The sequence below is a fragment of the Pelobates fuscus genome, chromosome 2, assembly GCF_036172605.1.
Source record: "Pelobates fuscus isolate aPelFus1 chromosome 2, aPelFus1.pri, whole genome shotgun sequence".
Classification (NCBI taxonomy): domain Eukaryota; kingdom Metazoa; phylum Chordata; class Amphibia; order Anura; family Pelobatidae; genus Pelobates; species Pelobates fuscus.
Window position 1 is genome coordinate 357,319,062 of NC_086318.1, and position 72,089 is coordinate 357,391,150.

The 72,089-nt window shown below is 40.1% G+C and overlaps 1 protein-coding gene across 1 annotated transcript; it reads left to right on the forward strand.

The window, feature by feature from the left end:
- Positions 1–827: 827 nt before the first annotated feature.
- Positions 828–49,282, forward strand: HEATR1 (HEAT repeat containing 1). The gene is made up of 44 exons (XM_063443648.1): positions 828–917; positions 2,360–2,522; positions 4,511–4,727; positions 5,002–5,143; positions 6,572–6,673; positions 7,767–7,907; positions 9,053–9,264; positions 10,534–10,667; positions 10,866–10,977; positions 12,277–12,387; positions 16,115–16,232; positions 16,434–16,541; positions 17,509–17,604; positions 19,640–19,728; positions 20,677–20,888; positions 22,006–22,127; positions 25,045–25,230; positions 25,712–25,895; positions 26,784–26,932; positions 27,465–27,657; positions 27,749–27,921; positions 28,463–28,606; positions 29,860–30,102; positions 31,864–31,995; positions 34,569–34,681; positions 34,927–35,070; positions 35,219–35,337; positions 36,443–36,564; positions 36,908–37,036; positions 37,539–37,899; positions 38,697–38,863; positions 39,529–39,575; positions 39,785–39,908; positions 41,038–41,178; positions 42,169–42,461; positions 43,213–43,363; positions 44,531–44,689; positions 45,070–45,207; positions 45,596–45,700; positions 45,783–45,951; positions 46,484–46,638; positions 46,938–47,096; positions 47,532–47,640; positions 48,037–49,282. Exons 2-44 carry the CDS (start codon positions 2,381–2,383, stop codon positions 48,123–48,125), a joined length of 6,456 nt encoding a protein of 2,151 aa, XP_063299718.1. The 5' UTR covers positions 828–917; positions 2,360–2,380; the 3' UTR covers positions 48,126–49,282.
- The last annotated feature ends 22,807 nt before the right edge of the window (positions 49,283–72,089 follow it).

Sequence of the window (72,089 nt, forward strand, 5' to 3'; positions counted from 1 at the left end):
CTATTTCCACACGTAAGTTGCTTCCAGGGTTATTCACCAATGTGAGAATTCAAAGTGAATTTCGAATGTAAGGCACAAGTAGCTGAACTGGCTATTTTTACTTTAAATTTGAAATTCACTTTAAATTCTCACTTTTGTGAATAGCCCAGTTAGTCTATCTAAAATTTAATTTTCCTTCACTATTTCTATGTTTCTCTAATCTTTCAACTAACTTTTTAATTGTTCAGAGATTTTTCTATGCCAGCATAACTGATTAGAAATGGACATTAGTAATTGATAACAGGTAGATTATCATTAACTTTTACCGTTTAACACCAGTCTAAATATCTCCCACTCATCCATCACATACCCTGCTCCATAATTCTACACTAGTTCCTTAGTTTTGTAAAAAATCATATTGCTACCAAAATATTTTTTTTTCTTGTCTGCAGCCACCTACAACAGGACAGAGAACAGTGAGATAATTTTTTTTCCAACCCACTCCCCCGTCCCCCCCCAAAAAACAGGGAAAACTCCTTATTTTATAAAACAATCATTTTTATCACAATAACTATTTTCAGATGTATTTAAAAAAAAAAAATAATAATAATATTTTTTCCAGGTTAATAATCCTGCCTTTGGAAAGACTGCAGCCCTCAGTATTAAATGGTATACATTCACTTTTACATTGTCCTGTTAAAAAAATAGAAAAAAATTCTACAATGTGTACAGTTCTTAGAACTACTGTCTCAAATGACCACAACAAAGATGGCTGACATCGACTTCGCCAAGTAACTTAGAATCGAAAGGAAATGACGTGTAGCGTGCTTTGTACTTCCGGGTCAGGGGTTGTCCATGTGGAGTGAGTGCGAAGCAAGGCATTGCTGTGAGATCTGCAGATCTGGGCGAACTTTCAAACCAGTCTATCACATCACAAGGTAAATCAGACAAAATATATCGAGCTATCCAAGTATAATTTTATCAAGCAATAAATAAATAATATTAATAGTAACATTCCCCACGGTATGCAGGCAGTCACTGTGATCATGCTAGTTACTGTAGCACATCTTGGAGTAAGGCACGTGTTAAAGAATCAGTGCAAGTTTTTATTTTCTTATCTCTCCACACGTCCTATTAAAGGGTTAGTCTAGGTATATTTTGAGGATATTTTTTGTATTATATGAAAGATCAAATAAAAAAATATTGCAAAAAAAATAAAATAAAGTAAATTAAAGTTTCTCACCTGTTGAAGTAACCAGTGTATCTCGCTGTTTAGGAGGTATAGCTCATTTTGTTTTATTTCTGGTGGCTGGTGCTATCCTGTTAATGTCAGCTGGTGCTCTGAGCTAATGCATGATGTACAAATCGTTACTGATATTGCTATAGTGTCCCCTAGCAAACATGTCCAAAAGTGGTATTTTGCTGTGGTGACCAGAATTTATGCCATTTGGACCCAGGAGTCACAAAAAAAACCCCATCAGAAATGCTTGGTTTGCAAACATAAATGCTAAATCACTTATCCTTTGTTACAAATAGAATGTGCAAATACAGTGTGTGTTTTTTTATATCCTTCTATGAGTTTTACACAAGGAACACTGGGGTTATCTCTTTAAGGTTATCTGTGTTGATGGTTAAAATGACACTGTAGGCACCAAAACCACTATAGCTTAATGTAGTGGTTCTGGGACAGAGATTACACAGCTGGGCCTGCAGGGACAAACAGTGACTTTTCTGAGAAAACGCCGTGTTTACATTGCTGCCTAACTCTACCTACTCTGACAGCCACTAGAGGGACTTTTCTTGATTTGGTCCTGCAAAGATTGTAGAACTGACATTCAACGTTTCCATGTCACAAGGACAGCCCATTCTGCATTATTAAACCAACCTGGCCAATGAGCATCTCCTCATAGAATCAATGCATTTCTATGAGGAAAATGAAGTATCTTCATGCAGTACTGCAGCACTGCCCCTGGAAGCACCTCTAGTAACCATCTGAGGAGTGGCCACTGGAGGTGTCTCTAGGCTGCAATGTAAACACCTTTTCTCTCTTTTTCTCTGAAAAGACAGTGTTTACTGCAAAAAGTTAGCAAGACTGACTATACTTACCAGAACAAATACAATAAGCTGCAGTTGTTCTCACTCCAACACTCCAAGCACCATAACCACTATGTCCCGAGTAAGATGTCAAGCTGTTTTAGACTGGTTTGCCAATGTACCTGGTCATGCCCATACCACATCTGGTATCTTCCTGCCGGAGAAGCCAGATGTCTCTGTAGAGTACAGGACAGTAGTTGCAGAACGTCAGTTGATGATAACTTTCTCTCTTTTTTTTTTTTTATGAAAATATATTTAGATACTTGTATTGTTGTTCTCATCATAGAAAAGTCAACGGCCTGCAGAGATGACTTCTTTAGCTCACCAGCTTAAGCGCCTTGCACTCCCTCAGAATGATTCCAGTCTGTTCAGTCGGAAAGTGGTTGCCTCCCTTCTCTATGATGCCGCAGAAGCTGCAAACATTGACCGAGAAACATTCTACGCATTAGGTAAGCATTCTATTTATTTCTTGGTGTGGAGTAGAAAATTCACACTAAACATTACCACAGCTTTGCAGTATGACAATGTTTGAGGTGCACAGAGTACCCTGCACCTACTATCAACTCTTACAATGGCTTATATATTCCAGCCCCATAGAGCTAGGAATCAGCCAGCCAGAATTCTATCATGTTGTCTACCACTTTCAATGTCGTCTATGTTGTAACTGCAGCTCACCAGCTTATTGGGCAGTTCTATTAGCTTATCTAGATTAGTGGAGATGCTGAGGGGGTTGAATAAGATCAGATCTCCTAGATCAGAATGAAAAATGTTTTGGGGGGAGCCTCTTCCTGGTGACAATGGGGTCTGCCTGGAGTTGCAGTCACCTGATGTAAGTTGTTCAGGATCTCAGCAAGTAAGAATATTTATTTATTGCATTCTTTTTAAGTACCCTGTTTATTTCCTTTTAACTGATAGAAGACTTTAAATGTAGTTTAGAAGATGAAGCTATCCTGTGATCTTAATAAATCATGCTATTTTTCAAAGAAATTCATGTCATTACCCTGAAACAAGTTTCTTCTCTGGGGAAAACTTAAAGGACCACTATAGTGCCAGGAAAAGATACTCGTTTTCCTGGCTCTATAGGGTCCTTGGGTCCCCCTCCCGCAGGGCTCTAGGGTGAGGAAGGGGTTAAACTCCTACCTTTTTCCAGCGCCGGGCTCCATCGGCGCTGGGGAATCTCCTCCTTCTTCTGTCGTCATTGGCTGAATGGGCATGCACGGTAAGAGCCGCGCACGCATTCAGTCAGTCTCATAGGAAAGCATTTTCAATGCTTTCCTATGGATGCTGGCGTCTTCTCACTGTGAAAATCACAGTGAGAAGCGCGGAATCGCCTCTAGCGGCTGTCAATGAGACAGCCACTAGAGGCTGGATTAACCGACATGTAAATATAGCAGTTTCTCTGAAACTGCTATGTTTACAGCAAGCAGGGTTAATCCTAGATGGACCTGGCACCCAGACCACTTCCTTAAGCTTCCTTAAGCTGAAGTGGTCTGCGTGCCTATAGTGGTCCTTTAAACTGCCACGCTAAGATTACTTGTTTTCACTTGAAATCTTTAAGCATGACAGTTACTTATAATAATAGCAATGCAGCTCTCTATCCCTGTTTCAATACACTTTTTTAAATATACCACTGCAACAATCTCCAAAAATCTCTGTATAGATACACAACACTGTTTGCGTGATGTCACAGGGGAATGTTATGCACCCACAGTACTAGTCCCAAATAACTTGTATGGGCTTATAGCATACCTATCATAGTATATATTTGTTAGCAGAAAAGTTTCATTTGTGTGTTTTCATGAACTTACTCCAAGCCAAATGACCAACTGGTGATCAAATGTTGCTTGGAGTCTTCATGTGCAGGGTTTCAGTGTGACACTGTGCACATACAGGTGTAGCTAATGTTTTCGGAGCTGTTAAGTCAACCCCCAACCGCATAATTAGGTAGCCTGGAACACGTGTTCTGGGCTGGCTAATGTAAATTCTGTGCATATTCATTGGCTGAGAGCACACACCTGATGCTCCCAGCCAAACAATCAGCAGCTGGATTGACATTTGGCTTCTACACCTCTGTAGAAGTTGAATGTTGTTAACACTGCTTTAGAGGTTACCGACTGTCCAGCTGGACCCATATAAGAGGCAAACCATTGCACCAAGGTACTCCTAGCATTATAATCACTACTCTTCTCAGAGTAACACTTTAATGGCTTGTGACTACTAAGCTACATGTAGATAAATAGTATGATGTTTGAGACAAGGCTAATATAGAAATTTAATGTAAAGATCAGGATTCATTTAGAAGACTTGGTACTACAGATTTGTAACAAAGAATAGATTCAGAGGTGGGTATCTGCTTGTGTTTTATTCAATGTTAATGATCAAACTGTGTAATCAATGGAATGGCTATTAAAAATGGTTTTGTCTTCTTTCACTATAGGATGCACAGGCCTTGAAGAGCTCATAGGCATCGACTCTTCTTTTGAACCCTTCGAACACACTTTGTTCAGCCACACTTCGAAAAGCTTGGAGCGCAGTGTCCAGACAAAGGCAGTGAACGAACAGCTGGATGAAAGCATTGCCACTTTCCTCATACACTTGTCCCCATACTTCATGCTCAAACCAGCCCAGAAATGTCTGGAGTGGTTAATCCACAGGTATAAAAAACGCAGATTAAATGGACAGGGATAAGCCTATCCAAACCGAGTGGAAAGTCAGGAAATGAACCTGGAATAAAGTGGAAAAAGCTATTTCCCTCACTCACATGAATCTCGATTGGTATAAAAAGCCCCCATAAAAGCAAGAGATATATATACTAAAACACAAGGATACTAGATCCTAAATGTACCAGGGAATATGGTCTTGGAGTGTTGCTTTATTCAGTAGTAGATGCCTGCTTTTGTGTGCTGACATTTTTTGTTCTTTTTTCAGATTTCACATCCATCTTTACAATCAAGATAGTCTAATTGGGTGTGTTTTACCATATCACGAGACAAGAGTGTTTGTTCGAGTCATTCAGCTGCTGAACATTTCAGATCCAACTCACAAATGGCATTGGCTACATCCAATCCAGGTATTTCTGACAATGGGAACTATTAATGTTTTAGTATCCAAGTTGAAAACCATACCTGCAGATTTTACTGTTGATCTTTATGTTTTTTTTTATGGTTGTTCACTTGTATGAAAATAATGTAATGGTTAGTTTAGTTTATTGAAGTAAAAAAAAACAATTAACTGTATTGTGATTCATGGCAGAACTTTCTGCTGTTGAGAAATTGTACAGGTACCACGTCAACATCCTGGCTCCTGGATGTGGGTTAAAAATTGAATGTGAGGGCGGTGTTACTCCCGATCATCAAATGGTAATCTACTCATTGGCCCTCAATATATTGACTTGGTGCTAACTCCATATAGTGCGAGGGACCCTATTAACAATAAGGTAGTACTAGTGCTCACTGGCTTCCCCATCCCTTGCCAGTGTGTGATGATTGAAGTGTTAATGAAAGAATGGGTGAATAGTGCAGATTTCTCCTTCCATATAGTATAATAATTACATTACTTCCTTTCCCCGGTGTAGTTTGAAATAATACCGACCTCCCAATTCTGTGATTCACCATCAGATAGTCAATCCAAGTAGAATTTCAAAGAAACAATAGCAACCGGTGTGTTACTTAAAAAAAAAATATGTATTAAGCCCTAATCTTCTAATGGAAATTACATTGGACATACAGTGAAAAGCTCCCTCCCGCAGGACAGATCTTGGTAATCTACACGTTCCTCTTTTACGACGCTTTAACAAGCTCAACACATTTATCAATCTATGTCCAGTGTAGATTCCATTAAAAGATTATTGCTTTTTTTTTTTTTTTTTTGAAGGAACAAGCAGTGAACAGAATCTTTGTGCTCACCGCTTGCTATTGTTTTTTTTTTTTTTTTTATTGTTTTTTTTTTGAAGTGTTAATTCAGTGTAACAGGGTATTGCTGACCCGCTATAGGCAAGAGGGAAACAGATACACCCTCATGTGCGGTGATTTGTGATATTCATACACCCTACCTTAGCTGTTTACTCCTAGTGTATGTGCCACCTTGATTTGCGTGTCAGAGGGGTTCTGATCACTACTAACACTAGCAGATCTCAATTACTCGCTACCCACTGGTGGCCCTGGCTTGTTTTGGATATTGTAGTGGCCGTCGGCTAGAATGGCCAGATTCCATTTGTTGGCACAGTGTTGAGAAGCTAAGTGCCTTATATAAATGATTTTATTAGCATTTGTTTCATATATTTATTGACAGTGGTCTGCTGTAAGTTAGGTTTCATGCAATCATTTTCAAGGGTAGATGACCTATTTGTTTAAGTTCAGATATGATAGCCAACATCAAGACAAAGAAATGCAATTTGGAAGAAAGGAAACTGTTTCTGTTTTCATGCTATTTAACATCCTGTCTTCCATATTGCTTTAAGTATGTGCTCCCTGACATTTATTGTTAATCTTTTAAACAGACTCCAGGTGTCCCCCTTGCCAGAAGCACTCTGATCACACATTGTCACAAGGACATGGGCTTTCTGGAATACATTTGCAAACTGGTGACCAAATCTATAAAGGTTAGTATAAATCTTGATGGCAATCTTACAGGTGGCCTCCTTATCCTGCAGAAGGAGCATACCTGATTAGGACAATGCTAAAAATGAATAATTTAGAAACATTTAAGGACTGGATCTATCCCTCACTTTACTGGGAATTAACTGACACATTAATAATTGTGGATCAATATAGCAGATTTGGAAAATTTCTCTTATTTTAATCTTAAATTTGCAATTACCAACAGTTCCTGTTGTAGTGAATAAGTGAATTTAGTCCTTTCTCTAGTCTCATTATTGCTCTGCTGTTGTCAGTGACAGTGATATATTTGCTAAAATATATGAAATATTTACAAGTGTATGATGTTAACAGATTGCTAGATTGGTTTTCTAAAATAATCTATTGTGATGGCAAACCATATAGGGTTGTTCACTAAAGTGTGAATTCAAAGAGAATTTCAAATGTAAGGTCAAAATAGCCAAAAGGGAAAATTTCTCTAAATTAGCTATGCTTTCTGTTCTGCTACTCTGCCTTAAAGGACCACTGAAGTCCCCTAGCCCACTTCATCTCATTGATGTGGTCTGGGTGCAGTGATCCTGTCAGTTTAACACTGTAGAATCCGTAGTGTTTTATTTCAGTGTTAAATACCCCTATAGTAGCCTATAGGGGTCTTCCTGACTGCCAATGAAGGTGCCTCCTTTCCCAGAACCGAGAGAAACATGGTCTTGAAATCATCACCTATCATCCTAAAATAATGATTATTTCTTGAATTCTCAGTTTAGTAAGTATCTCTGATAGTGATATTACTGCAAAGATGTTTAAATTGGATTGTTTATTGATTTTATTCAGTGTTAAAGGGAAAGTCCAAGTATCATATTGCATATGGTTGGCATTCAATACCTTCTGCATGGACACCTCAACATACAATGTGCCACCAAAAGCTGGAACTTGTCAGCCTTTGTTAATATACTATTTTCGTACTTCAGATCTGGTGTAGCAAAATTGTTGGATGCCATCTGGGTTGTAGCGGTCAATAAAATAGTTTTAATGATAACTGTCTGTACAAGGTTATATCCATTTCATTAATGGTTTTTTCTCTCTTTTTTTTTTTAATAGGCATTTACTGACGATTCAGGGAAGTCTGGAAAATTGAGAGTGTTGTTGTCTTTCTATGTATCCACGATCGTGGCTGCTTTGGATGCAGCAGAAAAGGTTTCTGACTCTCTGGTTGCAAAACTAATTCCATATGTGCAAAAGGTAACTATTAGTAATAGACCGCACTGTCCGAGTTTTCATATCATGTAAAATCCAATATTGGTATTTCAATACAACAAGCAAAGTAATAGTTTTGGTATACAATCATAACAACCTGTACTCATTGCATATGTTGAGTTCTCTGTCTACACTCTTTCACTACAGCGTCAGTAATTTTTCTAATTTTGGTGCAGCAATATGTCCACCAACCCACTGTCTGGGGTGGAAGTCCTAAGTAACTTGTACATAGTTTTTCGCAGCTAGGAGTTACTTTATTTTAGGAAAGCATACATGAAACCACTCACCAAGCTAACAGATGCCTTTGATTGAAAGAAACTGCTTGAGACGCACAAACTTTTTTCTTATTTTTTTGGCTGAACTCAAGGCTTCACAAACAATGAGAAGACAGTAAAACTGAACTCTGCTTTTGATTGGTGTATCACTGAATGATGGTTCCTAAACACACACTCTCTGCTGCTTGGGCTAATGCTTTAACACTAACTAGACCAGCGATAGGTTCCAGGGGCAGGCTGAGAATGTTCAATAAGTTTTCTCAACCTGTTAATGTGGAGTTAAACACCTTCTAAGCGGTTTCTGCAGGGATGAGCCAGAGCCATGGGCAACCCGTAACCCTCATTCATTGACAAGCTGTTTAAGAGTGAAGATAAAGTGGTTAAGGTGCCCAGTATCCCTTTAAAAGGGAGTCATTTTGAGCTGTCCTTTTAATGATTTGCTAAGTGATACTTCCAATACAGGAAATCGAGAAGCATGGTTTATTTTTTTTCTTTTAAATCTGTACTAGGCTTATGCAATGACAGTTCAGAATACAGAATCATTTCTGAGATGATTATTGAACTTAGATATTCTTACCAAATCCCTCTGCAGTCTCACCCTGTCATGCAGAGTCTGTGAGTACTGTTGTCCCACATTGTTGCATCTAAACTCAATAGGGTCCGGGCAGTACTGTGTTCGACCGTCATTGCATTGAACTTTTACCTCAGCATCATTTTTACGTTTTGCTCTTCAGATAAACAATTGATGGGTTTGATGGTTTTTAATTTAACAAAGTAGACACTCTAGAATTGAACACATCTGCAGCAGAGCAGTCTTGTTCCAGTTTCAAGTGTTATTTCTCCTTCATTTTAAAGGGTCTGAAGTCTTCTCTGCTTGCTTACAAAGCTGCCACTTACATGATAATCTGCCAATTGTCATTGAAAACCATGATGGCTCCGGAACTGGTCAAAGCTCTAGCATCACAAATTAGCCGAAGCCTCGTAAAAACTTCTTTCATGATCCGTGAAGGCCTAGGCTGTCTGATTATCCTGTTGCAAAACCAAGAATCCAGGGACCTTGGGAAAAAGTGAGTATTTAAGTATTTGGACAAGGTGCATGTTTTGTTAATTTTTTTTAAAAGTAAATGTAATAGTTTATGACATTAAGTCATATGGCATTTTACTTCTGGGTATTATTCATCTATTTACACGCACATAAAAAACTGTTTGTTTTTCATGCTAGGTATGTATGTTTGTGGTTCTTGTTGATCAGTATTCTGCAATATGTCAGCTTTCACTAGACTGATTGGTAGCCAAGTGCAGATTTTACACTCCGCATGTTTAAGTCTTATTATTTGAGCTGTATTTTTTTTTTACATTTATTTATTGTGTTGTGTGTTTTTTTTGTGTGCGTGACCTGGTTTTGGAAAGCTGTCCATTATATTAGAGGCTCATGCATCATCTTGCTTAACCATTACATGTTGCCTATAAAGAAACCTGTATCATCAATGAACCTCAAGCCATCCATATAACAAAACTATACAGTCCACAATAATTTATAGATATATTATTCCGGTACACAGCAGACACATTGTGCAGCACACACCTCAGACTATAGAAAAATCATGCACACCATTCACTGTATTAGTGCTGAGAGGAAGAGTGGGCAGATGAGAATGGAGAGGTAGAAAAGAAAAGGTGGGGTTTAAATTAACCCCTTAAGGACCAAACTTCTGGAATAAAAGGGAATCATGACATGTCACACATGTCATGTGTCCTTAAGGGGTTAAAGTGATTTGAAAACAAAGTGTCATAATTTAGGCTAAAATAGCTGACCTGGAAAGATTCGCCACCATAGCTAATTTAGCCTAACTTTTATGACATTGGTGATTTAGTGCTTTAAATGCCGGGTTGGTGACTAGCCTCCAGTTTCCATGCTGTTGGCAGGGTATGTTCAGTCTCTGAGTTTTGCCTTGTTTAGCTACCCTACAGCCTTGTTGCTTCAGCACAAGTCAGAACATGGCACTGAGTTTACAGATTCCTCTGGGGAGGATTAGGATGCTAAAGATGGAGTACAGAGCACAAAGAAGCAATGTTTTGTTCAGTACTGCTGCTCCTTCCTTCCTGCCTTTGTATCCGGGATGCAGTATGGTCTTTTGCTCAAGGAGCGTTCCACCAGGTTACTGCATTGCCAATGTTCAGATGGATAATCTAGCTTTGGGGTAAAAATATGCCTTGGGGAGACTCATTTTGGTTAGTTACAGTGTATTGCATCTGTAAGGCATTTCTAAATTCCATAGATGGGAAAAAAATATTTTCACTGTTCTGATTAATGTAAATGTGTCTTGTTTCTGTAGACCATTTAGAATGCTTTGCAAAGCCCCCGACCTAGTCCCTGTCCTGAAGGGGATTGCAGACTCGTATGATACCACTCCTCTGTTGGAATACCTCCTACCAAACTTAGTACGTGGGCTAATCCCTTCTTCTACAGGTATGTAAGACTCTTTTATGGCTTTCTGTACTTTTGATTACAAACTGAGATGAATAATGGTTGTTTAAAATATTAATTTAAGAAAAATTACATTTATTATATCTTCCTATGGAGCTGATAACTACCCTATTGATCTTTTGTTTGTGTGTGTATGTATAAGTATACATTTTAATTTTTTTTAAATATATCTGATTTTAGCATCTGTAGAGGAAAGCTCAGCAGAGCCCAGTTTTGACGTTTGTAAAGAAAATCTGGAAGCAATTCTCCATGGCATACCTCTTGAGAAGGATTTAGATAAGCTGTTAGCCCGGTAAGACATTTTCTGCAGGTCTGCATACTCCTTTTTTTTTTTTTTTTGTCTTTGAAAGAAAAAAACCCACAGCAATTAGTACAACCATTATATATGTGGATTAGCTTTGTTATTATCGATTTATTTATCCATGTCCATATTCCGTATGGTTCCAAAACATTGTTAGGTAAATCCCTTGTTACCTTGAAAGACCTGTTCATTTTTTTCCCCAAGGAGGGCGGCAGGTAAGTAAAACTCTATTTTATATTTGGTAACACGTTACAGAGTGAATATTCTTCATATACGTTCAGTAACTGCTTGTGTACCAGGGGCCTGGACAGTGCATTGCTTTGTGTGACTGATGTATTGTCCAATGTCAGGATTGAATAAGCAGTCTCCACGTATTAGTGTTACTTATTGGACGTGTGGTGTCCTGAAATTTCAGCTATGTGGCCAACATGTCAAAAAGGATTCATGTGCTTAAAACAAATGGCTCTTTAAAGGACCACTATAGTGCCAGGAAAACAAACTTTTCCTGGCAATATGTAGTGCTTAGGTCCCCCCAACCTCATGGCCCCCCTCGAGCTGGGCTGAAGGTGTTATAACCCTGTCAGCCACGTACTTTTCACCAGCGCCGGGCTCCCTGGGGAACTCTCCACCCCCTGCCGACGTCAGATCTGAATTCGCGGCAAGACTTGCACGCACATTCAAACCGCCCATAGGAAAGCATTACTCAATGCTTTCCTATGGACATCCAGCGTCTTCTCACTGTGTTTTTCACAGTGGGAAGCGGCCTCTAGTGACGGTCAGTGAGACAGCCATTAGAGGCTGGATTAACCCTAGTGTAAATATAGCAGTTTTTCTGAAAACTGCTGTGTTTTCAGCTGCAGGGTTAACACTAGAGGAACCTGGCACCCAGACCACTTCATTGAGCTGAAATGGTCTGGGTGCCTATAGTGGTCCTTTAAAGAATCCCTTTTCTAAAGTGGCAGATTCGTTTTTATAGAGCGTTATTTATTTATTATTGCCATTTATATAGCACCAACAGATTCCGTAGCGCTTTACAATATTATGAGAGGGGGATTTAACTATAAATAGGACAGTTACAAATAAACTTACAGGAACAATAGGTTGAAGAGGACCCTGCTCAAACGAGCTTACATTCTATAGGCAGGTTATGGCAGCATTGAAAAAAGTGAAGCAGTCCATTTGAATATTTCATTGGATTCAAGAGTCTTTTTTATTTTCTTAATTTTTTTTATTTTTTAATGGAATCTAAACTATGATGTCTGCAATTTTAATTTTTTTTTTTTTTTTTAGCACCCTCCTTGATGAATTTCTCTCCTACGGAGAGATGCATCTGTCAGAATCAGACAAAATTTCATCGTTGGGCCAGAGTCTCCTGCCCCTCATCAGACTCTTGGAAAACAAGTAAGTCAATTGGATTTTTTTTAATTTTTATTATTTTTTATCAAAATGTGTGTTTTGTTTTTATTTGATTATTAAATACGTTTTAACCTCCTTCTCTGTAGTAGCTTTCTATCCTTCTTGAGAGGAACAAAGTTGTGCTATGTTATTTCGGAGTAGGATTAAATTACACATTTTAAAGGACCACTCTAGGCACCCAGACCACTTCAGCTTAATGAAGTGGTCTGGGTGCCAGGTCCAGCTAGGGTTAACTAATTGTTTTATAAACATAGCAGTTTCAGAGAAACTGCTATGTTTATCAATTAGTTAAGCCTTCCCCCTAATTCTCTAGTGGCTGTCTCACTGACAGCCGCTAGAGGCGCTTGCGTTATTCTCACTGTGAAAATCACAGTGAGAGCACGCAAGCGTCCATAGGAAAGCATTATGAATGCTTTCCTATGTGACCGGCTGAATGCGCGCGTAGCTCTTGCCGCGCGTGCGCATTCAGCCGACGGGGAGGAACGGAGGCGGAGAGGAGGAGGAGAGCTCCCCGCCCAGCGCTGGAAAAAGGTAAGTTTTTACCCCTTTCCCCTTTCCAGAGCCGGGCGGGAGTGGGTCCCTGAGGGTGGGGGCACCCTCAGGGCACTCTAGTGCCAGGAAAACGAGTATGCTTTCCTGGCACTAGAGTGGTCCTTTAAATAATGTTCATTAATGAACAAATGACGAAGAACAACTAGCTTTTAGGATTGCATAGACTTTTTTCAGACAATGCCACCACTATTTTTTTTTGAATTTGACAATTTTTATTTTTACAGTATAAAGTAAGCAGGGGTGGGATACAGAAGGGAAGAGGGGGGGGGGGGGGGTCAGTAATTTGCATAAGGTAATCAGTGGGGTACATGAATTACTTTGGTTTGGAGTCGGCATAATATATGCCTGGTTTCACAGATAGCATGGTGCATAATATATCGTATCGTCTAGTAACCATAACTCGGATTACACATTGTCACAAGGCAAAATCGTGGGGAATTGGGTACAGAAAGGAAGGGATTAGTACAGAGATCAGTATGAGATGGGTAATGTGAAGCAACGTTAAGCATCAATATCTGTTTTCAGGGATTCAACATGCCACATATTTTACTGGGCAGGTGAAGCAGTACACTTCGAGACATATAAGGACACATAAAAACGTATAAGAATCGTGGTAGGGCTCGGTATCTTGGGCCCTGGGAGGGGTGCTGTTGGGTGCTTCCCTACAGGTGGAGTAGTTGGTGGGCGTAGTGCTATGAAGAGAGGCGGGAGGTAGGCCTGTTTTCATCAGGCGGGTATGGTAGGTAGAGTCGAGGGTAACATGTAGGCTTGGGTGTCTCAGCGAATTTGCGCCTGAGGGTCCTCCGTGAGTGCGTTATGTAGGCATACTATTATGGCAGTATGGGGTGCCTACTTTTGAGGGGATGTTCGGGCAGTGCCAGTTTGGCTGGCTGACTGGTTTGGTGCGGGCCTTGGTTTGTTAATGTCCCATTGATTCCATGCTTCAACCCAGTAGGGTCTACCCCGTTGCGTTTTTCTCGCCAGAAGTTCGTATGTTTTGGTATATTCAATTGCTGTTATGCATTGTTGGAGTGTGGGGGGGGGGGGGGGGCAGTTTGTTTCCATCGCCTGCTGATGGTAGCAAGGGCTGCTATGACAATGTGATATAGTAAGTATCGTATGTGCATGTGTGGTGCCTGTGGAAGTAGTAGGAGCAGGAGTGTTTCTGGCGTGCTTGGTAGGCGTACTCCTGTACATTGAGTTATTAGTGTTAGTGTTTGGGTCCAGAAGTGTTGGAGGGATGGGCAATTCCACCAGATGTGGATCATAGTCCCTTTATTCGTTGTGCATCTCCAGCAGGTATCTGTCGTGCCTGGAACACTGTGTTTTAGCCTTGTGGGTACTAGGTACCATCTGTACAATATTTTGCGAGACCGTTCCATATGAGTAGTAGAAAGGGTCATACGTTTGTTGGCGCGGTAGATGGTTTGCCAATGTTCTGTGGTAAGTTTACGACCTATGTCCTGTTCCCATGCCTTTACGAAGGAGGGTGGTTTGATCAACATGCGTGTGTGATCTGAGGCATATATTATGGAGATAAGCTTCGTTGCAGGTTTCAGTCTCATGCATATATTGAGAATCGTCGTCCAGTATGCGTTTATTGGGTGCGACGATGTAGGTGTTGGTTGGGCAAGTATCCATGATCTTAGTTGTCTATAGGGAAAAGTTGCTGTGCCCGATAGTAGGAATTCAGTTTGGAGGTCTGGTAGTGGTTTAAGTTTGTTATCTCGCATGATTTGGGAGAGGGTGTATATGCCATGTCTTTTCCAAAGGGAGTGATTGAAGTCTGGTATAAGTACTTGGAAGGCATCCAATGGTAGTGCTGGATTGAGTGTTGTAATTGGTCCCATTTTATTCCTGTGTGCGTCCCAAACTGAGAGGGTCAGTGCGGTCGTGGGCAGGAGTTCAGAGGGCTTTGGCCTGTGTGATTTCGGTAGCCATGCTAGGGTCGTGAGGGACAGCCCTTGGGCGTGGTTCTTTTCTGTTTCAGCCCACTGGGTTAGTTCCTGTCGGTGGGAGATTGTCACTAAGGGGGCTATGAGTGCAGCCCTGTAGTATCCTATGACGTCGGGGAGGCCCATGCCACCATGGAGTGGTGGCCTGTATAGCGTCGCTTTGGCCACTCTTGGTTTTTTGTAGTCCCAGATGTAGTCATTCAGAGACTTTTGTAGGTCTGCTAGGTAGGCTTTCGGTAGTTGGATTGGCAGAGTTCGGAATAGGTATTGGATCTTCGGCATGATTACCATCTTCACCGATGCTATGCGGCCTGTCCAGCCACCACTATTTTTAATAAACTCTTTATTTTACTAGCTGTATACATGTTCCTCTGTTTTCTGCATATACGGTAATCATTCCAGGAACGTGCTAGGCACCATAACCACCAGGCACAAAGTTTTAGGACATTGACACTTTTAACATAAAATCCTATTTAATAGAACTGAAATTGATTCTCTTGTTGCTTGTGGATTTAGAGTTTAGAAATTTCAGCTAAAGGTTGATATCCCAATACTGGGGTAATAACATAATCGGGGTGATGGTAAATAAAATAAATAATTGGAGTAAATCGTAAACACTTTTTTTTTTTTTTAAGTTTGACATATATTTTTTGTAATTCTTTATTTTGTAGTGCAGAGAAATACACATTTTTGTCATGCCCCAACAGCCAATGACAGTAGATTCGCAATACATAGTTTACATGTAGTAGGGCAGTGAGAAAGACATGCACAATTTTTAAATAGGTGTAATAACATGCTTAAAGACTTGCTTGTACATTTAGTGTGCTTATAGGCATTATAGCGACTTTTTAGCAGGGGTATGCAAGATACAAGATAAACTTTGCGTAAACTGTGACATGAGCTGCTCTGTTCTATATGTTAACCAGCTGGTGCTATTAATGCCAGGTGATAAGCAAGTGTGTTTTGTAATAAAGGTCATGCTAATTTATGGTAGTCAAACACTAGTAGTTACAACTTGTTTCAACTTTTAGTTAGCTTATAAGATATATGTGTGTGTTAGCAGAGGATGTGTGTGTGGTAAACACTTTTTTATGAAAATATGTAACGGCACGGTTTTGTCACTTATAAATCTTCTATTTATTTTATTTAGGTGGCTTTTATTTATTGCATGACATATTTTTCCCCTTCATTGTTTACGTTTGTAGGTATCCTGATTCTCTCGATTCTGTGTTGGCGAACCGACTGAAAGATGTTGCTGAGCAGGAGATGCAAGATGTATTTCACCAATTCATTTCACTGTCCACCAGTGGTGGTAAATATGAGGTACGATGCCCTCTTAGCACAAGGTATGCTATGTGTGTTATGACAGTGCAGTTATTCCGAGCTATTGTTGATATTTGTCTTGTGATGTAGAATTGTTATGCTAAAATGTTACAGAAGTATACCATGTCATAGAACGTTCTCTGTGTCCGTCTGTGGGCATTTATCTCTAAATGTAATTATCTAATTTGTTCTCCATTCCAGTTACTGGCTGACTCTGACACATCTCTCCTGCTAAGCTTGAACCATCCACAGTCTGGTGTGAGGCAGTTGGCTCTTCAACACTTGAAAGAAATCATTGCAACATCTAAGGTAAGAGCCTTGTGCAAGGTTAGCCAAACAGTAAATTGGCCCAGTAACTCCATGGTTTGCGGCTCACTTCTAATGGTGCTGTCTACTTTTCTAACGACAAACCACTACTCACAAAATTACCTGTCACTACTGTTAGTGAGTCGTAGCTGTTTACTCACCGCAAAAGTTCACCCATTGCGACAGGCGGTTACTGGCTGCCGCTAATTACAGCCAGTCACTGGGTAGCGGATTGCAGCTCCTATTATTCTCTATTGTCGCCTCTAACTGCTAACTAGCAGCTGTTTTTCAATGCTCTCACTGCTGCCACTGACTTTCAAAACGTGGCACCTGCTTTTTACCTTGTGCAAAGAAGTTAATAGCTACGTCCTTCGTCCGATACATCCCACAGGAAAAATACATGGTAGATATAAGGCATTACATGTAAATGCCGAAGCACAAAATCAAGACTTTCTAAATTATATATTAAACTGCAATAAAGTAAAAAAAAAAAAGTCAGACATTTATAAAACAATAAAATTGTTTATATAAGTGAAATGCATGGGTCATTTAAATGAACAATTCATATGGGAGAAATGAAGGTCAGAGGTTACATAGATATATATCTGGTTTAGTACAGTATCACACTAACATTGCATACCCTGTTGCTATTTCTTACTAAGCCCAATCACTGGTCAAGTATGCACGAGCGAGAGGGCCCTGTAGGGTACTCATAGCCTCTAGTTTCCCTTTAAATTTATATTTCATTGCTTCCCTGTGGCTCAAGCAGCAAGAGTACTTGGAAAGATTGTTCTCTTTAAAATGTAGAATTACGGTTTAACACAGAATTAAATGGTAAATCCCCTCTAAAGAATGCCCCCAAAATGTTAAGAGCTTGGGAAATGCTGTTTAATTTGAATGTATGATTACATTGAATTAACTAAAATACTGTTACACAAATACACAAATTTTCCTCTTGTTTTTCACGCAGGCAGGGTTTGATGAGTCCTTTATACAGGAAGCCATTATTGCTCGACTTATGGATGAAAACATTGAAGTTGTCATGTCTGCCTTGGATGCCTTCAAGGTAAGTCGTAGCACACACAAGTTTTTTTTTTTTTTTTTAAGACAAGCAGTGCAATGAAATGGATATAAATAATGGTGCCAAGAAACCAAAATGAGGGTGCACAATGTGAGGGTTAAATAGGTGACCTGATCAGTAAAAACAATGGAAGAGTAAATAAACACCATTTTAAGGCAATTTAAAAAAAAGTGATCTGGACCTACTTAAAGGTACACTATTATAGAAGGGAAATGTGTTCAGACACCCTCTTTAAGATGTATTTACCCTTGAAAAATCATGTTTCTACCATATAAGCGGTTAGATTGGCTGCTGTTGTCCTACTTTTATGGCAACTTTTTAAATCTGTCAAAGGGTTACTTCAGGCACTCTGATCATTTGAATTATTTGAAGTGGTCATTTTGTCCGGAGTCTGTGTGCGCAGCTTTTTATTTTGAAATGCTGCAGATATAACCCCTCTGTTGCCATGAGGTGTAACTCCATCTCTGGCAGCATCATTGGGGTGGCTAATGTCAATTCTGTGCATTTTTAAATTTGAAAGAATCTAATTTCTTGGCTGAGAGCGTTCAGCTAATGGTCTCAGCTAATGAATGGGTGTCAGGATTGGCATCAGGCTTCTACAGAAGCTGAATGTCTTAAGTCCTCCTTCGGCAGGGCCAGATAAGAGTGCCATCATGACCCTTTAATGTTTGAGACGTGTCATGTGATTAGATGAACATGTCCACACTGTAAAATGACTAGACACACCAAGGCAGTTTATACCTGATTAAGTGCAACATTTCTCTTGCACAAGCTGTTCTCAAGCTTATAAAACAATTAGCTGCATGTGTGTGTGCTTGTCCTTCTGTCTACTTTTTACCAAATAGCATATGGCATCTACCTCTGTGCCTGTCACACTGAAAAAATATTTTCAGATTGTAATTATTGTTACTTAAAGGGACACTATAGTCTTATTAAGCCGTTTTTGTATCTCACTGCTCAATTCTCTACCATTTAGGAATTGAAATCATGTTTGATTCTGTCCTTGCAGCCCTAGCCGCCCTCCTCTGGCTGTACTAACACACAGCCTGCATGGAAAAAAAAAAGTTTCATTTTCAATCGGATGTTAACTTGCTTTAGTAGTTATAAAAATAAATAAATATCCTGCTCTTTAGAGGGATACTATAGTGCCAGAAATGCAAAGTTGTATTCCTAGCAGTATTGCTCCCCCTTCCTCCACCCACCCTTTATTTAATTACCTTATCCCTGCGATCGATGGGTGTCCTCATGTTGGGTGTCCGTTTTATTCAAGGAAGACCTCTAGTGGCTCTCTGGTAGACAGTCACTAGAGGCTGACTTAGCGCTGCAATGTAAACATTGCAGTTTCTCTGGAACTGAAATGTTTAACATTGCAGCAATAGGTGCAAAAGGGATACTGAAATCCAAACCACTTCAGTGAGCTGAAGTGGTCTGGATGCCTCCAGTGTCTTTTTAAATTGAAATGTAATCACACAAGAGGCTCCTACAAAGTATAGCAAGATATTACCACGTAAGCGATAAGATATTCTAAATTAAACAGACTGTGCAATAAAGCAAGCATATACATTTAATCACACTTTATAGAAAGTGTTTAGAAAGACTTGTACACGTTAAATGCAGTGATTTAACTTCTAAATGGCAGAGAATTGAGCAGTGAGCCTGCAGTAGCATGATCTATACATCTCCCTTTATGTGTGGTTAGCTGACAAAAATAATCTTTTAATATTGTAATATGGAATTACATTATAATTTGTAAAGAAAAGACCATAAGCTTTTTTGTTTTTCTCTCTTTCAAAAAAAACAGCATGCGGTAAATAGATCTAATTCATGTGCTCCTGTTTCTATTCATTTAGTTTGTCCTCAGCTACTGTTCAGGGATATTGATATATCATCACAAACGTAATGCTTCTAAAACACTCCTTTCCAAGTTTATAGTGTGTCACAGAATAGTACTCTTTAAAATGAAGGGCTGACCACTGAATGCAGCTGTAGGATTTTAACATATTATTTGCTTTAACTTCAGATTTACAGCACCCATTTCAACAGAGATGCCACAATTTCTAATCTTTTGCCACTCTTTAAACGCATCGACCTCTCTCAAGACAATGAATGGTATGTTTTGCTATTTAATCTCCATCAGTAAATTCTTACTTGTTGATTCCATTGTTCATATTCTCGATGGTCCTCATTCATAGATTTGGACTCAACCTTTTGTGAACATGAATATTTTCTCTCTTTGTAATTTATAAAATTTCAATGTACATGTTTGGTCTGATTTCAGCAGCTTGGGCTGTCGACGCTGTTCCCTGTTTCTGGGTCAACCGACTATGGGTCTCCAAAGTGAGAATTGGTGGCCCTGAAAAGCACACAGTGGTTATGGTTGTTAGGTTGCCCCTGCCACAGAGAATTTGTTATATGAAAACAAACCTGCATACATGTGTTATTTGGCTAGCAAACATATTTTTGTGTACTTGATATTAAAATACTGTTATGAGAAGTACGTAAATGTGTTTAGCAATATGCAAATTGATGAGTTTGCATTTTTTGGGGGGTGGTGGGGAGACTTGCATGACATATAAGTAGGTGCAATCTCTCTTCCATTATGTTATATTGTATTTGGATGTTCTTGGTGTAACTCTGTGGATCTGAGTGATACTATTTCATAGAAATAAACTCTTCATCTATTAAGAGAAGTAAAGTTCTTGTCATTGACTTACTACAAGTGTGTGTGTATATATGTGTATATATATATATATATATATATATATATATATATTCATATTTTCATCCCCCTAGACAAAGGTGTGTCGGCACCTGAAAAACCATGATTTGGTTTCATACAAATAACTGATCAACTACATGTTCCAAGTGTAACATATAGCTAATAGATTAAGCCTCAAAGGGTTAAAGGGACACTACAGACCCCTAAAGCACCTTTGCTTGCACACATTGCTGTTGCCTAAGCTTATTTTTTTTTTTAATGTATTTATTTTTTAATGCCAAAACAAATTCTGAATTGTTGTTTCCTGGAATATGTGACAAATGTCTTCTGTTTTATAGGTACAGAGTTCTTGAAGAGGCAACAGTTCTGCTGGTCCAGGAAACGTCAATAAAAGATGATCCTGCCCTGAGCACTGGAATGTTAATGATCCTGATGCCATACTTGGTGTTTACAAACAGTGACACGAACTCTGCTGAACAGAAAATGGCCCAGTATCTGGCAAGGAGTGGTATATGTGACCTTCTTCCTCTCCTGAAGGGCTGGCCGGAAGGTATGACAACTACTGTCCGAGTGGAAGTTATAGCTAGATAAAAGCTGATGAAGACATGTTTATTGGGTTAATATTAATGTTTCCGTAACATGTCGGCTCACAATTTTCACTTGTGGCTACTTATTTGTGAGTTGACATGTGTCTTGTGACCCACTGACTGTGAGACTAGTGGACACATTTTGTGCTTGGCCTGTTAGGCCAAAAGGAACATAAACCACAACAATTTAAACATCAAGGATTCCTAATTCTTTTGTATTTGTTATTAAACAACTTTGCCCAACAAGAACATAGTTTTGACTGTTTGACAACAAGCTACTCAAAAATATTTTTAAAATGATGATCCTTTCATCAAAGTATTGAAAGGAAATAGATTTTTTCCCCCCCCATAAGTACGTGTATAATAAAAAAAAAAATTGAAAAATCATCCCTACCTATAGTACATGACCAGATCTTTCAGCCATATGCAAATATACCTTGGGTCGGACCGTGTTTCAAAACTATAACTATCCTGGCACACCTGATTCAAAGGTGAAGACACCGTTTTGGCAAAGGCTTAGGAGGTGACGAAACGTTTTCACTTTTGTACACCTTATAAAGACTGCCTTCTGAAAGAAACCATCAGGTGTTCTAGGATAGCTATATTTATCACTGCTGGATGTTTTTGGGAATCTGGAGCACCCTGGTGGTGGACGTATTCCGCTTATAATAATATCGTGTGCATTACCCCTCTACATTTTGGGAATGTTTGGAAACTGACAATCTCTATAGTCTTCCCTGTTTTTGTGCAGGGAGTGAGTGAGGGAAAATCATAGAAATTGTCTGTTTTCACACACTGCTTAAATGATGGTGCATGCGGAAGGATCCCGTCATATACTAAAGGTAGGGAAGCATTTTTTCTCATTTTGTGTACATATACTTCATTTAATAAAAAAAACCTTATTTTCAATACTTAATGAAAGGATTACAGTATATTCTTAAATGTTTTGAGGTGACAGTTGTTCTTTAAACACGGGATAATTTAAGATTAAACAGTGAGTATCGTGGTTTACTTGTAACTGTGTTTTTCTAATATATGTAAAACTATCATATGCGCTCAATAAGTGTGTTTTATTCACAGTGCTTGATGACACAGTAAAAAATGCTAAGCCTGCACAAATACTTGCTCTGGTAAATGGCAGTCTGGTCCGACTGTTGTTAAAGAATATGACTGCGCTGGATGCCTCTTCTTGTTTGCAAATGGTAAATCCGTATAATGTTTGTAAACATGTGATAATTTCCAGAATGGATACCCTTATGTGTCAATTCTCAGCAGATACTTGAGCGTGTCTGGATTGTCATGATGAAGTCTCCCTAGGTTCAGAAGTGCTTTGAAAATATAAGTCTATTACTTTCATCCACTGCCCTACCCAATCCCCTTATACAGTGCAGAACCAGTAGCTTTTACAGAGATGAGTTGGTATAGAACTGTCTTTATTAGATACGTAATTAAACTTTGTGTCATGCACTCACTCCTATGAACCTCCTGGTTTAGTTGCAGATGCAAGTCCCCTTTACTGGACTCCAGTAGATAAATCCAGTGATGCTGGTGATATAAATGAGATGATATTCAGCCATCGAATCAAAAAAGTGTTGCAACATTTTACAAACTTCTGTGTCTTTCTCAAAGCAATGGACATTGAAGGCTGCCAAAACATTGTCGCTATTTTGGGATTGATAGTTGAATAAAAGTTCCCTTAAATCACCAAGCAGCAGGCTGAGAGGAGACCTTACCAGACTTAACTTTCAGAGAACAGACCATGTCTCTTCAAATCTGTAATAATGCTGATGAATAGCACTCCATACCCTGCCACTTGCAAATACTAGATAGTTGCTGTTAATTTTTATGGTACATTCAGTATATTTGGAGCAGTAATTATCAGTCTCTATATGTATGTAGTATGTCAAACCCTGCTTCTTTGCTGTTTTTCATTATTTGATTTTAAGGCTTAAAGGAACACTATAGTCACCTAAATTACTTTAGCTAAATAAAGCAGTTTTAGTGTATAGATCATTCCCCTGCAATTTCACTGCTTAATTCACTGCCATTTAGGAGTTAAATCACTTTGTTTCTGTTTATGCAGCCCTAGCCACACCTCCCCTGGCTATGATTGACAGAGCCTGCATGGAAAAAAAAAACTGGTTTCACTTTCAAACAGATGTAATTTACCTTAAATAATTTTATCTCAATCTCTAAATTGAACTTTAATCACATACAGGAGTCTCTTGCAGGGTCTAGCAAGCTATTAACATAGCAGGGGATACAAAAATCTCAAATAAACAGAACTTGTAATAAAGAAAGCCTAAATAGGGCTCTCTTTACAGGAAGTGTTTATGGAAGGCTGTGCAAGTCACGTGCAGGGAGGTGTGACTAGGGTTCATAAACAAAGGGATTTAACTCCGAAATGGCAGAGGATTGAGCAGTGAGGCTGCAAGGGGCATGTTCTATACACCAAAACTGCTTCATTAAGCTAAAGTTGTTCAGGTGACTATAGTGTCCCTTTAATGATATATATATATATATATATATATGTTTGTATGCAGTGGCGTACACACAACCCATGGGGCCCCGGTGCGAAAACTGATCCGTGGGCCCCCCCCCGCGCGCGCGCTTACTCTGCGCGGGCTGGGGCCGCAACACATGGCGGCAAGCACCTGGTCGCAGGGCTGCGACCACGTTATGTACGCCAGTGCATGCATAAACACATACACTTAAAGGACCACTACAGACACCCAGATCACATCAGCTCAATGAAGTGGTCTGGGTGCCAGGTCTCTCTAGTTTTAACCCTGCAGCTGAAAACATAGCAGTTTCAGAGAAACTGCTATGTTTCACTGAGGGTTAATCCAGCCTCTAGAGGCTGTCTCATTGACAGCCGCTAGAGGATTTTCTGCGTTTCTCACTGTGAAAATCACAGTGAGAAGACGCTGAACGTCCATAGGAAAGCATTGAGTAATGCTTTCCTATGGGCGGTTTGAATGCGCGCGTGGCTCTTGCCACGCATGCGCATTCGGAGCTGAGAGGCGGATCGGGGCGGAGAGATCCCCACACGCACACATTAACTGACAGACACACACTCAGTGACAAACATACATACACACTCACTAACAGACACACACTCTAACACTAACACGCACACTCCAACACACACTCTAATACTAACACACACACACTCTAACACTAAGACAAACACTTACACACACACACTCTAACACACTCACTCACTAACATACACTCACTAACATACACACACACACACACACTAACTAACATACACTAACATACACTCACTAACATACACTCACTAACATACACTCACTAACATACACTCACACGAACATACACTCACACGAACATACACTCACACTAACATACACTCACTAACATACACTCACACGAACATACACTCACACGAACATACACTCACACGAACATACACTCACACGAACATACACTCACACGAACATACACTCACACGAACATACACTCACACGAACATACACTCACACGAACATACACTCACACTAACACACACTCACACTAACACACACTCACACTCACACACACTCACACTCACACTAACACACACTCACACTAACACACACTCTCACACACACACACGTTTTTTTTTTTTTTTCTATTTAATCCCCCCAGCCTCCTTACCTGTGGGAGAGCTGAGGGGATTCCCTGGGGTCCAGTGGTGTCACCCGGCGGGCAGTCAGGCTGGCGGGCGCGCGAGGGAGCACTGTCCCCTGGGTGCTCCCTCGCGCGCCGCGTACTGATGCCGGAGCCGGAAGATTACGTCATCTTCCGGCTCCGGTTTCAGTGCGGTGCGCGAGGGAGCTGAAGAGGGAGCACTCAGGGGACAGTGCTCCCTCGCGCGCCCGCCAGCCTGACTGCCCGCCGGGTGTAAGCAGGGCCAGCCTCGGGGGGCCCGGAGGTGGCCGGCTCCTGGGCCCCCCAGGAGAAGAGGCTGGCCCAGTGAGTACATACCTGGGTCGCAGGGCGGCCGGGCCCGGTCGCAGCCGCGACCCCTGCGACCCCGGTATGTACGCCACTGTTTGTATGTAGATACGTGTGTGCAACATATACATTGTCTCACATCACATGTTTATGCAGATGGAACTCATGATACAGGAAGTTGAAAACGATTCTGACAAGGTGAGGCAGAAGGTAACATTCCACCTTGTCTCCTGCGCTCTCATCCAAGCATGCTGTAGCCAACAGGACCTCAACACCGCTGCTCAGGTTTTCCAGCTACTCGAAAAGAGAATTAAAATGATTGATGTATCAGTATCAACAGAGGTAATAACCTTTTTATTGTTTCTAGAAAGCGTGCATGTTTAACGTGTCTGTTAGTTATCATTTTAAAAAGTCCTGGGCAATACCAAATATCCCCAGAGATCTAGATTTCTAAATCTAAAATCCCCAGTGTTTTTCCAGTGTAAGTTTAAATGTGCCTATTTCTTTCAATTGTTCACTTTTCTATAATTTTACCAAGTAGTACATTTGTTTTGTGACCCTTGTGTTACTGCTGTCATGGCCACATTTCCATACATCACATCCCGTGGGTCTGTAGCCACCTCTCAAAATTGTTGGCATGTATATTTCAACATGACATATTATTGTAAACAATATTTACACGCTCTATTTTACTAGACCGGCTCCTACGTATTTGTGTTCAGAATGTTACGCATTGAATTAAGTTTCTTTGTACCTATCTACAATGGACAAATATTAATCTCGAATACTGCTAAGCATGCCTGATCTAATCTTATTTTCCCAGGAAATCAACAAAAAATGGCTTCTGGACACTATGAGTGAGGATCATCTACAAGTACAACTGTTAAGTGAATACATAGAAAAACTTAATGCTGGACACTCTACACTCAAGGAAGAAGCTGTTTTGCATATGGTTCTTTTGAGAAGCTTTATACGCAGTCTCCGGTGTCCAGATTCCTTTTCTAAAGGTGAGCTTTTTCCCCACACAAAATATACCACTTGGCCCTTTTACTGGTGCCCAGGGAGGAAACTTCTGTATTGGGGTTGGGCAGATGGGTACCCCAGGACTTTGGAGTTAAATTGTTTGAAATTAGTTTAGCTCCATATGGTAAAATGGTGGCCAGGACCTCCAGACACCATACTAAAATAACCTTGTTTTGCTTTTTAAATGACCAGCCTCTGTATTGTTAATGTAATAAATATGTGCTGCTTAAAATGAATTATGTTTATAGTTTGTCTTAATTTATCCAATTGACCTGTTTTATAAAATGGCTGTATTCCCTATTGCTAGTTCCACTACAGATTATACTGAAGTACGGACTTTGTGTCTGACATAGTTGCATTGTGCTTACTGTTGCTTCGGCAGAACAAATTGCTCCATTTTTTAAAGAGAGGTTTTATGTGTAATTTGTCCGCAAAACCTGTAATAAAGTTAGAATTACTTTCGAGTGGCACGCTGGCATTTTAAAGGGATGTTTCACAATGATAATGGTAAGTGCTGAAAGTAAAAATAACTTGTATTATACTTGACATTCAAGACACTGAAATAACTAAAGGAATTTTATTTAAATTGCTACATCGAGTATAAAACAAAAACCCGACAAATCCCAAAACAAGATTCTTAAGTACTTTCTGCAATATTTACTTGGCTTTTGGTAAGTGAAGTAACAAAATAGTTCTGGTTTGATAAGTCTGCGATGGAAACCTTTTTTACGTGTTCTATGCGCAGTTCAGGATGATACCATGTTTACTAATAACAGACAGAACAATGTCATCTGGGATTTCGAGCACATAGATGTATGGCATGCTTAACATTTAATGCTGTACATTGATTTATTCTCCTGTCTTATCCACAGGTGAAGTTTGGTGGAATCCCGAGACTATGGATAGTCCGAGCAAAATCTACTTGCAGATCCTCATTGGCCTGTTTGAAGTGATCATTTGGGGTGCCAGTGAAGGTCCATATGCCATCAACTTTAGAGCTCTCATGGGTTGCTTATTTCAGGTATACATTGTGTAATTTCTGTGTGTGTCGTATGCTGCAAGAGTCACATGTTGGATAGACTTGTGCATGGCGGGAAAGTTGGGTAGAATTATATTTCCCAAATTGTAAATTTTGTTTAGGATGTCCAACGATCGTTCATATGCCTGCTCCGTTCAGCCAAATATCGTCCATCGAAAAGTATTCTTGGAAACATTTGAACAAACTAAAAAAGGGTGTGAAAAACAGGCCAATCAGCGTACTGGAAAATATTTATATCAAGTACACAAACATTTAGATTTCAGGACGCTGATGGGAATGTTTTCCTGCCATTTGGTTCACAGATCAATTGAGGAAAAAGTACCCAAACAGAGGGGGAAAAGAGGGGAGGATCAGTGAAAAAAAATCTATAGTTATCTTTTTCAGTTCCTCTTTTTTTCCACCCTCTGTTGGTGATTTCTTGCTTAATCTGTGAATAAAGTCAAGATTTAGTGTCTCATTCTACCATCATTATATCATTACACCATGGCTCACAACTTTTCTTTCCTTCTTTAAGGTACACCTAACAGATCATGTGGAACTTTTTAGTTTTCTATCTGTCTTGTGGACATACAGCTGTAATCTCTCCAAACCTTTGGACTGCACAGTAAACGCAATTCTCCAAACCCGCGCACTGTATATTGGTCACAATTTACTGGCATCCCAGGCAGCTCAGAAAAAGAGACAATTTACTTCCATCTCCTTCCCAGGTAGAAATTAATATATTGACAGGTTGTGTTTCTATGTAGATATGTGATGTATGAATTTTGTAAACTTTTTCCCTGTCTTTTTTTTTTTTAGTAACTGTATCTTTGCTGGTTAACTTGATGAGCCCTGTGCGAGAGGTTCGCAGGGCAGCCCTCATCTGTTTACAGGCTCTCTCTCCTGTAAGGGATTCCCCATTCATTCCTGTTCTACAAGGTGTGCTGCAAAAATCGGAAGAAATAGTTGCTGATTCTACGTATGTGGTTCAGGTAATAAAGAATTATGGAGTATTAAGGGAAATGTGGGTTTCAATTATCTGCGGTACTGGTGTATAAATGAGTCCCCTCTAGCTTTACAGACCATTGTAAAAGGCTGCGCAGTAAATGTATACTTTACTAAAGGGCTCACATTTTCTACAAGCCTGTGAACCATTGACAAGAGAAAGTTCACGTCTGGCAACTGAGCCCTGTCTTCCACTGTCTAAGAGAATCTTTATGGGCATTCTATTTCTATAACTAAAAACAGATATTTTAAATTTGAAATTTCCTTATCTTTTGATGCTATGCCAACTTGACATATGCAAGCCATATGGAGGTTAGCTTAAAATGGCAATATGTGCTGGAGAGGGTTAGCTGTGGCTTGTAAATGTTAGGCCAGGCTAGTAGTACAGGATTTAAACTCCAAATGGCCAAATGCTATGTTTTTATGACACACGTACTGTGTAAAAGTGGCTATACTGTGGATTACACTGTAAATGTATGTTATTTTTTGCTCCGTGTAAATGTGTTTTCTGTTGCTTTAACTCCACAGACGTTAGGTTGTGTGTTTGAGGACTTGCAGGCACAGAAACTTTCTGTTGCTTTGGAGAATCTTCTTAGTCTTCTACAGTCACCCAGCTGCCCGTCCTATATTGGGAAAGTATTGATGAAGACACTTGGTGATGTCAATGGAGAGGTTTGTTTAATACGTTATCTGTTATCTTTATTTAGTTTTTTCATTTTGTTTCTTTCCCTCAATATTACTTGAAAGAACTAGATGCCTCTACAACCCCCATGTAATTTGCTTATATATGACACGAATAGTTACATACCTTGTACCACTGGACATCATTTAATAGACTCATTGGTATTGTGTTCTTTAAAGATTGTTGAGAAGGAGATTAGTTTGAGTTTGTGGTTTATCATTTTTTTTTTTTTCTCTTCTCTTGCTTAAAGCGGCTTTGTCAACGTCTGGGGCCTTTGCATAATTTGGCGGTGACTGGCAGTGCAGTGATTGAAGGGAGTCTGTCCCTCTCAGCCGCTGCCAGTCTTCTAAAGCCCCTGACGCTCTAGCTGCCAGAAGCAAATGTCTGCTTTCTATTCTAGCGCATGCACGAGAGAACAGCACTGAGATCTACAGAAGATCCCAAAAAAGCCTTTTTTCCCTAAACCGTCACTAGTGACTGCCGAGGGCTTGACAAAAGAGAAAAGCGTGGGAAAAGTACTTAGACAAGTAGATTCTACTTTGTCTTAGTAAATCTTTTGACTTGATTGGAAATTCAGTAAAATATTTTATCTTTATGAAATACACATTTTGGATTGGGTGACATAGCTGATTGAATCCTAAAAATGTGCCATGAAGCCAGATTCAGCTGGAAAGTCCTGTCGTCTAGTGTAAAGCATTGCTATGTAATTAATTTACTAATCAAGACCGTTCCCTTTGGGTCCTCTGTGATTAATGCATTGATTTTAATATGTAGCATATGAATTCTGCATACCGCAGGATTATGACTACTGATTGTAAAGATATAAGACACAAGAATAAACCTAAAGGAACATTCTAGGCTGAAGATAAACTTTTAAAGGCACTGTTTAAAAAAACAAAAAATATTGATGTAGATTCTCGCCTTTGAAGTTAATACATTTGCTATGAATTCCCAACCATTACAGCTTGCACCATGACCTGTACCATGACCTATCAAATAGTGCTGTCACATCTCTCAGTGAGGGTGCTTGTAGGACAGCGATAATTGCAATTCTAAATGTCCGGGAACAAGGCAGTTTTTTCCACAATAGAAAAAAAAAAAAAAAAGCATGCATTTTTGTGCTGCTTGAAGCGTGTCTCTAAATTTGTGACCATCTTAAATTTGTTGAAGAGAAACCGAACCATACAAAATGCTGGTTGAAATGGCTTTTCAGGCGATAAAAGCAACTTGTTTTCTCTCACAGGTTCTCCTCACGCAGCTCCTGCCTGTGTTGGAAACTTTGTTGGACATGGTTTCTTCTCCTACAAGACAGATACTGAAAGATCAAGCTGTTCTGTTGCACCTCTGCTTGTGCAAGTTTAATGAGCATTCTGCCCCACTTCTGGCCAAGAACTCCCAATGCCTGGAAATCTTCATTCGAGCATTGCAGACCACTCAGACCTCCCATCCAGGAATGCCTTCTCCGCAAATCATTGCGCTCGGACAAGTACGTTTTCTATTTCAAAGTGGGAGGTGAAGGGTGTCTTTTCTAGAAACTAGCACTGTTCTATTTGGTAGTATTTCTAATACTTTTCAATTTTATTAATGTTTATTTTTTTAATGTGCATGTGATGTTACATTTAAACTTTCTTTATTCAGCTCACTATTTTATAGCTATTCTTTATTATGTTTCTTAATGTGTCTCTATCGGTCACTGCAGGTTTTTGTTTAGATGGTTATTGCTTCAGAATTTACCAATTAAGGATACTGGCTGCCATGAGATCTAGCAGCCGGTTTATTTACCGTATATACTCGAGTATAAGATGAGTTTTTCAGCACATTTTTTGTGCTGGAAACCCCCCACTCGTCTTATACTCGAGCGATTGTCTGTATTATGGCAACTTACATTGCCATAATACAGACAAGGGGCTGTTGGGGGCTGGCAGGAAGCTGTTACTTACCTCTCCTGTTAGCTCCCTTCTCTCACCTCCGGTCCTGTCAGCTCCCTCGTCCTCCGCGCCGGTCCGGTCAGCTCCCACTGCAAGTCCCAGTGTAAGTCTCGCGAGAGCTGCGGGGTCATACTGTGGCAACGCTCCGCGCGGCCGCGAGACTTACACTGGGACTTGCAGAGGGAGCTGACCGCGGAGGAGGAGGGAGCTGACAGGAGCTGCAGGAGAGGTAAGTAAACGCTCGCTGCCAGCCCCCTCCTACACAGCCCATCCACTGGACAACCAGGGAGTGAGAGCCCACCTCCCTGCCATGTATCAAGCAGGGAGGGGGGACGAAAATAAATAACATAATTTAAATAATAAAATGAAATATTAATAAAAAAAAGTATTACTAATAAAGCAAAAAATAATAATATTAAAATAATAATAATTAAAAAATAATAATAAAAATGCCCACCCCCCACCAAGGCTCTGCATCACACACGCACTGCACTCATACACACACTGCATTCATACACACACACACACACACACTGCATTCATACACACACACACACACACTGCATTCATACACACACACACACACTGCATTCATACACACACACACACACACACACACACACACTGCATTCATACACACACACACACACACACTGCATTCATACACACACACACTGCATTCATACACACACACACACACACTGCATTCATACACACTGCATTCAAACACACACACACTGCACTCATACACACTGCATTCATATACACACACACACTGCATTCATACACACTGCATTCATATACACACACACACTGCATTCATACACACACACACACACTGCTCTCATACACACACTGCATTCATACACACACACACACTGCTCTCATACACACACTGCATTCATACACACACACTGCATTCATTATATACACACACTGTAAATAAATATTCAATTAATATAATTTTTTTAGGATCTAATTTTATTTAGAAATTTACCAGTAGCTGCTGCATTTCCCACCCTAGTCTTATACTCGAGTCAATAAGTTTTCCCAGTTTTTTGGGGTAAAATTAGGGGCCTCGGCTTATATTCGGGTCGGCTTATACTCGAGTATATACGGTACTTAGAGCTATTTATGTACTTTAAAGCCGTTGATGATCGAATAATCAAGTTAGTGAATCAAATTAGTTTACTGTTCTAGATGTAGCTTAAGTGAAGTATAAATGTGCGAGAGCGAGTGGTTAATGTTTGTTTTTTGGGATGTTTGTTTTATGTGAATTCTTGGTACAATAATGGTTACATGTAAATTCTTCATCTTAGATCACCAAGTCTTTCTTTGCCGCTCTGGAAGATGGAAGTGTTCAGCAGAAAATTCTGGCTGTTCTTTTTGATCTTCTTTCAAACTGCAAAAATCCTGTCTGCGGCCAGGCTGTTAACAGTTCATTTAAAGCAGTAAGTCTACATGCTCTTCAGTGGTTATGTATTTATAATATTCCATGTCCTGGCATATTGCTGCTTTTTTTCCCCTCCTCACAACTGTTTTTCTATGTATATGATTTTGTAGGATCTATACTTTGCACTAACTGTAGAATATATACAGCTTCACTCCTGTTGGATATCCCATGGACATTGGCTGTTACATCAAGTAACTTTTAAGGACTAGCTAGTGGCATAGGACACGTGAGCCTTGTAACTGTACATTAAACTGATGGTTTTAGTAATGGGGGTCTTTAAGGGAACATTGTTGTTTAGTTTTGATCCTCACCTTCTGGTAGATGTTATTTGGATATTCCAGGTGATCCTTTTTATCTAAAACCCTTAGTGGGAGACAACACGTAACCTATTACAGTATTTAAGATTAAGACGTAACTGCTCTTCCCTAGACGATTTTAAAATTAAAGCATGGGAACTCAGACGCGCCTTTAAGGATAAGGGCTACCCGAATAGGGTCTTACGGAGAGCCTATACCAGAGCAATCAGTACCGAACGAGAATGTCTCCTTACTGACGACATAACACAGAAACAAGACGAGAAATTAATTTGATGCATCGCCACATTTGATGCGGGTTGGGACTTCATGATGGGAACCCTAAAACGATACTGGCCAATCTTGACATCTGATCCAGATGTCAAACAAGTAGTCACCACATTCCCCTCCGTGACAGCACGGAGAGGAAAGAACCTACGGACACTCTGGTACACAGCCATCTAGCCCCCTTAACCCCTTAAGGACACATGACATGTGTGACACGTCATGATCCCCTTTTATTCCAGAAGTTTGGTCCTTAAGGGGTTAAAAAGAGGAGGCAAAGATTATTTACCAAAGGGAACATATAAGTGTGGACACTGTAGTGCATGCGAATTCATAGACTAAAAAACAAAGGAATTCACTGACAGTGAGAATAGGGAGTCCTTTCCGATACGCTCCTTCTTTAACTGCAGGACAGAGGGCGTCATCTACCTACTCACCTGCTCATGTGGCCAAAAATATGTTGGCAAAACTTTTAGACCTTTCAAACTAAGGATAAGAGAACACGTCAATTCGGTCAGAAGACCTTTAGAGACCCCAATTTCACGCCATCTCAAAATTCACCACCAGAATTCCGCTGACAAATTGAAATTCATAGGGATAGAATACATCCCACAAACCGCACGGAGGGGAGATTGGGACTCTCTGCACTCTCTCATTTAGGATGTTAATAAATTATAGGGACGTCCTCACTATTCCTATGTTTTGAATACATTACACTGTAAATAAATACACCACTTTTGCATTTAGATTTATATGTACATATTTTTGTTTATGTTAAAATGTCATGCCTCCTTCGCAAGTCTATACCTTTAAATTAGGCACCATGCGACTGACATGACATTATAGTTCCAACTTATGGGCTGCATGATATTGTACCCTTTAGATTAACTGTTACAACAAGTACATCCAGTACTGATTACTATGTCCCCTAATGGGACTGGGGCACTACACATTAACCATAGGTTCCTTTCGCTATCCCCATGGACAAAGTCACTTCTCGTTCCTGGGGGCGGATACCACTCCGTGTCTGTGTGTGAACACGCCTCACCGCCCACGTCAGATACCGCGTAATATGACGCGGCTGACAAGGGGCACGGCTAGAGACGTCTCACACACACACCCCCACTCTTAGCATCACCTACTGGTCCGCGTCATATGACGCGGCCGGGAAAGGCGGAACCCAGTGAGTGACCCGACCAATAACAGACGGACGTGAACGGCAACCCACGTGACCGCACACAGCCGGCAACAGTTATCATCACGTATTAAGGTATTTAAACAGCTACAGGGAACTTAACAAGTTAATTGCTCCTGATGACGGCGTGCTGAAACGCCGAAACGCGCGTCGAGCTAGCCTTTCATTTATTTATTTAATTTGCACTTTTTTGATAGCACTTATGGATTAATTTATATTTGATTTATTTAAGTTATTTAGACAGGCAGGGACTTGGATTCTAGTAGGCACTAGTGGGTTATCCACTGTGCTGAGGTACTTAGGGACAGTTTACCCTCTACAGGGCCTTCTGTTTGGGCTGAGTAACGTGGGGTTTACTAGGGTCTCTCTTTAGAGACTGCATTTCTCCCAGTCTCGCTCCATTAAGTCTTCTCAACTACTTTGAACCATTTACTGTGAGGCTTCACATTTCTGGGGGGATAATTTTCTACCTTTGAAATTAGGACATTAATCAGCTTGCTTCTGCCTAAGTGAGCAGCTGTTTCTGTATATATTCCCCTCTGATTGGTCTATCACTACCCTCCTATCTATTTTATTTACTTATGTTTTCCCTTAGGATGATTAAAAGGTAGGGACTTCCTCCACTAAATTACTCTCCACATGGGCTTCCTTTAGCCCTTCCTCTTTCTTCTTTTTCTCGTTCAATATTTGAGGGTTATTCCCTACTCTGGGAGAGTAATTTTTAGGGCCTTCTGGCACTTATTCATTGGTCACTTTTTCTGAATCAGAGCCATCATTATCTCATTTTTTTTTTTTTAGATTTCAATAAATGCAGCCCATGTCAGCGCAGAGCTTGAACCTCCAGGAAGAGACAAAAGTGTTAGTACTGTCCGTCAAACTAGGAGAAGTAAAATGCAGCAGCAGCAGCAAAGGTATGACGTCGCTCCTCTGTAACCAAACTGTACGTAAGACTTGCAGGGCTCTTAGCTACTTTTTCAAGACATAATCTATTGAACTCCAATTAAGTTCTAGACCACAAGTGGTCATTTGTGCTGTCTAATTTACTCGTCATGTCAGATTAGTATAATTATTATTATGTTGAAAATACACACCTATATATCATTTTTCATAGGTATTTGGTTTGCTATTGAATTTCCATTCTTTCTCTCACCTGCAGGAAATTACAAGCTCCCGATAACACACCAGAAGAACAAAATATCAACTGGCCAAGGACCACTATTATACTGGAGCTGCTACAACACAAGAAGAAGATTAAAGACCCACAGCTCTTAGTGCCATCACTCTTTTACCTTCTCTCCAGGTATTTTTTAGTTTCTCATTTGAAATTAAAAAAAAAGGAATTGAATCGTTTCAAACTGTAATTCTATAATTATATGTAGCTCATATTTGATATAAATATTTTAATTGTAAATCACCTAACATTTAGTTTTTGTGTTTTGTATCCCTAGGTGCTTAGAAATTTCAGCTACTGAACAAGAGAATTTGGAATACACTAAGCAGCTGATCCTCAGCTGTCTGCTTGGCGTCTGTCAAAAGATTGTATCTGATGAGGAAAGAAACCCAAAAGGTGCGTATCTATTTACTACAATTATTTTTGAGGCCAGGTCGCACGGCATGTATGGGTGAGGTGTGACGTTTGCAGAATGTATTGTAGAATAATTATCAGGGTTGTGTATGTAGATCCGTCACTTTATACCATTTTTAGTGGTTATGGCACCAGGGTCTCTGTTGTGTCATACATTACTTAATTTGGTCCTCCGAGCCCCCGTGATTCTTCCAATCTTCTGTTATATCACTAATGTCGAAAGCTTTAGCGATATTAATGTGGTGCTTCTTTGGACATCATGCATTGGGTGAGATTGTCAGCTTATGTTCTTAATGGATATTGCTAAAGCAGAATGGGAACTCCCACTCTAGCGATAACACAGAATACCTTAAGGACACTGTGTTCTAAGAGGAGCCAGGTAATTCTCAATAAAAAAATAAAAACAATACAGTTTGACTTCTTTGTGTGTGTTGGTGCTTGGTAATGCCTGGCACAAACCATTACAGTATATAGTTGTTGTGGTTATGGTGCGTAGAGTGCCTCTTAACACCGTCATATCACAGATCCCAGACAGATCAGATTCTCCATCAGCCCTAACACCTCCAATATCCCATTCTCTTCTTTGTGTGAATTAGCCAACTTTAGCCTTATGCTAATCTGTGCCCTATTGAGGAGGTTACGATACCAATATCAAATCTGACAAACTAGAGTGTGGATAGTTGTGATATAAAATTGAGCAGTGCGTTCAGGTGCTGTTTTCTGAACCGTACATAGTCTGTCTATACAGGATTATATATTAAAGTGTGAATTATCAGGAATTTAAAGTGAATTTAAAACTGGCAAAATGTCAACTTTTTTTTTTTGTTGGGTTGTTTTGACCAAAATTTTAAATGAGGTCACTTTGAATTCCCAACAATTCATGCTTTAGTGAATGGCTGCCTATAACCACACTAACTTTTTTAGAGAATGAAAACTAAAATTTTATTTTTTGGGCAACTCATTTTGTTCTTTGTTAAAATGAAAAAGACATGATCTGTAGCAAAATTGACAAACATACATGTAAGAATATTTTTAGTGCTGTTCACAGAATAACCTAAAAATAACTTCTAATATATCCAACTTTTAGATGTCCTGGATGAGGAGAAATTCAATGTGGAGTTGATTGTGCAATGTGTCCGGACCTCTGACATGCCACAGACACACCACCAAGCCCTGCTACTCCTTGGAGCTGCTGCTGGAATCTTCCCTGTAAGGACAAGCGACGTTTAGTTCATTGTACTTCGCCTGGTTAACAACCGTATCGTTTCGGCAATGTCAGAACTTTTTTTTGTTCCGTCTTAATTATTTCATTTTCAAGTCTTTTATTGTGAGAGTCACAAAACCTCTCAAAAGTTCTACTAGGAAAACCACATTTCTGACCTAATATAATGCACCCCAACTCTGTTAAAGTCAGATATTCCTAAAAATCTGACATGGTGGCACTACTTTTGTTTATCATGGAGACAATACTACTGCGATCCCTTCTGTTCTGCATTTATGAGCAAACTGCGATATTCCATGTTTAACCATGTACTCTTACTCTCCACTACAGGATAAAGTCCTGCACAATATTATGCCTATTTTCACCTTCATGGGAGCCAATGTCATGCGCCTTGATGACACCTACAGCTTCCAGGTCATCAGTAAGACTGTGCAAACTGTGATCCCTGCACTTATACAGGTAGGAGGGAATCTGTGTTGAACTTTTAGAATTTGTCTCCCATATTTTTATTCTGCGCTTCATTTTTAATTTAGTTTGTTAAAGTTATTAACTTTTTTTATACACCAAGTTGTCATACTCAGAATTAAGTTACCAAATATACCATTCGAACATACCAACATATAGTTCCAAATAATTCAAAATAATAAACACAAATCTCACCTTATCATAAATGATGAAAACTTTATATAATAATTATCATTCTTCATCTAGTTGTCAATATCTAGTCTTCTAACTAATACCTGCTTATCCTTACAGTTTGTATGGCTATATGTATTGTAACATAATGCAGTAGTAGGGGAAAAAATTTAGTTTAGTTTATTAATGGCAAGATATTGCCTGTTGAATTTTTTTCCCTTCAGTGTTCTTTTAACTTGCCATTGTAAACACACATTCTGTTGTAGTAAGTAGATAGTAAGGTGGTGATGCTTTTAAGGTGTTCTAATGTTTTCCATTGACACAGGCAGGTGAGGGAGCATCTGAAGAGGCCAGGGAAGATATGGAACAGGTGGTCGGAAACATTATCCATGTATTTGTGGATGCGGTTCCTCATGTCCCAGAGCACCGGCGGTTACCCATTTTGTCACAGCTAATCAACACTGTTGGGCCAAAGAGATTCCTCTGGATGCTGCTTGTTTTTGTTTTCCAACAACATGTTACAAAAACTGTTACTATGGCAACCAATGGAGAAAAGGATGCAGTACTGGAGAGAGATACCGAGTTCTGGGTATCTATCTGCTGCGAATTTAGTGTCTACGATCAAATTGAAAGTTTGATCCAATTACTGCAATTCCTTAGCAAGCTACCAGAAAATAAAGATGAAGGTAATTTTATGTATGAATATATATATATATATATTGTTATATTGCCCTGAACTATTGCACAGCTTGCTGGAGATATGTTTAAAGGGACACTCCAGCTTACAGAAGTACTTTGTGTGAGAAGCATCTCCCCTTAATTGCAGTTTATAAGTGCTGATTTCTATTTGAAATTGATGCTTGTAAACTCATATTGGAAACGCCTCCATGGCTGTCAATCCATGAAGCTAATGGAAGCGGCAGTCACACTCTGCTAGAGCGCACCTACCTTCAATTTCTGAGTTGCAAATTTGGATTTCTGGTAGGTTTGGCCAAACCTTGCACCGTTAAAGGGACACTATAGCCCCCCTCAAAAAAAAATAAAAATATAGATATCACAGAATTAGCCAGGCAGTGTGTGTTATATTGGACTTTTTATTATAACACTGTACTCCTCCAGCACTGACATAGCTTCCTCTGAGCAGCCGATCTGTCTCTCTGATGTCATCATCAGGCTTGATGACATCTTGTCCAATTAAATGCTTTTCATCGAGGAGCTTTAAATCCTATGAGATGCCTTGATTGACCATTCAGCATCCTCATACAATGCGTGAGGAGATTGAACATCAGGAAGATAAAGTGGTCAGGGTGCTTATATTAAGAGATGAAAAAGGTGGGAATAGTTGTGGTTGAAAGATGAAATTGTAAAATATATATTAAACCACCAGATTTAAATATAGAGTAGGGTGCGATTTATGTTTGTGTGTGTGTGTGTGTGTGTATAGACTTCATTACAATTTTCTCTTATTTTCTTGCAATTACAGATGAGCACGAGAAAAAAACAAGTAAGGCACGGAAGCCAAAATCCCAGGTTCCTGAAGTGGATCTCTTTAACATGGAGACTCACTCTGCTAAGCAGCTTCGACATTTCAAGTTCCTGTCTGTGTCCTTTATGGCACAACATTTAGCTTCACACAGTTTTGTTGGCAAGGTAAGCTCTGGCCCATGAAATACACAAAACCTAAATTCGATTTGATTTATCCATTTATTAGTGTGCTTGTTATATTGTAAGCTCTTTAAATAAGAATACTCTCCCTGGCTTAAATGTCACTTTACTTTTTAAAGGGCTAGTGTCACCTCCAACAAAGTACATTGATCAGATGACATAACGTGTACTTGGTAACTTTGCTTGTTTTAATCTAGGGATAACTGGTATTTTTAATAATGCACAGTCTGATTTATCTCAAGGAAATAAAATACTTTAGTAGAAAAAGACAACCTTACTTTGTAGAAGGCGGCACTCTTCCTAGTCTTACCTATAACAGGCGCAAGTTCTAAATAATTTGAAGTCCAATATTCTACAGATAATTTCTTCAACTATGTGTTGTTGACAAATTTGCCACATTTGTGTATATTTTTTTGAAAACATGGAAAAATACGCTGTACATTGTCAACCAACATTGTTTATTTTCACAAGTCACGCTTAAAGAAACGATTCAAGCACCATCACCACTGCGACTCATTGTAATGGCTATGCTGTATGGAAGTCATTGTTAAAGCCCCCTATTTGCCACCTCCATCAAATGCTTAAGTTATATCTTGCTTGTAATTGATAAGTTAAGCCGGCTGCTTATTATTTTTTTTTCCCAATTTCAGGTTGTTGAATGTGAGTTTGCTGAAAAGCTGAAAAAAATGGAACAGAGGTAAATTTTAGTTTTGCTTATTTTTTTTTATTTTTTTTCTTGATGCCTCTGGCCTGATTGTATGACTCAAATCTCGTTCACATGTGACAGCAGTGTCCCAATGAAAAATATATACTTTATTTTTGTTTCACTACTGTCAAATACTTCCTGCAAACAGCTGTTCCCTGTCACCAGAGTTAAAATGTTGGTTTTATTTGATCTCTGCGCAGGTTACTGGAAGATGTCCTCCATTATATCCATTTGATTGCTGGTTCAGTGGAAAGCAATGCAGACAAACCCACTGCAAAGTTCTGGCGAGCTCTTCTCAATAAGTCCTATGAGATGTTGGATAAGGTGAGTTCTTGTTTTTCAGCATGGTCAGAGCCATAATGAATAATTGTCAGGGCCTGTTATGTTCCCCTTTTATTTGCATGGAGTATTGCAGCTGATGATGTTACCCATCACCTTTTTAGCTCTACCAATGCGATTGACCATAAAGTGGGTTCAGAAGAAGCAACGACTGAAGTATTTAAGGCAGAAATAGCAAAACAATAAAAAAACGCGTAACATATACTATCAGCAATCTAAAACAGGCGGACATGCTTACCAGAGATGGAAATAAACAATCCAAAATAGCTAGGATAGATGCAGAGGAACTGCTTCAGGTCTGGGTCGCACTGACAATGGAGATTTATCACACTAACAGGCTTAAACTAGGGGCTTTCTTGTACACCCTTGAACTGTTGTCATCTTCTCAGTATGAGACTGTGAGACCACTGTCACCTAAAGGATACACCCAGGGACTCACCTCTTTATAGGTTGCTTTCTAGGTCGTCAGGGACAAGAGGTTTAACAAAAAAAAAACTAGTGGGCTATCGAAGGACAGGAAAGAAGAATGACGGATAAAGAGTGGGCAGTATTATTAATGTTCAAGTCCAAGTTATATTTCCTGTCCTTTCTGTTGTGAAAGGAGGAGGTACCCACAAGTCATTGCTGCTATAGCAGGAAAATGTCCTGTACTTCTACGGGTTTCTAGATATCTGAGCTCCTTCGTCATGATAGCGGAGTTTAGCTGTGACTCTACGTGGTTACTCTTCCAAGGTACATGCAGTCAAAAATGAAATAAAAGAACATCTTATATGGTTTTCCTTTAAATAATAATAAATAAATAACCTCATTAATACCATTAAAAGCATAGGCTTTTAAGACCAACCAGTACACAACTATAAGTCCTGCGCTCAGACTCCCATTACTCCTGGGCGGCAGCAATGACCAACCAGTGCCAAATGTTTACCTTCAATTTGTTTTCTGTTTTTCTTTATGTGGTCTTTTTTCTGTTTCTCTGATGTAGAACTTTTTAAAATGATTTATTTTGTTGTTCAATTGTATATTTTTTTCAATTTCTATTTACTTCTTTCTGTTTGGATTTAGTCCAGTTAATGGTTTGTGTTATTTATTTTTCATATGATTTTGTTCTCAAAAGGTCAATGCTTTGCTGCCTACTGAAACATTTATCCCAGTTATACGAGGGCTGATGTCCAATCAGTTGCCATCGGTAAGGCGTAAAGCTATGGATCTCTTGAATAGCAAGTTACAGCACCGAACACAATGGCAGAGCGAACAGGTAAGAATCAAATTTGTCTAAAAGCCTTTTTTTGCCAGAAGTATTTAGAACTCTATAGGCCAGGCTCAAAATTTCCACTTGCTAGGAGCCATTGGTAAGTGAAAATTGAACTCTGCCGAGTAGAAATTCACCCCTGGAGGATATGCTGTGGCTTCCAGTGGCAAGTAAATTTTTAGGCTTGACTAGTAGTATAAGACTACACATTTTAAGCCCTGCTAAAGGGCTATGATCATCAATGTTACTTAGCCTTGTCATACCTCTTCTCCTGTGACTTGTAGTTGTTATTTTTTATTAGGGATTTCTCTATCTTTTTTACATGGAAGGTTATATGCTGCTCCTCCACAACGGAGTATTCTGTTGTTTTTATTACACGGTATATCTGTGAACTGATAGATTCTGCCAAACAGTGTGTTTTTTATAGCTTCTATTTTAAGATCCAAACTGAAAATAAAATGCTAACACAGATTTAAAGGGAGCACGAAAGCAGGTAGATGGTTTGTACAGTATATGTATCAACATCTCTTAAACTACCAACACTAGTCCAGTTTTAGCAATATCCTTATTAGGAATACTTGGCCATTGCTATAATCATACAGAGGAGAGGAGAAATTAAAACAGCGTTCTATTCCTGCTCATTTGCATCGTGAGCCGTTTCTGAGCTTGGTCTCAACTGAATTGTAATGTCACTCCCTAAATCTTTAATATAAACTTAAAAAAAGTTTGGGTAATGCATTTCAATTCTTCATTACATCTTTTGTTTTATAGAAAAGTTTAGTAAACACGCATGGATAAATAAGTTTCTTACTTGTGTGCTTTTTTTTTTTTTTTTTTTTTTTTACTATTCTGTAATTGTTGTGTGCATGGTATGATTTTTTTAATGTTTTTATTTTTATTTTTTATCAGTCTTCTTTATGTAAATTCTATTTGTTTTTCTTTTGTATGATTTTAACAATTCTGGTACCTGATATATTAATGTCTGTCCTCTTATAGGTTGAATTGCTACTGGGTCTCATTCAAGACCTTCTTTCCATTGTACGTCGCAAACCAAACGTAGAGGAAGAAGAGCAGGCGATCAACAGACAAACAGCCCTGTACAGCTTGAAGTTGCTGTGCAAATGCTTTGGCTTTCAGAGGCCAGAGGTGTTTGTTCCAGTACTAAATGCTGCTGTGGACCTCATCGCTCCAGATAGCAAAGAGGAGAGGAATGTGATGGGCAGTGCACTTTTGTGCATTGCTGAAATCACCAGCACCATAAAGGCTCTAGCAATTCCGCAGCTTCCCAGGTAATTTCCACCAGGCTGTCTGTAGACAACACTCCTTTATTTGAACTTTCCATTTTCCTATATGGATTTAAAGTCCAGATAGATCACTAAATAAAAAATGCAGACCTTCACGGGGGCAAATAAAGGGTGCAATTAAACCCACAATCTGTCCAAACGTAATAAATATAGCCAGCGTTTTTATTTGTGGTCCTTTTTTATAAGTTTATGTTAAGTTTTTTATTTTATTTTGTATCATTAATATAATTGCTTATGTTCTGAGCTTTGTTAATATTATTATTACTATTGTTTCTCTTTTGGCGAACCCTAGTAAGAAAGTGTAATCGTGGCCCTTTAAACACTTTCATATCTATGTAGTTGCAAAAAAAAAAAAAAAGTGCCTTAATCTTGGCTTCTTGCCGACCAGCAGCGTTTGTACCTTACTTTCAGCATAAAGACCTCCACATATACATGCATTAAATATCTTCATGGAGGCCGCTATAATCTATGTGGAGGAGTGGAGGAATAGAGGTAGAACAATGGTCCCCCTAGGATTGCATCTACATTTTACTGTCCTCTACCTTGTCCTTTATTATAGGGGGTAAGGGTATACCTGTTGAATAATAAGGGAACAAACAGAAATAATAATTGACTTGGTTCAGTCTTTGATGATTGACAAGAGCACTAGTAGCGCCATTCTGATATCCCAGACATTAGATGTGTGCACATGTTCATTCCTACTTATTCTGTAAATTCTTTGCCGTCTTTATTGCAGATTGATGCCAACACTATTAACCACGCTAAAGGACAAGAAGGAGCTTCTCAGTAGCGAGATTCACTTGCTGAGCACAGTGACTGCACTACAGAAAGTAGTTGACACCTTGCCACACTTCCTCAGTCCGTACCTACAGGACTGCTTAATGCAGGCAAGTATGGATAGTTAAACATTGTTCACATGTTTCTATACATTCTATAACTGTGACAGGAAGGGAATAGAAGGAATGTGCTTGACTGATGTATAATCTGGAAAGTAAATCTCACAAACTTAATAAAACTTGATAAATGTGCTGGGAAACAAACAAAGAAAAAAACAGCTTTTACGAATGTGCATATGTTGTATGTATTGCTTTTCTGTTCATATCCAACTAATGGGTTAAAACATCTTTCTCTTCCTTAGCAGGCCATAGAAGCCTGCTAGGTTAAATAAGTTAAAATGTTGAAGCAAACATGTTTATTCAAAATGGGTTTTGTTGTAAACACATGGGATACATCTACCTACAGGAAAATAAAGCTAGACATTGCTTTTTTTTTTTCATTTTAGATTACATAAACATTTTCCTAAACGTGATTAAAGCGGTATATTCCAGTAAATAAACTATACACGTTTACCCATAAACCAAAGGATTGTTTTTCTAGCATTTTTTAAAAAAAATTTTCCCTTCTTCATTAACATGCAACAGAAAGCATTAACATGGCGTGTTCAAGGCTGCAGGCTTTGTAACAATCACCTATTGAAAGAAGAACATTATTTATACTTAAGGGCATTGCTTCCCATTAGTGACAAACATATGTTCGCTTATAAATAACCATTTCCCAAATGGAAGATACATGACTTTTATGTAGCACTAAATGAATTTAAACTCTATTTCCATATTCTGTGTGTGAATGTATCTGTGTACATAATAAATATATACATATATATAATGGAGAGAGATTCAATCTCTAATTGAAAGAGAAGCTGTGCTCATTTGGCCGGTACTGTTATAAATGAAGTAAACAAGCCTCCCAATGCACTCATAATGCCTCTCCTGAATTTAGAAATAGAAAATGGCTGATCTTCTATTTGCCGCAAGGTGTGCCAAAGGTAACATTCCACCTCCTGAGGAAGTAGCGCTCCCATGCTGCATTGCCACCCTAAACTCTGTCAGGGTATCATGGGTGTTTTTAGCCTTACATGTTGTGGAGTCACCTGCTGGTCATCCCTGGATTACATTCTACTCACGGTTTTCCTCATGTTCTGCAAATAAGCTTTGTGCTCATGAACTAACATGACTCATGACTTTATTTTAATAATTTTTTGATTTTGCATTCAGGTTGCTCGGCTTGACAGGATTGCCAGTAAAGTTGGACCAACATCTCCGCTATCTGCAAGAGTGACCACACTAAAAACTACTTTCGCGACCAAGCTTCCAGCAAGGGTTGTTCTCCCTGCAGTCAATAAGTCCTACTGCCATATCGCCGACACCCAGCAGGTGATATTCCCTCTGTTTTTTGATTTATTTGATATAAAAAAAATAGTGTCAGTTAATTATCAATACAGAATTTAACTTGTGAGATGCATACTTTTAGGTGAATTCTCAAGTTTAAGGGTACAGTCCCTGTAAATCTTACATTATGTGTATCTTATCATTTTGGCACATGGTCAAGGTCTGAGTCTTTTTCAAGGGCACCTGAGAAGCTGACCTTTTAATGCACACATTTGAATACAATGCATAAATGATGTCAGTGCTGTATCTGAAAGGATAGATGGTGGTAACAGGGTAAGCTGTAAGCTGTCAGGAGCCGGTCTGGTTTTTGGTTCTGTGTTTTCTATTTTCCAATATAAGTATTTCTTGTGTTTTGCTATGTGCAGCATAAATACTTGGGCTCGCTGATGGATATTCTGCGCGAACATATTGCCGTAATGGACAAGCAGCAGCTGACTTCTCACCAGTCGGAGCTCACCACGTTCTTCATGAAGGCTCTGGATTACCGCACAGAGCATAGTCAGGTACTATTTCATTATCATTCGTTACTCTGTCCAGTTTGGAAACCTTGTACAAATGCACCACAGAAAGATAGAAGTGTAAGGTTCAAGACAATGCAACATTATGTATTTGACGGTGCACCAGCAATGGCTATCTATGTTAAGGCATATGTTTGCGCTTTCGTTTGATCGAGTTACATAAATCCATATTCTTCTGTGTAAATGGAAAGTTTAAATAGAAATGTATGTAGGGTCAAGGATAGCCATCACAGCTCTATATCAAGGAATTCATTTGAATGCAGTTGGAATGGCAAAAGTCAACTCACTGCTGAGAGATATATGATGTACATAGGATTCGTCACTGCTGTACTATTGTTTCCTATCCTACAACTTTATAACCTCTTCTCTACAGGACGATCTCGAACTCGTGGGCCACACTGAAGGCCATATCATTGACTGTCTAATCAACATGGTGATGAAGCTTTCTGAGGTGACATTCAGACCACTCTTCTTCAAGGTAAGACTTGTGTCATGATATACTTTGATAGCTAGTAAATCTGCTGTTTGCAAGTAAATAACATGTTCCTCTTTACTTGCAGCTATTTGATTGGTCCAAGACAGAAGGCTGTTCAAATGACAGGCTAATAACATTCTGCCGTTTGTCGGACTGCATTGCAGACAAGCTGAAGGGACTATTTACTTTGTTTGCTGGTCATCTTGTGAAACCATTTGCTGAAATTCTAAATCAAACAAATGCAGTTAAAACTGGTAGGTCTGTTAAATAACAAGTAAAATAAAATTAGTCTCACTTATTTGTCAGCTTAAATGGAGTATTTTATACATTTATACATTGATTTATTATTTTTCATGGAGTATGCCTATTTCAAGAGTTCTCTATAAATGACCAGCCCCAGCAAGTCCGAGATTTTTATTTATTTTTATTTTATTTATGCATTTTGTAATAAATGTTTTTCAATGTAATATTTTTAGCTAGTATCTGTTAAAATCTTTTAACTTAAATTATTCAAGACAAATAGCCGCTGTTTAACCGATCAATAGTGCAGAATACTTTTTTATCTGCACAAAAACCTCAATGCCTATATGGAATATTACAGCACTCCGCAAGGCATGGGAATTTTTTTTTTTTTTAAATGCAGTAGTATACAATTTTCATTCTATCACTTTATTGAAAAGCACACTATTCGGTAAATAAAAACTTGGTTCAAAATAATTAATTTTGGAGTTGGTAAACTGCATTCTTACTTCTCTTATTATAACGGTGTATTAATTTTCTCACCAGATAAAGCATTTTTCAATACAGTCAACAATGTTGAGAAAAGCGGCTTAATCCTGGAGTTCGTCTTAAACTGTTTGCACAAAATCTTCTTGTATGATACCCAGCGTTTTGTGAGCAAGGAAAGAGCAGAAGTATTAATGATGCCTCTGGTTGATCAGGTATGCCTCTTTCTCTTTGGATAACTCCATGTACACAATCCAGCTAATCCGTATTTTAGGACTGGGGGAGCATAGTCAATTTTAATAAATTCTGTCCAGCACTTTTCAATCTGAATGCTAATTGTGTTCTTTCCTTGTTGTATTTTGGATTTGCATCCAAATATATATAAAACGATTTTGACTGCTCGACTATTCAATTACAGCTGATGACAGTTAACCTCTTTCAATTCATCCTTGCAAGATGATCTGTAAAATACATGCCGTAATCCCTATTATGCATACTTTTCCCTCTTATTTAGCTTGAAAACACACTTGGAGGAGATGAGAAATTCCAAGCAAGAGTGAGTGGTTGTCTGGTCCCCTGTATAGCTCAGTTCTCTGTTGCAATGGCGGATGACTCACTGTGGAAACCTCTCAACTATCAGATACTTCTGAAGATGCGCCACTCCTCTCCCAAGGTTAGTAAATCACTGTATGAAAGCTCAGCATTCACAATGTAAAATGCAATCTTGGTTAGAAAGGTTAACCCCTTAAGGACACATGACATGTGTGACATGTCATGATTCCCTTTTATTCCAGAAGTTTGGTCCTTAAGGGGTTAATCAAGTGGTGCTGGAAACAGGGTTTGAAAAGAAGAACCCAATGGAATGTTCCTGCTGATTGCCAACCCTAGTTTTTAGTTAACTGTGCATTATTCCTTAATTCGTAACCGAATACACTTGTTATTATTGAAATGTTTTGGAGGCTATTATTTTTATCTTTTCTTTTCTTTTTTTTTTTGTGATCATTCATATTCAGTATAGTTCAAGTTCCAGCAGTGATGCCAGCATCAGCGAATTACATTTTTCTATGAAAGACGATATAATGTAATATTTTCTCCTCCCTGTGGTTAGGTTCGATTTGCAGCATTGCTGGCGTTGGTCGACCTTGTTGAAAAGCTAAGAGAGAACTACATGGTGCTGCTCCCAGAAACAATCCCTTTCCTGGCAGAACTCATGGAAGGTGAAGCTTCATGCAGAACATTCTGTCCATTATTGTATTGGGCATTTCATGCTTTCAAACCTGATATTTTAATGGTTTACAATCCAATGGAATTCTCTCCTCCTGCGTGCGTTATCTCGGTTCACCCCATGCTTGCAGTTGTGGGTAACCATATGTAAATTTATGCCCAAATCTCCATGGTTAATATGGGCTTCATAAATGAACCATGTGATGTAAAATATATATATATATATATATATATATATAAAAAAAAAACACACTCCGCTATGCTTTAGGAAAACAATCATGGCATTTAGAGGTCGTGAAGAAATCCTAAAATACTCGTCAAATATTGATGCACTCGTTTTTAACTGTATTGAATTTGAACGCAATGCCTGAACATGTGTTTCTTTGTAGATGAAGAGGAAGAGGTAGAACATCAGTGCCAGAAGACAATCAAGCATCTTGAAACTATTTTGGGAGAATCACTTCAGAGCTATTTCTAAGTGAAGAATAAGACGACGAAAGACAACCTACAACACAAATTCACACACAAGCTGTTAGAACATAATTGAATAGTTCGTTTTCATGATGTTCATATGGAATTTTGTTTATATCGATATTTTGTACATTAGACTTGAAGTTTTTCCCCAATTTCTGTCAGTTAAATGAATGCCTGAAAGAAGTGCAGAACTTAAAATCTCAATTTAATATTTCTTCCCCCCCAAAAGTGGACAGTTTACAAACTCCTCTGTGAAAGTGGGAATTTTCAGGAAGGTTATTTCAAATTTGAAGCAACACTGGAAAATTCCGCTCAGTTTTTGGTTAAGCCATTTTGGCCTACAAACTTAAATTCACTTTGAAGTCCAAACATTTTCCAGTTTTCGGTAATAACGGCGCTGGCGTCCAAACATCCCTGAGGCATGCAAAAAAAACTATGGGATCCTTCAATGCTTGTGCAGGAAATCCTGAGTGAGGTTAACCTCATTTATAAGTTTGGGATTAATAACTAAATTCCAATATCAAGTGAATTGAAGTCTAAATCCCCAAATTAAGGCTGAAATAGTCAAACAGTGGCTGTCTAACCTGGGAAATTCTGCAGTCAGCTATATTTTTGGCAAAATGTTGCCATTAGGATTTCACCCGATGTTTGGCTTCACCTGGGATCTGGGAGTATTTGCTAGGAAAAGTAGAGCATCAACCGCACACTTATACTGTGTGTGTGTATAGATGTTACGCTTTACTTTTGATTCGAATATGAATTTGAAAGATTATAAGATTCATAGAGATTTTTTTCGCTCTTTAAACTTTGTACATGCATGATTATGTGGGTTTTTGTAAATGATTGAATTCCCATTCTTTATAGTTTAAAAAGGGCTTTTTCGTACAACAATTTAAGATTAGCAGATATTATGAAGATATTCTCTAATTTGTTATATTGTATACCCTGTATGAAGGAGCTAACAGGAAGGACATGTGTATGAAGGGGTTTAACATGTAAGCAGATGGCATCTAAACAATTATGGTTTCCCTGAGAGCTTATGGGAGGGTTCCAAGAAACTCTCTTAAGGAGTACTGAGATGGTGATCTAATCATTAAACGGTGATTAAAGGTAACTTGAAAACCGGATTTGCAAAATAGTGGAATAAATAAAAAAAAATCCCAAAATTCCAGCTTGAGCATTTGTCTACATTTTTTATATTTAGCAATGGATTATTATTTTTGACAAATTCTGCTGTATGTGTCTTTTCTCTTACTCTGTCTTTGAAAAAAGTTTAAATGGATTAGTATAGAACTAGTATACGCGATTTTAACTTGGTGTTCATTGATCCTAATGTCCTTATTGGCATCTGCTATCTGCTAGTAAGCAAAATCCACACGGTGAGCAAGCACATTGAAGTTGTGAAGATAAACTATCTATCCAGAAGAGGGCAGTGTTGGTATACAAATGAAATGTTTTTCGGAAACCTGTTATTGTTTTAAACTCTTTATATTAAAAGAGAAATAGCCCTAGTGCTTTTATCTTTTCTTTGCTTTCAGACGTCAAAATGTTGTCTTAGCTTATCCCGTGTTAAATAAATATGTGATGTAAATTGTTCCATTATCAAACTTAATAACCATAATGCACCACATTTCTAGAAGCTTGTCTAAACTAATTAGACTGTAAATACATTTTGTACAATGGGTCAGGTGATTGAGCTATAGTACCCTCTTCTGTCTGCGTTGCCTAGCAGTTCCCAACCATAATACCTGTTTGTGCTTATGAATCTTTCCTATATACATAAATGGTATTGTAGAAGCACATTAGATAGTATACTGTATCAGTTGTGACTTTATATTTTTGTTATAACTCTTCTATTCCACCTAAAGCCCTTCTAGAGTTTGTTTCCTGTCTGAAACACACTACGAAAGCAAATCACCTTGTGAATGCAGGGGAATCCCAGAAAGCAAGCATATCGGCTGTTTTTTTTTTTCTTCTTCCCAAAGCCAAGTGTATGTACTGAAACTGGACATCTTGCAACCAGGGCACTCAACTTCTGATTCCTCTGTCCATCATAAGACCAATTTCTAACGGAACAGGCAAAACTACACTGACACATTATGAATAGCCAGAATATGGCCCAAAGAGTCTGGTTAGTTGCTTGGACTTTGAAGGTTATGGCTACAGCTACGTAGCATATTAATTGAAAGGCTAATGTAACATGTTCCTTGCTGTATAAATATAACACTTCCAATTAACAAAGTCTACCAAAGCCTTATTTACTTAATAAGGCTTGTTTAACCACCTAAGATTTAGGTTGTTGCCTCTCTTGCCACCTAGCATAGGCTCCAGTCTCTGAACCACAAGACAAAGCTAAAGCCTATGCTGGGCTCAATACAAGCATACATCCATAAAGGGTCCTTGGACAGATGTGGGGAAATTCAAGACCTATGTATACAAACACACTACTTGGAGAATAAAATAGGCAAGGTCACTATAATCAACAATAATCTCTAGATCAGGGGCAGTCAACCTTTTTCTACCTAGCGCCCACTAATGCATCTTTTTGGTTGAAAAAAAATGTCCTTAACGCCCACCAGTTTTCGCGCAAGTGCAGAATATTTTTTAGAAAGGAGGGTGTTTTTTTTAAAAAAAAAATAAATGTACATACATTTATCTTTTTATTTGTACTTAATGCATGTTTAGAATGTTTTTAACTTTATAAAGTTTAATGAGAAAACAAAGTAAATGGAAATTACCTTTACTGGTGATTAATGAGATCCTTCAGGTTGATGCTGCAAGACTAAATATTTGATATCTGGTTCGATTTTCGTAAGGGACAAACAAAGGTCTCCTCTTTCGGTGATATTCAGACGACTTCTCTGTTTGCGCATAATATGATTTCTCATCTCTGCGTCAGCTGCCCTCCTCTCCCTCCTCAATTCCCCTCCCCACCTTTTTTTTTCACATTTTTTAACCTTCCTTATAGCAATGCCCAGTAGGAAGGATGAGCTAGGTATCCCACTTACTATTACTTACTATAGCCCACTATAACAGACAGGCACACATACAGACAGACACACACACAATACACATACAGACACACATACAAAGACACACACACAAGACACATACGACACACACATACATACAAAGACAAGACACATATACAGACACACACACACACACACACATATACATACAAAGATACATACATACAGACAGACACACACAAGAGACACATACACAAACAAACACACATTATATTTAAGTCACCCTCCTCTTTCCTAACTTTAAGGTGCAGGAGGGTGACTTTCCCTGGGGTCCAGTGGTGGCTCAGGTGGATGGGAGTCAGAGTTCCCACTCTGACTCCTTCCTCCCATGCGGTCTGTGTTAGCTGGGAGGAGTGACGTGCAGTCACTTCCTCCCAGCGTGTGATTTAATCACAGGGGGCCCGGTCGCGCAGTTAAAGGGCCCAGCGCTGACCAGGCCCCCTTTCAATCCACATCCATCGGGTGGCCCTGACAGCATGGGCCACCTGATGGACCCCTCCATATGCGGCCCCGGGGCCGCAAGTGGTGATGGCGGTACCCGGTCGCAATCTGTCAAAAAATTAGAAAATCCCTACCGCCCACCTGGAATCCTGAAACGCACACTAGTGGGCAGTAGAAACCAGGTTGACGACCCATGCTCTAGATACTGCTCTATAGGTTTTCTCCCTAGAAGTATGGTGAAAGGGCTGAGGCTCTGGAGGCTCTACTTTCTTCTTTTTTTTTTTTAAATTCTTTATTTTGTTGTGCAGGTGTTTACAAATCGATTTGATTACGCCACAACAGCGTAAACTTTGACATTGCAATAAGAACAGTGGGCTCTACTTCTTTTAAGTACGTTTTTCAGAGATCAGCCAGGGTTAACACTCCAGACGGTTGTATTAATTCTGTCTATACCGAGCCAGGTGCCGGGCAGATGATGGTGAGCATTTGGGCACTAGCTGTGAAGTCCTGGCGGTGGAACATTCGTACAGGTTATGTTTATTTCTACCGTGGAATCGCGAAATGCAGGACATGAGTAATGTGATTTAAAATTCAGGCCAATATCTTTGTTTTTTCTCTCCGGGGTCAAGATATTGGTTTCCAGGACTTAAAGAGGCTGTTTACCCAGCAGCAACTAACTGTTGCCAGGTGCACTCAGAATCTGTTGCAAGTGTGTTCGCACCAACCTCCAACACACTCTGAGGACATTTAAGGTAAGCCTTTTTGCTTTATCTTAAATGACTCTTGCCTGAATAAGTTAATTATCTGTGCTGCAAGGTAGATAACAAATGTTTCTAAGTAGGAGAGTTTTTAACTTCTCTTCACTTAAGGATTATTATTGGTCTTAAATCATATAGCGCTTTGCAGGGTTAAGCACTTAGTAGATCGGGTCCAAAATAGATTATTCTTTGAGTAAAGCCTATAAAGGGTATTGGCATATACTTTTACATAATTCTATTGGGAAACTTTAAGTTTCCTTTCTGGCTCAAATTAGCTGCTACTCGGTGATTAGTTAATAAGGGTTTCAATAATCACTAATTGCTGCAACAGGGTCAGCAATTAAATTGAAGTGTTTGGTGGAATATATTCACAAGAGCGTGACCCGTATGACTATTGGAGGATTATCCTCGGTATGTTATGCTTAGGAGGCTGATATTAAAATCTGGTTTTGGTTAAGTTAATATACTGTTGTAGCAGATGGATTCTTTAAATGCCAGGATCCTAGAGGCAGTGTTTATTTTCTTAAACATGCAGTAGGCTTTTAGCAATTGCTGTAGACAAAGCTCTGTTGCAATTAGCATTCTCACCACCTCAACTAGTTTCACCTGATATCAGTTTCTAAAAAGGCTGTCTGTTTTTCAGCTGGGGCAGAACTTTTCCTGTGCTTCACTCCATGGTTGCACATTTTATGTTTTATCTTAAATTCCAAGTCCTATGTTGTCAGATAGGTTTGAGCTAACTGACTGTTGGAATGGAAAATTCAAGAAAATGCTTCCTAATTTTGGTTCCTGCAGAGTTTTGTAATGCAGTTACAGATATTCTGTCTGCTCTAGCCTCTGCTTCCCAATTACGGCTAAGGAAAGCCTCTCAGGTAAGGCTGTTGGTTGGAATTGCAATTTTAAAGAATTCCTTCTGCTATTGATTCCGGCAGAGTCTGCATCAAACAGGTTTTTTAATGCAGTTGCAGATATTCTGTCTGCTCTAGCCTCTGCTTCCCAAATACGGCTAAGGAAAGCCTCTATCTGGCAAGGCTGTTGGTTGGATTTGCAATTTTGAAGAATTGCTTCGGCCATTGATTCCGGCAGAGTCTGCATCAAACAGGTTTTGAAGTACAGTTTGCAGATATTCTGTCTGCTCTAGCCTCTGCTTCCCAATTATGGCTAAGGAAGGCCTGGATCATGGGTATTGTCTTATGCTGACTGTATATCTATGTAATCAGTCTCGCTTCCACCAATAAAGATGGTAACCTGTATGAACTAGTCTTCATGGAAAATTATTTCTTCCTCATGTTACTGGGCTAGAAGCAAATTCTAGTACAGCTGCAAGCCTATTGATCATGGTGTAGTTCCACCAGGTTCAATTTGTTCCCTGCAAATAGATACGATATGACTGAGACGGTTTTCTGCCTAGGTTTGTCTGCAGTTTTCTTTTAAGAGATTCTCTCACTATGCAAAATATTGCCATCCATAAATTTTGTTGAATCTCTACAATTCTGCTGCCTCAGGGGCATCTAATTAATTTTTGTACACCAGCCCCTAAATGTTAGGGTGTTTCTGCAGCATACAGGTGGATGCTAATCAATCTTCTGATAAAGAATTCCCTTTTCAGGAAGTGTGCAGTTCTGGTGTTTGTCAAGGAACAGTTCAGGTGTAAATATTTTGACAAGGGTTTTTGACTCTCAGAGAATGGTAATTCCCTGAAGAAAAAATGTGTGGTTCTCTCTGTCATTATCACCTGAAATCTATTCTACTTCAGTAGACGAGATACTTGGGAAATTATATTGGTTCCTGTCGTGTAAGAACCTGCTTGGTCTCTTCAGCTTCTTTAGGTATAGCACTGTTTACAGGTCCTTCAGTGGCCAGATACAGTTGCTAATAAGATTTTGCAGTAAAATCCTTTACTTCGGTCATTCCTTTCTGAACCAGGCCGAAATAAAGGATGCCAGACGGCTCTTACTTTTTTTTTTTTTTAATTAATTTTTTATTTTTGCAGTGCATTGAGATATGACAAACGAGCATGCGGTACCCCAACGGCAATCCTCATGCTTTTCGAGAAACAGTTATAACATTAGGGTTTGAGTTAGCACTTGCACATTTTTATATTAGAGGTTAAGCGAGAGTTTAGGTAAACTGAATAGTCAACTTGGTGAGGTTAAAGCAGGCTTAAACGATTCGAGAGCATGCTAAGGTTAGACAGGCTTAATCTTACAACAGGTTTGGCATGTCATATTATACAGCTTTATAATGCAGTGGTTCTGCGCAGTTGTACAGCCCATTTGAATTGACAGAAAGGAGAATAAACAGCTAGCTTCCTAGGTAACCAGATATGTCAGTGTGAGATTAGCTGTTGTCAGGCTATTTGAATGCTTAAAACAGGGAAAGAGAGTAGGCGCTAAATAACAAAAAGGCAGCAACCCTATAAGGGAATCCCTCAAAAACCCTTAGGAAATAAGACAAAGGAAATAACAAAAAAAGGCTGCGCCAAGGGGAATCAATATATACACGACAATAAGTCCAAATAAAAAGAGTCTCATCTAGAAGATATCTTATCTAGTTGAATGCTTGCCTAGTGGTTGCTGTAGAAAATTATGATACAAAGAGAAAGGTACAATGGCTGCACATATACAATTGCTGCTGGCTATATGAATATAATGCTTGCTGCAAAAACACCTTCATGGCATTCAATGAAGCTACACAATCATCGTTAGTAGGTGTTGTGTAAAACTATTAAGTATGCTTTTCAACAGAGGGAGGCCATTAGGGTCTTCATGCAGTCGGGTGATTGTATCCATCCAGACCGCGGCCTAGTGTCCTAAAGAAAGTCCATGCAGTCAGCCCACACCCTTTGCTGGTTTAGCGGGGTCCCACTGAGTAGGCTGAGGTCTTTGCACTTACAGCCCGTGCGCCCGAGGGTCATCTCGGCTCTTCACCCAGGGCTTCCCCAGCTGAGCTATCTGCACATGGAGAGTCCTCGAGACATGCTTCGCGCCACGAGCGCTCATTTGCTTTGTGACCCGGTGAGTTCGGGTAGCGTGCCGTTTGCGGAGCCTCCGAGAAGAGGGAGCACCATCCGCACAGCCTTTAGGCCTTTGTTTTAGTGTGAGGCCCACTGCATGCTTTGCCGGCCCGACCTCCCGTGCTGTACCTTTGTCTCGTGGTCGCTGGGGTGTATCAGCGGGTGTCTGCTCTTGCGTGGCACTGTGCAGTCTGCTGGCCAACTTGGCCCAGAAAGCCTCGAAGATCCGATCCAGCTCCGACATGTTGTGAGAGAGTGGGCCCGATAGGCACGAGACGGCCGCCATCTTAGGTGGGTCTGTGCACTTTGTGTTCGTGCTTCCAGCTGCAGCTGGTCCCAAAGTAGATGTGTGCCGGGATAACCCTCACCAGCAGGGGGGAGGAATATTGGGGCTCAACCGCCGTGATTCTTCCAGGTAGGTTGGAGACCGAGAGATCGGCCGTTTCTCAATGCCTCCGCCGCTGGGAAGGCCGTAAATATGCCGCTTGCTCTTCCGCTGCTATACAAGCGGGCAATGATACTCTCATGAAGGGCAAGGGTCTCACGGTGTTGTCACGCTTAAGTCAGGAGTTTTAGAGACCATAAAGTAGGTTAGTTGCGCGATGCTGCACTGAGCTCAGACACCGTGCGACCGCTCGTCATGGCGGTCAGGCCCTGCCCCCGGTTCTTACTTTTTGTTCTAGTTCTCAAATCGATCGTTCAGAATTTTAAGACTGATGCTTCAGGTCTCAGCTAGGTTCTCATAGGGATGAAGGGAAATTAGCTGAGATAATTTGTAAAAACTTAGTCTTCGGCCCTATGTAGTTGAATATCTGGATAGCTCTCTTTGCCTTTCAGATAAAGACCAAGTATTATCTTATCCTGATCTTGTCAGATAGTTCTACATCGGTAGCCATTATGTACAAACAAGGTCATCTTGTTCCAGGATTTGCTTGGATTTGTTTTTCTTAGGTCTTTTCACTTATGCATAGGACTTAATATTCCTCTGTTTAGCTGTAGCATTGAGTAGTCAACATTTAATACAATGCAGATTGGTTCATACTCCTTGATCTTCACCCAAATGATAGTAAGAATTAGATTTTCCAGTTATGGAACTGGGACTTCTAGATCAAACCGCATGAAGTGTTTCATTGGACAAGTATGGACAGAGCCGTAAGCTTTGGTTTCCTTTTCTTTCTTGGGAATTCCAGTCTAACCTATAGTTTCCTCCTGGTTCCCTATTCCCCAAGATCCTGTAGGATGGGAAAGGTGAGAATGATAGTCTTCCTCCATTGGTGGCAAGTAGCTGTTTCACCGTTCATCAAAAATTTTCTGGAGGAATCTTTGGGGACCTTAACTGTAAATAGGCATCCTGGAATTCTCAAGGGTACCGCTTCTCAAATTTGTTGTAATTCAAGCTGACGACCTGGTTTATGTATACCAGATACTGAAGGATAATGTTTTGTCTCAGGAAATGATTGACAATTTCTTTTACTATAAATGGATCTTGTTCCAAGATTTATTCCAAGTATGGAAGGTGTTGTTTTTTAAGATATTGGTTCTTAGAAAAACAGGCATCCGCTTCAAAGTTTTAACCTCTTTCTTTTTTTGTTCAGATGGGCTTTGCGGTTGGTTTAAAGCCAGAGAGCCTCTAGGTCAAATTTCGGTTATCAGTTGATTTTCAGAGGTTTGTCTCCAAATCACCAGTATCTGCTAGGCTCTTTCGTGGTTAGTTCCTATCTTTCGGGAATCTTTTCCGCAGGGGATCTTCTTTTTGGGGTTTTTTACTCTGCTGATTTGAGTCTTCAGTCTAGGTCTTTGGGGGTAGTCGCCCAAAATAATTTTGGAAAGGACTTCAAGTTTCTGTTTTCAGCAGGAGAATGTGGAGTTAGGTTGGATTCTTTAATTCTTCTCAATCTTCCATCTAACATTATTTTTCTAACTTTTCCCAACAGCGTTCTAGGGTCTTGGAATTCTAATTCCACTGCCTGGGCGTTTAGTTCTCGTCTACGTTACCTTAAAGGTCTGCATTCGTTAGAGTTTTTCTCATCTAACACCTATCTCCATTGAAGCTCCTTCGATCAGTTATGTTCAGATCGGTTGCCTGAGGGCTTCTGCTATACACGATCTCGCTCGATCTCTCTCTCTCGATCTCTTCACTCACTTTGGTCTGTTGATCTTGGAAGATCCAACTTTGGTTGCAGATTTTTTGCAGTGAGACTTGAGTCCCGCCCTAAGGGATTGCTTTTGGAGATCCCAGTCGTAAAGCACTGCCTCTAATCTGAAGGGAAAAACTTACCGTAAATTTCTTTTTCCAGAAGATTAGAGGCAGTGCTTACTCCCCCCCCCCCCCCCCCCCCCCCCCCCAAATTTGTTCATAGTCTGAGTGGTACGGTTATTCGGCTTTTGTAATTTCTGGGGATGGCTTGGATAGGAAGCAATTTATAAGGCCAAAGGTTAATTGGGGGAGGTTCTTGAAAAGTTTTGGAGATTGCCTGCCTGTTTTTTCCCTCCAGGTGATGAAATCCCAGTCGTAAAGCACTGCCGCTAATCTTCTGGAAAAATAAATTTACGGTAAGTAAAACATTTTGTTTTTGAGACCTGAGCATGGACTAACCTAAGGGCAAGTCATTGAGGTTTCTCTGAGCTTTTGCCGTTTTAATATTCTTTTGTTTTAATCCTGTACACACAAATTTGGTAGTTATAGAAGGCAGGCCATGCTGAAGTTATGGGACGTACAGTAAACTTTCCCAAAAAGTATCCTATTTCTCTTTTTATGTGGAGACGATACCAAGATCCTGTTGAATTTACCCTGGCCAGACCTACTAATCCATCTCATGCATTGACCAAGGTGCTTTTTCATGAGTTGCGATTGCTAGTTTCCATAAATATAGGATGAAAGCAAAACAAGCGTCCTCTATATGCTCAAAATGCGAGCATCTGAACTTTTGCTGACCAAACAATGACATGTCTGATTAGGCAGAAATAATTCAGAAACCTTTTATTTATTTGTGTACATCTAGCAGGTAACTCAATGCTAATGATGCGGGGAGCATGTATTATAACCCTTCCCAAGCCTGAGAAAGCATCTTCTAGGGCAGGTGTAGGCAGCCTTTGGCACTCCAGATGTGGGCTAAATCTCTCCTGATTATATGAAAGAGATGTTACTTAAGTATCGGCTTCCAACAGATGGTTTTTAATACCAGTTCTTACTTTTACTCAAACTTTCAGCAATGATCTATTAATATATATAAATAAATTTTTTTTGGTATTTAAATGTTGCAATGGAACTTGTCAAGACTGTATGTTACCCTCTTCTTTTTGGTTTTATAGCTCGAATCTCTAGCTTAAAAATTAGTCATCATCCCAAATAACTGGGATCCTCTGCAACGCACTTACTATTACAATTTGCCAACAACCTAAAATCCTTGCCAAAGGTACTGAGGTCCATTAAGTGAAATATTTTTGAAGAATAATAAGAGAAGTTTATATAAAGAGGTAAAAAAAAAAAACTGTTAACATATTTTCAAGTACAGCTTTGGAACTCTGTTTTTATAGAATGTAATGTTTGATTACCAATATTATACCATGACAGGATGAATACCACTCACATCATTTAGAGGGTTTATTCACTAAACCATTATTATAAGTGCAGAGTGTAAAAACATTTTCCCTGCATTTTGTGTACTTGACAAATTAATCATTTGTAGAGGACGTTCAACTTGCTCCAAGTTGATGCCATACTGGATTGATGCAAACCTTGATTGAACTCGTCTAAAGATTTCCTCAAGTTTAAACCCGAGAGTAAATAATGGTTTTACGCTCAAACTCTCAAGTCACCTTCCGGCACAATATGTAAACTTAATGAACAAGAAACGACCTTACAGATTGTAAATTGGACATTTTCTTTTTGTAGGTAGAATGTGAACTCTTTATATTGAGAAAGTACTTTATATTGAGAGAGTTCTTGTGACACAATATTAAAAGATTGTCCCTATCTACATCCTGTTTCAGTTTGGGGAAGCATGGTTTGCCACTGATTGGCTTAGATCGGTCAGCTGACGTACATATCTCTTTTTTTTTTTTTTTATGGGGAGCTTTTGTTTGGCTTAAAGCGTCAACTGAGCAGAGACATCTCAGACTAAAATATGATTATTTCTATTAATTTCTGCTCTAAATGTATTGGGTAAAAGTCTGTTAATCTACTTATATAGTATTGAATATTAAACTTATAACCACTCTGAGGTTTTCTGGTCACTCCTATGATTTTCAGCAGGTAAAACTGTCAAATTCTTTGTGTTCAATTTATCTCCTACTAAAGGGACACTGTAGTCACCAAAAACGATTTCGCTGAATCACGCCCTGCAGTCTTACTTCTCAATTCTCTGCCACTTAGGAGTTAAATCACTTTTGTTTGTTTATCCAGGCCTAGTCACACCTGCCCTGGCCGTGACTAACAAAATTATTTCATTTTTAATCAGATGTAACTAACTTTAAAAGTTTTTATCTCCTGCTCTGTAATGGGAACTTTAATCAAATACAGGAGGCTCTGGCAAGGTCTAGCAATCTATTAATAGAGCAGGGAAAAATAAATTCTAAATTAAACAGGATGTGCAATAAAGGAAGTCTAAACATTAGATGACTCTTTACAGCAGGTGGATACCCAGATAATGTAGAACTACAACTCACATGGTGTGTTGCATGCCTTTAGAATGAAAACAGCATAATAGAAGCTGAAGTTTTAAAACCTCCTAGGATCTACCTATTGAGCACCACTGCTTTACATCAAGTGTTTAGGAAGGCTGTGTACAGGGGCGGACTGACCACTCGGGAACATCGGTCATGGACCGAGGGCCCGAGGCAGCCAGGGGCCCGGCAGCACAGCCATGCTCCAGCTGGAGAGATCAGAGATCTCTCCAACTGGAATGGCAAAAAAAAATAAAAAAATTCCTTTAATAGGTTGCTGGGGCCCCTGATGCAGCGCAGGGCCCCAGCAACCTACTGCTCTTTAAATATCCCCCCCCCCCTTACCCTCACATGAGACCTGGCAGCTTCACCAGCTCTCTACCAGGTCTCCTCCCTGTCCAGTGCGGCTCTGTGTGATGAGGAGAGGCAGGGTCAGGAAGTGACCTCACTTCCTGTACTCTCCTCTCACACAGAGCACGATCAGCAGGGGAAGAAGCAGCAGCCAGGGAGACCAGAGGGAGCAGAGAGACAGGTAGGAACTACTCACCCCCTCCCTCTGTCACTGGTCACCCCCCTCCCTCTGTCACTAGTCACCCCCACTGTGTCACTACTCACCCCCTTTATCTGTCACTAGTCACCCCTCCCTCCCTCTGTCACTGTCACCCCCTCCCTGTCACTGTCACCCCCTCCCTCTGTCACTGTGTCACTAGTCACCCCCTCCCTCCGTCTCTGTCACCCCCACCCTCCCTCTGTCACTAGTCAGCCCTCCCTCCCTCTGCCACTAGTCAACCCCTCCCTCTGCCACTAGTCAACCCCCTCCCTCTGCCACTAGTCAACCCCCTCCCTCTGTCACTAGTCACCCGTCCCTCCCTCTGTCACTAGTCACCCGTCCCTCCCTCTGTCACTAGTCACCCGTCCCTCCCTCTGTCACTAGTCACCCGTCCCTCCCTCTGTCACTAGTCACCCGTCCCTCCCTCTGTCACTGTGTCACTAGTCACCCCCTCCCTCCATCACTGTCACCCCCACCCTCCCTCTGTCACTAGTCAGCCCTCCCTCCCTCTGTCACTAGTCAGCCCTCCCTCCCTCTGTCACTAGTCAGCCCTCCCTCTGTCACTAGTCAGCCCTCCCTCCCTCTGTCACTAGTCAGCACCCCCTCCCTCTGTCACTAGTCAGCACCCCCTCCCTCTGTCACTAGTCAGCACCCCCTCCCTCTTTCACTAGTCGCCCCTCCCTCCCTCTTTCACTAGTCACCCCTTCTCTCTGTCACTAGTCACCCCCTCCCTCTGTCACTAGTCACCTGTCACCCCCTCCCTCACTGCCACTAGTCACCTGTCACTGTCACCCCCTCCCTCTGTCACTAGTCAACCCCTCCCTCCGTCACTGTGTCACTAATCACTCCCTGTGTCACCCCCCATCCCTCCCTCTGTCATTGTGTCACCCCCTCCCTCTGTCATTGTGTCACCCCCTCCCTCTGTCATTGTGTCACCCCCTCCCTCTGTCATTGTGTCACCCCCTCCCTCTGTCATTGTGTCACCCCCTCCCTCTGTCACTAGTCACCCCATCCCTCCATCTGTCACTGTGTCACGCCCTCCCCCCCCCACTCACTAGTCACCCCCTCACTCTAGTGTCAGAGTGAGGGAGGAGGTGACTAGTGACAGAGAGAGGGAGGATGTGACTAGCCACGGGAGGGGGACCCTGAGGGTGGGGGCACCCTTAGGGCACTATAGTGTCAGGAAAACCGCTTTGTTTTCCTGACACTATAGGGACCCTTTAACATTTATTTAATGCACATATATTTGTGCATTCAAAGGGCCTGGGATCTAATTTTGCCCGGGGGCCCCAATGGCTCTCAGTCCGCCCCTGGCTGTGTAAGTCACATGCAGGGACAACAAAGTGATTTGACTTAAAAAGTTGAGCAAGGAGACTGCAGGGGCATGATCTATAAACCACAACTGCTTCATTAAGCTAAAGTTACTTTGGAGACTATAGGGTCCCTTTAAAGCTTTACGATATCACATGCTACTCCTATCAACACAATCTGTTACAGATGCTAGCAATTCTCTTTGTTGCCCTTTTGTAATCTTGCGCCTTGCATGACAGGATTCTTTGTCATTGCCTGTTGATATCTATATAGAGCCTGTTATTGTATTTGCCTGCAGTCTTACCAGCAAATTGTGTAGTATTCCTAAACCTCATGGATGCACAATTCTACATAGAATGTGATATATCCCTTAAACACGGGTTCCTCTTAGCAAAGCTGACCTATACTCTATCATTATTGTTTTTCTTTCTAAATGTAATGGCCAGGGACATGACCCCCCTGTGATAGACTGTTCTGTGTATGTAAGAGCGCACCCATTTCGTATCTCTCCTCCATTAATTGATTGCTGGTGATATTCAGTCTTCGGTTGATTTAAGTTGATTAATGATTAGCGATCAATAGAGCAAAGCATTCTCAGGCTGGAGGACTGATGGAAAAAATGTGTTAAGAATGGCAGAAACCGTGAAATAAAGAAAACAAGAGCCTAATGTTTATAAAACTAGATACGATATGGACTCAGATATATTATGACTGTTGGTTCGGTCCTGTGTGTGGCCGGCTCGGTATATGTACACAGCACTGCAGAAGCATTCTCGTTGAGGCAGGAAAGACTAGCAATGAGGTTGTGCATGCCCTTATGAAATCTCATTTTGCACTTTTTGGTGATGTGGGATATGGGTCTCAAATCATAACAGTCCAGCTAGATTCAGGACTCTTGGATGATGACTTTCTTCTATAAAAAGCAAGCTGCACTGGGCTAAGAGTTATCCAACTAATTAACAGACACACAAGTCTGCTAATTAATTGTTTGCATCTTGCTCATCTAATATATGTTCAACTGGACAATACAATTGATCCATTGAACCTCCTACTACTCCAGATGTTTTATTTTTTTTTATCTATTAGTCCCGGGTGAGACTGAATGACTGACTTATTAGCTACTACATCTTCTCCAATGCTGGAGAAGGGTATTTCTCATCAAGAGAAGATAGATCAGAGTCCCTTCAGGAGTCATTGGACTTTAAACTAATGAAATATTTAATAGTTACTATAAGAGAGTCCCTTTGTATGAAGCAAGCCCCAATGGAGGAGACAGACATTTTGCTGACCTTCAAAAAAAGCCCAGTAACATTCCATTGCTTTGAATTGCAACATTTGGGCTCTCATTCAGAGGGAATTGCAAAAAAAAAAAACAATGTTGACTTTTTGAATTTGCCCCAAGGTTGATGCCCCTATTCTAAGGTTGGCACATTGTCGATGGGTACAGAGCACAGATATGCAGATAATTTATGCAACGTTTACTTCGTGGCTGTGATGGCTGGATTTTATCCAAATGTAATTTTGACATCGGGGCTAAATTTTGGTCATGGCAAACAGTGGCTGATTATAGGGATGAAGTTAGCATAGAAGAACATTTTATATATTAACATGGTTTTCTTTCGTATACAGATTAGTAAAATAGCTGCAAGGTTTGCAAAAGTGACAACTGTATTGAAATCATTTTTCATAACCGTGGTTTTTTAAAATGTAATCCGTTTAAAATCCCTACAAATGCCGTCATAGATCTTAGTGCCTAACTTAAAATTACACAGGGAAACAGCAGTATACAGTGCCTTGCAAAAGTATTCACCCCCCTTGACTTTTGACCTATTTTGCTACATTACAGCCTTAAAGGACCACTATAGTGCCAAGAAAACAAACTTGTGGTTCCCACAACCGCCGGGCTGAAGGGGGAGGAAGGGGGTTAAACACTCGCCTTTCTCCAGCGCCGGGCTCCCTCGGCGCTGGAGACTCTCCTCCTCCGACGGTCGTCATCGGCTGAATGTGCATGCACGGCAAGAGCCGCGCGCACATTCAGCCAGTCCATAGGAAAGCATTCTCAATGCTTTCCTATGGACGCTGGCGTCTTCTCACTGAGAAAATTACAGTGAGAAGTGCGGAAGCGCCTCTAGCGCCTGTCAATGAGACAGCCACTAGAGGCTGCATAACTCATTTGTAAACATAGTGGTTTCTCTGAAACCGCTATGTTTACAGCAGGCAGGGTTAACCCTAGATGGACCTGGCACCCGGACCACTTTATTGAGCTGAAGTGGTCTGGGTGCCTATAGTGGTCCTTTCTGTTCAATGTTTTATTAATCTGAATTTTATGTGATGGATCAGAAGACAATAGTCTAAGTTGGTGAAGTGAAATGAGAGAAATATATACATAAAACTATTTTTTAGAAATAGAAAACAGAAAATTGGCATGTGCGTATGTATTCACCCCCTTTGTTATGAAGCCCATAAAAAACTCTGGTGCAACCAATTACCTTCAGAAGTCACATAATTAGTGAAATGATGTCCACCTGTGTGCAATCTAAGTGTCACATGATCTGTCATTACATATGCACACCTTTTTGAAAGGCCCCAGAGGCTGCAACACCTAAGCAAAAGGCACCACTAACCAAACACTGCCATGAAGACCAAGGAACTCTCCAAACAAGTAAGGGACAATGTTGTTGAGAAGTACAAATCAGGGTTGGGTTATAAAAAAATATCCAAATTTTGATCCCCAGGAGCACCATCAAATCTATCATAACCAAATGGAAAAAACATGGCACAACAGCAAACCAGCCAAGAGACAGCCACCCACCAAAACTCATGGACCGGGCAAGGAGGGCATTAATCAGAGAGGCAGCACAGAGACCAAAGGTTACTCTTGAAGAGCTGCAGAGTTCCACAGCAGAGACTGGAGTATCTGTACATAGGACGACAATAAGCCGTACGCTCCATAAAGTTAGGCTGTATGGCAGAGTGGCCAGAAGAAAGCCATTACTTTCAGCAAAAAACAAAATGGCACGTTTTTGAGTTTGCGAAAAGGCATGTGGGAGACTCCCAAAATGTATGGAGGAAGGTGCTCTGATCTGATGAGACTAAAATGGAACTTTTCGGCCATCAAAGAAAACGCTATGTCTGGCGCAAACCCAACACATCACATCACCCAAAGGACACCAACCCCACAGTGAAACGAGGTGGCAGCAACATGCTGTGGGGATGCTTTTCAGCAGCCGGGACTGGGAAACTGGTCAGAAATGGATGGTGCTAAATACAGAGATATTCTTGAGCAAAACCTGTACCACTCTGTGCGTGATTTGAGGCTAGGATGGAGGTTCACCTTCCAGCAGGACAAGGACCCCAAACATACTGCTAAAGCAACACTTGAGTGGTTTAAGGGGAAACCTGTAAACGTGTTGAAATGGCCTAGTCAAAGCCCAGACCTCAATCCAATAGAAAATCTGTGGTCAGACTTAAAGATTGCTGTTCACAAGCGCAAACCATCCACTTGAAGGAGCTGGAGCAGTTTTGCAAGGAGGAATGGGCAAAAATCCCAGTGGTAAGATGTGGCAAGCTCATAGAGACTTATTCAAAGCGACTTGGAGCTGTATTTGTCGCAAAAGGTGACTTTACAAAGTATTGACTTTAGGGGGGTGAATAGTTATGCACATTGAACTTTTCTGTTATTTTGTCCTATTTGTTGTTTGCTTCACAATAAAAAAAAAGCACTTTCAAAGTTGTGGGCATGTTTTGTAAATTAAATAATGCAATCCTCAAACAATCCATGTTAATTCCAGGTTGTGAGACAACAAAACATGAAAAATGCCAAGGGGGGTGAATAATTTTGCACGGCACTGTATGTACAGTTAATAATGTAATAACTGGTGCAATACAAAGTAATAACTCTCTGCTGCACTTTAAGGAGCTATACTGGCACCATAACAACTTCAGCAAAATTAAGGTTATGGTGCCCAGAGGTCACTGGCAATTTATTAGCTGAAGGGGTTAAAACATTCTTGGATGATTTAACCCCAAAGGTTGTTTTCCAGTGACAGACTTCCCTGTCCCCAGTGGCATTCGGTTTCTAAAATGGATGCATTGAATCAATGCATCTCTATGAGGAAAGTTTAGTGCCTCCATGCAGGAAGCACCTCTAGCAGTAGGGATGTGCATGGGCAAACATTTTGGTTCATAAATTCGGATAAGTAAAAAAATGTGTCTGGTTCGGCAATTGGCATTCGGTTCGGAACTTCGGACATTCGGATACTTACGAATGTCCGAATGGCATGAAATTTGTGCGAATGTACATTCAGAACGAAATGAAGTGCACATGTCTGTGGTCACATGAATCCAAGCCAACACCCTGACAGCCTGATTTATATACTATCCCACCTTAATGACTCTGTGTGCCTTCATTGGCCAAGTGTCAGTGACAAAATCACCATTAATTGGCTGTCCTCTAACATCAATCACAAACATTTGCTCATTTCATTGGACAGGGAATAGTGAAACTGGATTGGGCATGCAAGCATTATATTGCACAAAAGGAATTCGCTTATTGGTCAAGATTCTGTCATCATTCACATCCCTCTCGCTTGTTTTGCCATTTTTTTTTAGAAATCCGAGACATTTCGGCACTTCCGAACTTCAGGACTTCGGCACTTTGGACATTCGTAAGCATCGAAATATACAAATGGCATGACATTTGTACAAATATACATTTGAAACGAATCGCACATGTCTATCTAGCAGTCATCTGAGTCGAGACAGAGGCGTATTAGCCGCGAGGCAAACAAGGCATTTGCCTTGGGCGGCATTTTCCAGGGGGCGGCAAAAAACGCCGCCCCCAAATGCCCAAGGCAAATGTCTTGTTAGCCTCACGGCTAACAGACATGCCGGTCAGGCGGGCGGCATTGGCTGGCGGCTGGCGAGGGAGCAATTCCTCTGAGCTGTCTGCTCAGCTCCCTCGCGCGCCGCAGAGTGAGGCTGGGAGCCGGAATATGACGTCATATTCTGGCTCCCAGCCTCACTCTGCAGCGCGCGAGGGAGCTGAGCAGACAGCTCAGGGGGAGCTCTCTCTCGCCAGCTGCCCGCCAGCAATCAGCCCAGCAGCCAGTGCCGCCCGCCCAGCAGCCACTGGACCACCAGGGAGAAAGAGACCCCCCCCCAGCATTCCCAAAGGTAAGGAGGCTGGGGGGAGGTTAAATTAAAAAAAAAATGTGTTAGTGTGTGTGTCTAACTGTGTGTGCGCCTCTGTCTGTGTGTGTTTGCCTGTTAGTGTGAGTGTGTGTGTCAGTTAGTGAGTGTGTGTGTCTGACTGCGTCTGACTGTGTGTGTTTGCCTGTGAGTGGGTTGTGTGTCTGTTAGTGAGTGTGTGTTTTTGTTAGCTAGTGTATGCGTATCTGTCAGTGAGTGTGTGTGTGTGTGTGCATTTAGAAGGTGGGGCGGGGGGAAGGGTTGGGTGAGGAGGCGCCTGGATTTCGTCCTGCCTAGGGCAGCACAAAACCTGGATACACCACTGAGTGGAGATATCCATAGGTTGTAATGTAAACACTGCCTTTTCTCTGAAAAAACTCTGTTTACAGAAAAAAGCCTGAAGGGCATGATTCTACTCACCAGAACAAATTCAATAAGCTGTAGTTGTTCTGGTGACTATAGTGTCCCTTTAAATAACACAGCAAGCAAAATTCTACAATCTGTTTGTTTTTTTCAGCTAACTAGCTGCAATTTACTTTTGAGTGAATAAACCCGACAAGTTATAAAGTATTAACATTTGTATTAATAAACCATCTTCACAAATAATGATAGCTAGAAAAAAAAACCACTACCTTTTTTATTGTACAAACTGTGCATTTTGAAAAATAGTAAATCACATAGCATTTAGATATGGACACATTTTTAAAAATATGTAATAATCCGCTCACAGCATGTTACTACGTAGGTCGAGATAGATAATAATTTTAAATTGCTTACTGTTCATTAATATGCATTAACAATACAAACGATGACACTGTCTGTTTTCCCAGTCCCTTAGAATAAGGATGTAACCGTTCTCTGCTGATGAAGCATTGTGAAGGTTACACATCAAGGTTAAAGCACTCTGTATAATGAAATATTCTGGGCACAGTGAAGCCGTATGCTATGCTTCATAAGTCTGTTCCCACCTCTTTGTATGCATTGCATGGAGTACATTTATCTCACGCCTTACTTAAAGTGACAGCTTGTAGTTGCCTATACAAGACAGTTATTAAAAGAGAGGCCAAAACAGAATGACTAATGAATGGGGCGTTTGGCATATCTTGTACAGCAAAGAAACAGATTGTAACAACTTAAAAGATGATGTGATGTTTTGCAGTAAACAAAGGAGAAAAAAGGTCTAAAGATATGTATAATGTACATACATTTGCGGTCTATTAAGAGTAAATGCTTTTGGATTTTACCCATCTATGACAAATGTTCTGATATAAAGGGATTTGCAGAAAATATCCCTACAGCCGCTTTATAACCATGAACACTAACTAAGGAGATCAATAATTCTTTAGGAAATGTGGATAAATACATCTTTTATTATGCTTGGTGTATTTTTTCTTAGCTGGTCAATGACACAGAATGCTGGGACTGCTTTGTCATATATTGTTAAACAGATAACCATAGTAACGCTTGTCTATTCTCTCCTTGCAATTGTGAAAAGCAAGGCTTCACTGGTCCAAGGCTAGACTATATAATTTTGTCTAGTATGAAAAACAAACTGAATAATAATAATTATAAAAAAAAATACATTGTATTACCAATATACGTCTCAAACTATCATCGTTTTGTTGCTACCCTAATGCATGATACAATTAAAAGATGCTGCATGATGATGTCATGCCAAGACTAGATTTCCAGGCAACAAATTGGCAACTTTGATCTTTTGCAATTTGCTTTTATTAAAGGAACACCTCAAGTACCATAACCGCTACATCTTATTTATTAAAAGATTGACCACTTACCTGGGTCTCCCAGGGTACATGTGGCCGCAGCCCAGTGTATTTTTTTCTGCAGTAGAAGCTGGATGTGACACAAGCCTGAGGAGGACCCAGATAAGTTGTCATACTGTTCAGTTTGAGTGCTTACTATGATGTTAGAAGGGCACTCAAGGCACCATAACCACTGCAGAGTGATGTTGTGGTTATGTTGCTTGCCATGTTCCTTTTTAAGAAGTTTCCTGTAGCTCAGATGACTCTCTGACAGTAGAATGTTTTATTTGCTTACATTATTACCTGTGTTTTGGCCTTGTCTGTCTTGGCCATTAAAACTTGTCTAACGATGTTGCTGAACACGTTCTGCTGAATTGTCCCTCCATACTCATTACTAGACTTGTACATTTGGATTCAGATGAACCACAAATCCCAAGTCACAATCCTAACAGACAAACAAAGAATGAACGAAAATTTGCCCATCCAATTTATCCATTTGTTATTCTTTTATCTGACTATAAGGAGTACTCAGCTAAATGTGCTACAGAACCAGAAGCACATTTATCGGCCCATTTTACTGACTAACCCTGTTAGTCATAAACCCCCCCCACAAATTAAATAAAAGCCTAGGCGAGTCAATATGACCTCCACATTATTACAAGGGAGGTGTATTACCTCTTATGCCCCCACTTGCCCTGCCGCAAGTGGTTGCATTTCTACTAAATAGCCAAAATCCAGTGGCTCCTCAGTTGCTAATAACATCCTGTGGGCATCAGGCGGGAGCTTCATATTCTTATGTCAACTCTTGTCCCCACATTGGGGCCCTATGAAATATTAAACCGAGGACTTAGTTCTCCATTGCTGCCACCCATGGTCAGTGTGAAAAACGCCGCTTTCCACAGACGTTTGCCACGGACTCCTGGAGGAGTGTGGATGCTGATCTAATGCCCACCGACTATGGGCCAGGTCAGCGACTGTAAATACCCATATTTTATTCCCGATGGTTCCCCTGGTTAGGCACTTTCCATTCGTGCGCATAAAACCAAACGCTAGCTCCCTGGCAGCCGTTCACATGGACCACAAACCACGAATAGACTTCAGGGGGACTTTCCCTGGAACTATTTTCGGCATGAAGACTTTGCGGTTCCTGGTCTGTTCCCAGCTGGTTCCAGGTCGGTCCCCAGCGGCCGTTAGCTGCATTTGTATGGAACTATTTTGGGCATAGGACCATGTATGCGGTCGGTCAAATTATGACTTCCAGGAAAATCCTGAAGCACTGAACCGATCTGGGTGATTTTTGGATATGTTGGTCACCCAAATCGGGGCTATCAGGGGATTTAACTTTTTAGGTGGTTTTATGTATTTTTAAGATACTTTTGGGGTGCTTGGGAAATGTGTTTTTTGTGCCTCGAGTTTAATACAGTGCTTGACTTAATTATCTCCCAGGCACAGGGGAGGGATTATTTTGTTTTCAACAAATAATTATACTTACTATCCAAAGTCTTCTTTTTCCTGAAATGTTCTTTTCTTCTGCACTAAAAATTCCAAGAAAATTATTAAAATTAAAAAGCACCAGATCACAAACAAAAGAGAGCCCCACCTCCTCCCCTAAATGTGGCCCATTAAAAAAAAAAAAAAAAAAACCTCAATCAGAGCTCTCTCATTGGTTGGCTTGTAAACAACTGACTCAACTCCCATTTCTCTCTATGCAGAGAAATTGGACAACAGGGTACTTAATATTGCATAGCAAAAGGTTGACAGAATTTAAAATGACTTGGTATACTGTTCGAGGATATATTGGTTTCATTATATAGATTATGGGTGGAGCTTTATCAAGGCAAAGACAGGTGATATTTTTGATGGAAAGTGCTCAATGTTGAGACATTGTATTGGTTTCCACGGCAATTAGTCCTTTTTTTTGCTCATTGTCCAAGAATAGCACTTCCTTTTGCCTTGATAAATATTCCCAAACATGTCATAATTTTCTTCTTAATTGTATAGGAAACCAGTTCTGCATTTTCATAAAGAAACTGTCCAAGCACCGTAACCACTAGCTTTTTCTGGTGCATCTGAAAGCAGATCGTAACATGATATAATATAATCCCCTATTTTAATTGTCACCGTTTTATTTTGAAAATGGCCCATAAGGAGAGCATACCTTCAAATTTAAAACAATTGAGAGAAGGTAAATTTAACTCCTTATTCTCCCAAAGAGGAGATATAGCAAATTAGAGACATGGACGAGTATTTAAACAAACTAGAAAGACGTTCCGTTAAGGAAACAAAAATGATGGGAAAAGTCTATTCCTGACCCTATAGTGTTAAACCCACCATTTAGGTGGCTTGCCCCCCCCTCAGCCCCTTTAAAAGGAATTTAAACTCACCTTATTTCCAGTGCCGCGAGGGTCTGCCGGCGCTGGCCCCGCCCCGATCCGCCTCCTTGATGACGTCATCAGAATTGCCGATTTTTAGCCATGCGGGCGGGGCCAAACTGTTTTGGCCAATCAGCACTTCTTCATAGGAAAATTCAGCGTCCCCATGCAGAGGATGAAGACACTGAATGGCAGTGCTGCCTACTGTGCAGCACTGAGCCAGGAAGCACCCCCAGTGGCTATCTGAGGAGTGGTCATTTGGAGGTGTCCCTAGGGGCAATATAAACACTGCCTCTTCTCTGAAAAGGCAATGTTTGCATGAAAATGCCTGAAGGCAATAATTATACTCATCAGAACAACTGCATTAAGCTGTAGTTGTTCTGGTGAATATAGTGTCCCTTTAAAAATCGTAAAGAATTCAGCAAATGGAACAGTTTATGCTCAAAGATAGGATATGGCATTAAGAAGATGAAATAGATCATTTAAATAAAATAATAAAAGGAATAGAGGACCTAGAAGGATCCAGTAAAATAGAAAAAGGAACAATAGAATTCTAACAGAAAGGAAAAAATACTTTGTGAAAAAACTGGCAAACTAGACGAAAATAATAACAGACACAAAGAACAGAAAATATAAAAAAGGATTTTTTCTTCTATCAAAAAAATAGATCTAATAGGGACAATTTCAAGGAAAACAGTGGACAGATTCCAAATATGTAATTTTATAATATGAAAACAGAACTATGGGTGAATGGGATTATGCACTCCCGTAAAGAGAGGAACTACCAAACACATAAATATCCCCACTTTAAAAATTCACATTGACATAAAGAAAATAATAATAATAGTGGATTAAGTACTAACTGGCTTC

Bases quoted from the DNA above. Each gene is read 5' to 3' on its own strand.
- HEATR1 (XM_063443648.1), top strand. From the start codon at position 2,381: ATGACTTCTTTAGCTCACCAGCTTAAGCGCCTTGCACTCCCTCAGAAT. The intron at 22,128-25,044 runs GTAAATCCGTAT...ATGTTTATGCAG, and splicing joins CCTCTTCTTGTTTGCAAATG to ATGGAACTCATGATACAGGA. The intron at 47,641-48,036 runs GTGAAGCTTCAT...GTTTCTTTGTAG, and splicing joins CCTGGCAGAACTCATGGAAG to ATGAAGAGGAAGAGGTAGAA.